Genomic DNA, 72,089 nt, shown 5'->3' with positions numbered 1-72,089 from the left:
CAGTTGTTCCAGCACCATTCATTGAAAAGATTCTATTTTCTTCATTGAATTGACTTTGCTCCTTTGTCGAAGCTCAGTTAACTATATTTGTGTTGGTCTATTTCTCAGCTCTCTACTGTGTTCCATTGATCTATTTGTCTATTCTTTTGCCAATACTACAGTCTTGATTATTGAAGCTCCCTTCTGTTTTTGATTTCTAATTTAAATCTGTTTGTATGACTTAAATTCTATTAAATTTATTAATACTTTTTTTTTAATGGATTAACCTATGATCTATCCTGGAGAATGTTCCAGATGTGGTTGAAAAGAATTTGTATTCTACTGTTGGTGGGTATTAGGTCAAGTGGGTTTGTGACTGAGCAAATGTGGGTCCACTTCTTGGTGAGTTGAAATCAAAGCCTTCACCAGAAGTAGTTGTCACACAAAGTAAGATTTATGTGCAGCAAATACAGACCACAGGCAATTGTCTCCAAAGCGTGGCCCCTGAGCACTGGATAGCTGGAACCTTTTATTTTGGATGGGGAATGAATATTCAAAAGGGAGAGGTGGGTAATCACTTGCACAGGCACAGTTGGAAAACATGCTTCCACATACATCGCATGTTATGGTGATAAGGCCTAAGCTCCTCCTGGGGTGAAGATCTTAACATTAAAATGAAACAAAGGTATCTCTTGGGCACTTCTTGGCCCATCTGTGCAGGCGTTGCTCTTGTGGTGGACCAGTTCAGGGTGGTTGGTGATTGCATCTCTTAAACAGTTGAAAGATTCTGAAACCTCCTTTGAGTTCCTCAGGACAATTAGTTGGTGGCAAAATCCCTCCTCTAGTTTTATCCTGCTCCTCATTCTTGAGGGGCATGGGTCAAAGGTCCAGCTTCTGTAGCTGCTTCCTCTTGAGCCTGGACATTATCATAGGGACCAATACAGGAGCAGAACTTTTCCCCAGCTAATCTAAGATAAATTTGTGGGTCAGCAGGCATAGTCCCAAGTTGCTCATGTCCTTGTGTAACAACCCTCTGTAATTTTATAGCCTCTTGCGTTTAGTCACAAACTGTACCAGACAATTAAATACACAGGCTCCAAAGAGCAAGAGAAGGATAGCTATTAAGGGGCCCATGAGTGGGAGGTCTGGCTGGCTTCTTTCTGTTAGCCAAGTGGCCTTTTCCAGTAACCTGGTTTCACTCTCTTCTATAGTGCCACTAGTATTAACATAGAGACAGCAAGATGTATTAGCTAAGGCAGAGATTTCCCTCTGGTCTGCCAAAAGATAATGTAAGGCAATCCTATAATTAAGTACCATTTTGGCTAAAGAGTCAATGGATTTTTGCAACACCTTAAAGTCCAGGCCTGATTCATTTGTTACCATGGCCACCGTGGCAGTGACTTCTTTGAGAGTGACCGTATTATAAATGGTGCCTCCAGCCAAGCCACTTGTGATCCGATCAGGGAGATTATCCCAGCAATAAGGAGTCCTGCTGCACTCTTTTTCTTTCCTCCCTTGATTGTTGAGGTGCTACGGTGGTACGGTTATAAACCCGTACATATTTAGGCTCTGGGCATACTTGTCCCACTGTCCAGATTCCACCAGCCCGTTTAGAGTCTAGACACTGGGTTATTCATCCTTCTCTGCTGGACCTAGTCTCACTGGCCAGGAACCTACAACCTCCTTGTAAGCATACCATGCCTAAATGGTATGGGGTGGGTTAGGATCCAGGGCAGAGCCTGGGGTGGATAGCCAGTCATTCAAAGGTTGACAGGTCATTGGGATTTACTTATCTTTATGATGTCACCAAAATAAGAGTTTCAAATCAGAGAGCAGTTTGCAGGAAAACTCATCAGTTGTCTGAGACGATCTCTCTTGATGTGCACGTGTGGGCACCTTTTTTACCCACGTTGTGGTGGATCCAAAGGGTGATTCCTTCTAACTTTAGAGAAGAGTAAGTGGTTAGTAACACCAAGTGAGGCCCTACTCAAATAAGATTTAGCTGATCTTGGGGTGAACTGCTTCTCCAAGTTTAAAGACCCAATCTCCAGGTTCACACGGGTGGAGCTTGACCTCTGTAGGGGAGGGAAGACAGAAGTTTCCATATTTATTGAGTGCATCTACCACCTGCTTCAGATTGATTATATGATTATGTGTTTGATTGCCCTGGAAACCTCTGGGTCTGTGTTTGTGAGTGAATCTGAGTCTTGAGGGAATGGCTTCCCATATCTTGACATGGTTGTGGCAGGATTTCAGAGAAACCCACCAGAGACCACCTGGAATCTCCATTCGGTAGCAATAAGGGCCCATTGAGCACCCCCGGATCCCTGCATTCTTCAGGTGACCTCAGTGAGTTCTGCTGAAACCCAGACCTCCTTATTTTAAGTCTATGGTCCAGAGTTTATATGAGCTGTTTCAAAGCTTAAGACTAGGTGTCTTAAGGGGGGTACTGGTACATACCATAGGCAATAGAAACCTAGGGGGCAATTCCTAGGGAAGAGAAACCTAGGGGGAATGTCCTAGGCCAGGGGAGCCTAGGGGGAACTTTGGAGTCAATGGGGCAGGCTGACCTTTTTAATTTGGCTTTAAATTGGAAAGAATTATGTTTATATGGTCTGAACAAACTGCTTGACAGAGAAATGAGACATTGAATGTGTTCAGCTCTGAAGAAAAGGGACACTGCTCCTCCGAGCTGAAAGGCATTCTCAGGTGACTGAGAACCTCAGTGGGAGCGTCAGAGGTGATCCTTATGATGTGCACTGGTCCCATAGGGAACTCCACTATCATTCACATTAATTAATTAAAGGCTTGTCCAGAGAAGTGCTTATCAGGGTCGGTCACCTGCTCTCCAAGCCCCCACGGAGGTATTAGGATGCTGGCGGGAAAAACTGAGGCACACAAGAGGGTGATTGTGATCTTTCTTTAGGGAGTAACACTCACAAGCAGCACACTTCTGACCCACTACACTGTCCTTAGATGTGGTTCAGACTTTATAGCAAAACAAAACTAAAAGAAAAGTGGGAAATTGAGCTTCTAAAAAGCCCGACTAGTTCCCAAATGGCCAGCCTCCCCCTCTAAACTCTGGAGACTTGCACAAGTGCTTAAAAAAAGGGGACTAAGACTGAAAGAAAGGAAAAAAAAAAGGGAAAAGAAGCTTTTGAAAATTGCTAAAATATTTTAAAACAGAGGATATAAAATCTCTGTTGCATCTGTCTGTTGTTTATATGTGTGTCTATATGTATGTTATATGTGTGTGATATTTTATCTCTGGATGGTATGGCTACAATTAGATCTCTGTTTAATTGGTTTAAAGTAAGCACTTACAAAAATAATTTCTAAATGCAACTAACCCAAATGTCTTTCAAGTTAACCTGATATAAAATAATCTTTGGTAAATAAAAGCTTATTTAAGTTTGTTGGTTTTCAGCACTGGATATGATGCAGATGTGCAGCCTTTATTCTACATTTATTGCTCAAATAAGCTGATGTTATTTCCATGACAAAACTGGTTAACAAAAATAATAACTTAAGTGATGGCTAATTTTATTTAATATCTCATGAAGTCTTGTAGACAATCTAAATAATTATTGGGAACATGTAACTAAATAGATGTGAAAAAGACAAGTGTTGGGTGAACTTTTAACAATAATTATGTGTTATGGTGTATGTACTTAAAATAGCTTCCAAAATCTCTTTGGTAGCATGAAACTTTGAAATTTTGCTAGGTTAAATTAAATGATAAAAATTCATTGAGTATCTAAATCACTTCCAAATAAGATAAGATATTAGACATTGATTGCTAAATATAGGTTTATCTACTGTTGGCTTATTACAGAGAAACCACAAGGTGTTTTGGGTCTATTGGTAAACATGTCTTGTGTTTTACTAAAAGATTGTATTATGAAGTAACATATTTTTAAAAATTATAAAAAGTATTTATAAATTTGCCAAGCCATGAAATGCTAATGTAAAAGGAAGTTTCTGAGGGTTAAAAATTCTAATATGTGATTAAAGCTACTAAAAATTCATAAGGGAAACATCTTTGTATTCAAGGAAAGTAAGATGTATGTTTTCGTAAAAAGGTATGAAGAATGGAAATATTTTTGTTTGGTTAAGAAAGATAAACTTGTCCTAACGTACTAGAAAGGAAAAAAGAGAGACATGGGACAAATTCTGAATGTAAAGAGAAAGTTATAGAAGGTTTGTTGAAGAGGAACCTTGAGGAAAGAGTTTTGTATGTGGTCAAGCTGACTAAGATTAAAATAAATTTAGTTAAGGGAACAAGTTTTAATATCAGAAGTAAGCTGGTACAAAAATTAGAATTTGGTTTTCTCATTCTCTTAAAAGGATAATTTTTTTAAGTTTACCTAAAAGACAGAGATCTACATTTTGTTAAGGTGATTTCCTATGTTCAAAAGACTGAGGTCTCTCTATTAAGGCTTTTTTTTTTGACTGTTTAGACTCTGTTTGCCTTTGACTGTTTCTGTTGTCACTTTGTTTGAATGGATAACTAAGCATTGTTTCATATTTTTGATATTTTTGGCAAGCTCCCCAAAATTCATATCCTAAATGAAGTCTTTTTTTTAACTTTTTTCTTTGAGAATTTTCAAAGGGCCCTGGGACTTCTCAAAGAAATTTATTTTCTCTTGCTATAAACAAGGAAGTACTAAATTAATTAGGCTTGTTTTGTATGCTAAATTGCATGGGAAGCATTGTCAAGTAAATGATAAACTTTCTTAGGTTATGGTGCATAAGTAAATATTATTCACTATTTTAACCCTGCTACCTTGCTTCCAACATCACAAGAGGTAAAGACCACTGCATTCTACTTACTTTGGTTTACAGATGGGTCTTACTTAGGTGATAAGTAAGACATTATCAAGCTGGATATGCTGTCCAGCCCCGAGAATGCCTGCTGCTTCCTATTAATTCTGCTAACCCAGTAAAAGATTTCCTTCTACAGGCTCAAGAAATTGCCATGGAAGAAAATAAACAGATATAGCAGTCCGAAGGGGGAATTTTGGACACCCCCTCACAGGTAAGCTTTGGGTCCAATAAAGGAAAAACCCATAGTACCTTTTGAAGCAAAATTGCCTCTGCTCCAGGATATACACCAATTAACCCATTGAGCACCTGTAAAGGTAATTTTGTGGGGAAAGCAATACTTTTGAAAACTTTCTCCCACAGCAGCTCATAAAGCCTACACTTGTTGTGTTATATGCCCCAAATACAATCTAGGGAAACAATATCATGAATCACAAGGCCACTTTCCCTTTCCTAAGGTACCCTTTGAGGTATGGTGATTGGACTTTGTCCAAATGCCACCACCTCAAGGTTAAATATATCTTGTAATGACCTGTGTGTTCTCACATTGGGTTGAGGCCTTTCCTTGCAGAAGAGCGATGGCTTTAGACAAATTATTATTGGAGAGAATAATTCCTGTTTGGGGAATTCCTACTGAGTTACATAGTGACCAGGGAACTTATTTCACCAGACAAATAGTTAAATCTATTTGTAATATTTGGCCAATGATGCAGCGTTTCCACCGCGCTTACCATCCCCAATCCTCGGGATTGGTGGAAAGAACTAATGGCACAATCAAAACTCAATTGGCAAAGCTTTCAGAAGCATTTGATCTCTCATGGCCAAAAGCTCTTCCACAAGTGCTCCTCAATCTTAGATCTACACACTTTGGTAAACACTGGCTATCTCCTTTCGAGATAATAACTGGATAGCCTATGCAATTAGACAAAGAAATGTATGAATCAACTTTGCTTAAAGGAAATATCTTAATTATCGTCAAGGTCTCATTGAAACACTTAAAAGAAATGAGAGATTGGTAGCTGATTCTTTTCACAGTGAGCTCCTGGGAGATGACGACTTTAAGGATCCTGGACTATAACCTGGAGAATTTATTTATCAGAAGAGGCATCAAATAAAAGACTCTTTGCAACTCTATTAGAAAGGACTACACCAGCTACTTTTAAACAATTCGTGCACTGCTGACTCAAATGTCATAAACTCATGGATACATGTTTCTCATTAAAAAAGGCTCCTCTGCCTCAGTAGATTTCAATTCCTGTTTCTGACACCTGACTTCAACTGACCAAGGCAAATATCTCCAAACCAGGATGAGAAGACGATGGCATCTGCTGTAGACAGCTGTTCCATGACTCCAGACCAGGCCTGTATTCCCAGTCTTATATCTCCTCATTTAAGCCTCTGTTATGCTTAAACTGTATACCTATTTTATAATTGTTCCATTTAAGGTTTTCAGAATGCTATTATACTTAAGGAAAGTGATTGCTTTGGAACAGACTGGTCTTAAAGGCCAGACATTTATCAGGTGGCTCCTAAAGGAACTCGATGGTTATGTGGAACAAATCTCTGGCCTTGGCTACTGGCCAGATGGCTAAAACACTGCACTCTGAGCTTCCTTTAGATGCAGGGAAGGAGTCACACTGAACTAACACCTGTTGCCAATCTTCCTCTCTTTGAGGCCAGATGGGCTCATTCAGCGTTCCACTGGTATGGCCACCAAGCAGCTAGCTATATTTATTCTTTCCTTGGGGCTAAAGGATGTCATATCACATACACAAGCCCTTGATGAGAGTCAAGCGGGAATAGCCTTATTAAATAGTAAAATGTCTTTAATGAAAAAGACTGTCCTTCAAAGTAGAAGGGCCTTAGATATTTTAACAGCTTCCCAAGGTGGTACACGTGCAATCATTCAAACTGAATGCTGTGTTTTTATACCTGACGAGTCTTCCAATGTGTCATCTCTGCTAAAGCCCATGAAAAAGCAGGTGAATGCCTGAAGCGATCCTACACCTGGTCTTGACTTGTTTGGTTGGCTCCCTTCCGGTATTGGTTCCTGTTTTTAATCTGGATTGCAATTCCTATTTCTATTACTTCTTGGAATTCTTGTACTAGTCATGATATTCAAGCTAATTGCTGTTTTCTTTACTCGGTGTTGTAAGACTGGCATGTAAGCTGGAGTAATGAAACTTGAGATGGTCGATTGATCTTATAACCCTGGACAAATTTCCTTTTCTGATAAGGACTATGCCTAAGAACTCACTTTACGCTAATCTTTTCAAAATATATTGAATTATTATCATTGTTACTTTACTTGTTCTATAATTGTGAACAATGTAAACATAAAGAGTCATAGAAAAGCACATACACAATGTTTGTGCAACAACCTAAAATTAACCTAAAACCTATGAAATGCTTCCTCTGTTAACATATATACCTCCATGCTTGTCCACTATATCTGATTAATTCCCCCCAATGTGGACAACTGGGCAAATAAATGAGGTAAAAGCCTGGCATCGAGGGACATGATGGACCCAGGGCAGGCAGCAACCACCCTGGCACTGAGGGACAATATTTTGATCATCAATGCTTTCTATTGAAAGATTATAGATCAAAAGGGGGAAAATGATAAATAAATGGCAAGCAATAGGATATATTGGAGCACATGAGGAAGCCATTTGGTGTAAAACTAATTGGGCTTGAGCTTGTTTTTCCAAAAGGGCCTGTGGCCTTTGAACATGCATTGTATATCTGCTTTAAGCATTTGCCATGTCCCAAAAACAAGAACAAATGCCCTTAAGATAAAGATGCAGCTTCCCCCACACTGGCATTTCCTTAAGGATAAGCATTTCTCCCTAGGCTGGGATTTGATTGCTGTGCTCATCCTGTGACCACCCAACTTAAAACAACAGACCTGCTACCTGCTGTGCCCATCAATCGCTGTGCTGACAAGGCAATCTTGTGACTATTGTAAAAGGGACATTGCAATTATATGTGATACAGGCTCTTTGACAGTATATAACTGCTCTGTACACTCCACTTCTTTGGTGCCCTTCCTTGTTTGGGGAAGGAAGGCCCTGGGCTATATGGTCCTCAAATTTGGCTCATAATAAACTCACCCCAATTTTGATTTATAGATTGATTATGGATTATTTGCATCAACACATAGATCATTTCAAGGGGGCTAAGCTTCAGCTTGCCTTTTGGGGCTGCCCTTATCCAAGTGAGGACTATTGGCAGTAATTTTAGACAATTTTCTTACATCTCCTGGCACAGTTTAGCCAAAGTTTTCTTTAAAGTTTGGCGTGCTCAGTTTTTCCAAATGATTGTGGTCTCCATGTGGCATGTAGCCTCCATTTAAGTTTTAAAACTCTGGCTACTTCAGAGGTTATCTTTGATATAAAGGCTAGCACACTGTCACTTTGAATTGATCTAGGCAACTCAAAAGGGGGAATTATCTCTTTTAACAACACTTTTGTTACCTCATTTGCCCTTTCTGATCTACAAGGAAGGGTTTTGTTCCATCCAGTAAATGTACCCATAAACACAAAGAGGCACTTTTATCCCCCAGGGGCTATGGGCCTGACAGTAAGATCAACTTGCCAGTCTTCTCTCAGTAAAGCTCCCTGAATTTGCATTGCTCTGGCCAGGGGAGGTACAGGAGGTCTGGTTTGTACATTGTTCCTCTGGCAATAAACACATTGTTCAGTAATTTTTTCAGTAAGTTCTTTTATATCTGGGGTGCTTATGACCTTCGTCAGCCATAGGTATAAGGTTTCTTCTCCATAATGGGTAGAATCATGAGCACACTTGAGGAGACCCCAAGCTGTTTGTTTAGGGATCCAAATCTTCCCTCGTGGGTCTATCATCCAGCCCTTGACTATTGGGGACCACTGATAACCCTGTGTCATGGCTCCCCGTACTTCATCAGGGGAATACACTGTTGAAAGTCCATAGAAGGGTAGAGTGGGAATTAATGGTAATTGGAGAAACTTTCCTGATATAGTGACCCTTTTTGCAGCTGCATCTGCCAAGATATTTTCTTTTACGGCCTCTGATTCCCCCCTTGATAGCCTTCACAGGGAACCACAGCTACTTCTTCGGGGCCTGTACTGCTTCCAGCAGTTTCAGGATCTCTGGACCATGTTTACTTTCTTTACTGCTGCTATTAAGGAGTCTTCTTTCTTTCCAAATGGCTCTGTGAGCATGAATTACAGAGAAAGCGTATTTAGAGTCTGTGTATATTGTTATTATTTTCTTTTTTTCCCAATTCCCAAGCTCTGATTAATGCAATTATTTCTGCCTTTTGGGCCAAGGTGCCTGGCATCAGCCCCTTGGCCTCTATGTTACATGCAGAGACACTACTGCACAGCCTGCTCTTCTTTGTCCAGAAGCTGCCCCCATCTACAAACCGTACTTCCTCTGCATGAGGCAATGGTTCACTCTGGAGATCTCTACGGCAAGAGTAAACCTGATCAAAAACTTCTGGTCAGTGATGGTAATAGGCCCATTGGAATCTGGGAGCAGGGTAGCTGGGTTTGGGGCATGACAGGGTTTTAAAGAAATCTGAGAGGAATCGAGCAGCATAGCTTGATATTGTAGTATTCTATTCTGGGATAGCCATAAATGTCCTTTAGTTTCTAGTAGGCTAGAGACTTGATGGGGTGTCCACACCATCATAAGTTGGCCCATGGTCAGTTTTTCTGCTTCCTTGATTAACATGCAGATGGCAGCTACAGCTCTCAAGCATGGGGGCCATCCTTTCACCACAGTGTCTAGCTGCTTTGAGAAATAGGCTACCACTCTTTTTAAGGGTCCCAACACTTGGGTTAGCACTCCTCTAGCTACTCCCTGTCTTTCATGAACATATAGGTCAAATGTCTTACTCAGGCCTGGTGAAGCCAGTGCAGCATTTCCATTAGCAAGTTTTTAAACTTATTGAAAGCTTGGTCACATAGCTTATCTCATTCAAAAGGGTCAATTTCTGGCTCCTGTAGTTTATCATAGAGAGGCTTAGCAATAACCCAAAGTTAGGGATCCAAATGTAGCAAAAGCCAGCCATCCCCAAGAATCCTTGTAGCTGCCTACAAATTTTTGGTGGAGCAAGTTGATATATTACCATTCTTCTCTCTTGAGGAAGGCTACATTGCCCCTTTGAAATAATGAAGCCCAACTACATTACAGTCTCTTTAGATATTTGTGCCTTCCCTTTGACACTTTATATCCTTTACTGGCTAAGAAGTTCAGCATAATTACAATGTTTTTATCAGAGATTTCTTTAGTAGGGCTGGCTATTAGGATGTCTTCCACACACTGTAACACAGTACTCTGTTCTAATTTTAGTTCCCTTAAATCTTGGCCTAGGATTTCCGCAAAGATTCTAGGGGAGTTTTTAAAACCTTGGGGTAAGTATCCAGCAATACTGTTGCTTCTGGTGGGAGTCTGGGTCCTCCCATTCAAAGGCAAATATCCCCTGGGACTCAGGATCCAGTGGGATGCAGAAAAAATATCTTTTAAATCCAGCACTGTATAGAACCTGCTGTTCCCAGGGAGGTTAACTATCAGGCTGTAAGGATTAGATACTAGATGTATGTCTTGTATGTCTATGTATGTAGACATGTATGTAGACATGTAGATGTATGTAGGTCTATGACAGACCTAATGTCTTGAACATATCTATATTCCCCTGTTCCCAGCTATTTAACAGGTAAAATGGGAGCGTTCCATGGGACTCTACATGGCCTGATTAATCCTTGTTCTAAGAGCCTGTTAATTACAGGAAAGATTCCTCTTACGGTTTCTGGCTTCAAGGGGTATTATTTCACTCAGGGCCAGTGATCTATCTGCTTCAATTTTACCTTTACTGGCATGGCACTGGCTGCTCATTCCACCTGTCCTTGTGCTCATACTTCTGAGTTAACTCAACTTAAAACATTTAGGGGAATCTATTCCTTCTCAGGTTCTAGTGTATCTTGTAATAGGGCCATGAGCTCAACTCCCTGATTTTTAGGGACATGGATCTCTATTTTATCTTGTTCCCAGCTTATCGAGGCCCCTAAATTAGATAGTGTGTCCCTCCCTAGAAGGGGAACAGGGCATTCTGGTACATACAGAAAAGAATACTTCAGCATTTTTGATCCTATTTCACAGGTTAAGTGCTTCAGAAAACTTTTGGTCTCTCCTTTTCCTGATACTCCTTTTATGTTACACCTTTTTTTTTGGAGAGGTTTCCCTTTCGAGTGTTCAGCACTGAAAACATGGCTCCAGTATCGAGCAAGAATTCAACATGCTCTTCTCCCACCATTAATGTCACCTGGGGCTACTCAGGAGAGATAAGGATTTGGTTGCCTGGAGCCAACCAGGGGGACACAAGGCCCCATCACAGCTCATCTGTAGTCAAGGGAAGTTGCCATGACTCTGTCCTGTTCAATCCCTTCCCTCTCTGGGTGGGGGGGTGAGTTTGGACAATCCCACTGCAATGTCCTTCCTATTTGCAGTATGTGCACTGACTAGCCCCCAATTTTGTTGGTGGCCTTCTGATCCCTCGGTGAGGACTGGGTCACTTACCCATGGCATCTTCTTCCTCTCCCTTGGGTTATCTTGAGTAGAGTGGAGGGCCACAGCTAACAGGATGGCTTGCCTTTTCACCTTCTTGTCATCTTTTTTATCCTCAGTTACATCCTGATTGCTGAACACCCTAAAGGTTGCCTCTACTAGCTGTGCAGAATTAGTATCAGGACCTATAGCTAACTTTTGGAGTTTCCTGTGGATGTCTGGAGCACTTTGAGATATGAAATGAGTATTAAGAACCACTGTACTGCCCTGGGCCTCAGGGTCCCAGTTTGTATATTGCCTGAGGCAGTCCTACAGCCTCTGAAAAAAGGGTTTTCCTCAGGGCCTTGTTGGACCTCTCTTAATTTAGACCAGTTAATGGGTGGCTGGTTTACCATTTGCATGACTTTCAAAAGCAGACCCCAAAAGTGTCCTAGCTTTTCTTGATCATCAGGGTCTTTGAGATTCCACCCAGGGTCAGTCCCTGGCCCAGCCTGTTCACTAGGCCTGCCAATGTTTGATCCCGGGTCATATTCATTATCCGCTTGTTCTCTACCTTTTAACAGAACAGCTGACTTTTCCTTGGCTGTGAGGAGGATAGTTAACAGGCTTTGAATATCTGCCCAGGTTGGATTATGTGTGGAGAAGATTCTCTTTGTCAGGTTTATGAATTCCTCTGGGTCAACCTTCAATCCTTTACTGTGTGCCTTCCAATTATAAGCGAAAGGGCTGGCACCACGCCTGGCTTTAGAAGCCTGTATGGACTAGCATACCGTTGACTGCTCATCTGGATCCAGCCTGGTCTCTGTGTCCAGCCTGCAGATGACAAAGTAGCCGGCGAAGCAACTGGGCCCGGAACCCCGTCTGCTGCCACTACTACTGCTCATGGCACTGGGGCCGAGCTGGGCCAGGCCAGGTGGAGCACAGAGCCCCCACACTGGGGCACCCACTCCCCCTCAGGCTGCCCCTTCCTCCACCACCCCTGCGACCACAGCTGGGACCACTTCCCCCGGCCCTGGCCTGGTCTCTGTGGCTGCCGCTGCTGCTGTGTTAGGGCAAGGGGGTACTGGGCACCCCACTCCACATCCTGGATGCCTTCCCCTCCACACCTCCGCTGCCACCAACCAAAAGCACTGAGGCAAGAGGGTCTGGAGGAGGGCAAAAAGTGCTGGGGAGAGCTCCCTCCATATTCTATGATCTTCTATGCAGATGCTTATGGTCTGTTTCCAACTTCCCAGGGGCAACCACAAGATTTGCCCAGAGGAAGTTTAGCACACTAGTAGCCTGAAACCAGACCTATGCATGGAGACCTGGGCGGTGGAGTAGATCGGACGATCAGGTCTCAGCAAATGGGGCATCTCTCAACATCCTTCAGCCCCCAAGCCACCCACTAGTCACTCCCAGAGAAAGTGACTGGGCAAAGGTTCTGGATAGGCTTGACTAAGGTGCAAGAGTTCATACTGAATTCTTTGCTTTAAGAAATGAACTAGTGGATGCTGGGTTTCACCCAGGGACCACTGATAAAGAAGACAAAGAAAAGAGGGTACCTAGAAGTCCAGAAAACCAGAATGGCAGAGGGACTGTAGAAAACAAGATCAATGTTGGGCCTCCCCAACCAAGAGACACAAACTCAGCAACTCCAGAGGGGCCTCGAACCCACACAAGACAGACTCAGTGACTCCAGAGGGCACTCGAACCCATGTCTCATCACTCCAGAGGGGACTTAAATCCACAGACTCAGTGACTCCAGGGGGGACCATGGGGAATCATTTCCAAAGCTGTGGCCCTAGAGCAAGGGAAAGCTGGAGCCTTTTATTTTGCAAGGGGGATGAATATTCAAAAGAAAGAGGTGGCTATTCACTTGTGCAGGCTCGGTTGGAAAACTTGCTTCCTATACTTGGAATGTTATAGTAATGAGGGTTAAGCTCCTCCTGGGGTGGAGATCGTAACATTAAAATGAAGCAAAGGTAACTCTAGGGCACTTCTTGGTCTGTGCAGGAGTCACTTTTGCAGTGGGATTTGGACTGATTCAGGGTGGTTGGTGATTGCCCCTCTTAACATAACTAAACAATTTGGAGAAACAGTTAAGTGCTTCCAAAACTTCCTTTGAGTTACTTGGGGCAATTAATCAGTGATGAGTTGATGATATTTTTTAAGTTGTATATATTCTTGCTAATTTTCCTTTTAGTTTTTCTATCAATTTTTGAGAGCAAAGTATTAAAGTCTACAACTACTGTTGAAGTTTTTGTTTCTACCTCAAATTCTGTCAATTTTAGTTTCATATATTTGGGGTTCAGTTGTTAGTTGTTTCTCTTACTCTTTTTTAAAAATTAGTTTATTAGTGGTTGCCCTGGGGATTACAACAGACATCTTAACTTAAAGCAATCTAGTTTAGATTAATAATAACTTAATTTCAGTAGTATAAAGAAACTTTGTTCTAATATAGTTCCACCCCTCTCTTCTCCTATGTGATATTATTATTAGACAAATTACATCTTTATACATTATACGACCATCAACACAGGCTTATATTAATTGCTTTGTATGGTTGTCTTCTAAATCAGATAGAAGAAAAAATTACAAAAATTATATTTGTATTGTGTTTTATATTTATCTATGTAGTTACCTTTATGGATACTCTATTTCTTTCTTTTTAAATGTTTTTTATTCCTTTATTTTTTTGAGTGAGGAAGATTGGCTCTGAGCTAACATCTATTGCCAATTCTCCTCTTTTTTTGCTGGGGAAGATTGGCTCTGAGCTAACATCTGTGCCCATCTTCCTCTATTTTTATATATGGGATGCCACCACACATGGCTTAATGAACAGTGCATCAGTTCACTGATGCACAGTGAACTGTGCCTCCTGCCTTATCCTGGCCTCCACAGTTTCCCAGGATAAGTTAGCGTTAATCTTATCGAGAATGTCTCATATGTGATAAGTAGTTTTTATTGATGATTTCAAGATTCTGTCTTTGTCTATGTCTTTCTACAGTTTGGCTAAGATGTGCTTAGGTGTGGACCTTTCTGAGTTTATTCTACTTGGGATGCGTTTGTTTCACATCAATTTTGAGAAGTTTTCAGCCATTATTTCTTCAAATATTCTTTCTGCTCCTTTGTCTCATTCCTTATAGTACTTCCATTATATACATATATTAGTATGCTTGATGGAATCATACAGGTGTTGAGGCTCTGTTCATTTTTCTTTGTTCTTTTTTCTCCTCAGATTGTAAAATCCTAATTGATCTATTTTCAAGTTCACTGGTTCTTTCTTCTGCTAGCTCAAATCTGCTGTTGAGTCCCTCTAGTAAATTTTTCATTTCAGTTATTGTACTTTTCAACTACAGAATTTCTACTTGGTTCTTTTTTCTGCTTTATATCTCTTTATTAATATTCTCTATTTGGTGAGATATTGTCACTTTTCTTTCTTTTTTTAGGCTAGTTTCCTTTATTTCTTTGAACATATAGCTGATTTAAAATATTTGTCTGGGGCCGGCCCTGTGGCTTAGCGGTTAAGTGCGTGTGCTCCGCTGCTGCCGGCCGGGGTTTGGATCCCAGGCGTGCACCGACGCACCGCTTCTCCAGCCATGCTGAGGCCACATCCCACATACAGCAACTAGAAGGATGTGCAACCATGACATACAACTATCTACTGGGGCTTTGGGGGAAAAAAAAGGAGGAGGATTGGCAATAGATTTTAGCTCGGAGTCGGTCTTCCTCAGCAAAAAGAGGAGGATTAGCATGGATGTTAGCTCAGGGCTGATCTTCCTCACAAAAAAAAAAAAAATGTTTGTCTGGTATGTCCAACATCTGTGCTTCCTCAGGGAGTTTCTGTTGATTGCTTACTTTCCTGTATATAGGCCATACTTTCTTGCTTCTTTATGACTCATATACATTTTTATTGAAACTGGACATTTTATTTTGTTTTATTTATTTTTTATTTGTGAGGAAGATTAGCCCTGAGCTAACATCTGTCACCAATCCTCCTCTTTTTGCTGAGGAAGACTGACCCTGGGCTAACGTCTGTGCCCATCTTCCTCCACTTTATATGGGATGCCACCAGAGCATGGCTTGACAACTAGTGCATCGGTGCGTGCCTGGGATCTGAACCCCAGGCTGCCACAGCAGAGCACACACACTTAACCGCTACACCACCGGGCCGGCCCTGAAACTGGACATTTTAGATAATACAATATGACAACTCTGGAAATCAGGTCCCTCCTCCCCAGAGTTTGTTGTTATTGCTGCTGTTTTGTGTGTGTGTGTTTAATCACATTCTTGGACTAATTTTATAAAGTCTATATTACGAGTTGAATTATGTTCCTCCAAAAAGATGTGTTTTAAGTCTAGCACCTAATACCCTAGAATGTGACCTTATTTGGAAATAGGAACTTTACAGAGTTAAAATGAGGTCATCAGGGTGGGCCTAATCCAATATGCCTGGTGATCTTATAAGAAGGGAAATTTAGACACAGAAACAGATAGGCATAGAGGAAAGACAACATGAAGACACACAGAGAGGAAAGGACATGTGACTGCAGTCTCACATCTACAAACCAAGAAATGGTAAGGATTACTGGAAACCACCAGAAGCTAGAAGAGATCAGAAAGGATTCTCACCTAGAGCTGTCAGAGACAGCATGGCCTTGCTGAGATCTTGATTTTGGACTTCCAGCTTCCAGAACAATTAGACAATAAATTTCTGTTGTTTTAATACACCCAGTTTTTGGTACTTAATTATGGCAGCCCTGGGAAACTAATATAGTCTATATTCCATGTAGTGTGTAGTTACTGAATTATCTACTAGGTGGGCTTATTAGTCAGCTAATGAGTCATCAGAGTTTTCCACAGGTGCTGGGAACCAATAAGTCTTCCACTCTTTGCTGAGGAGCTCTGTGTGTGTGTTGAGACACACCTTCCATGCTGGGGCAATTTACCAGTTTGCCTTAGGCTTCATTTCCTGTTTGCACAGGTCCTCAAGATCAGCCAGAGGTGAGAGACTGGAGTCCTGTCAGATGTTCCCTGGGCATTTGCACACCCTGAATATGCACATGACCTTCTAGATATTCAGGAATATGTCAGTACTTTTCAAAGGCCCTTCTGGACATCTGTTTCTCCAGATTTTCCTTTTAAATTTTAGGCTGGGATTTTTTCCCCCTAAACTAGCATTGCTGCCTTAGGCAGTTACTGTGTTAAACAATTGCAGTTGATTGTTTCAGGTAAATGCTCTGCCCATAGGGGTTTCCCCACAGAGCAAGCTCTGAGTCACGTCAAAGCCCTGCAAATGGGGCCTTTTCGAGGAGCTATGAGAAGAATGCTCTGGAGATGGTGCTCACCCAGCAGCTTCTGGTTTGCCCCGTCCAGTGGCCGCCACACTGCTGTTTTTCACAGCTACCATGATTTCAGGGATGCTGGTTTTCAAGGCTAATTGGCAGCTGGGGAAAGGAGGATGGGAGAAGGCCAAGTTAAAAAACCCACAAACTCAACTATTCTGATTGAAGTTCAGAAGTTTTTCTTGAATAAATTCTCTTCAGATTGTTGCAAGTCTTGGGTTAATTTCCAAAGCAGAGAAAAAGTTGATTTTGACAAATTTTCCGGTATTTTGCTGCTTTTGTGTAAGAGCAGACACAGGGATCCTCAGTCTGCCTTTGTGGCTACCACACATTTTATTTTATTTTTGAAGGCTTTAATTTTTTTGTGTGTGTGAGGAAGTTCAGCCCTGAGCTAACATCCATGCTAATCGTCCTCTTTTTGCTGAGGAAGACCAGCTCTGAGCTAACATCTAATGCCAATCCTCCTCCTTTTTTCCCCCCAAAGCCCCAGTAGATAGTTGTACGTCATAGTTGCACATCCTTCTAGTTGCTGTACGTGGGACGCGGCCTCGGCATGGCTGGAGAAGTGGTGCGTCGGTGCACGCCTGGGATCCCAACCCGGGCTGCCAGTAGCGGAGCGCGTGCACTTAACCACTAAGCCACGGGGCCGGCCTGCTACCACAGTTATTTTTAAATCAGGGCTACAAAAAGTAGAGTTTAGACATTAAGATCATGGACTTTGGAGTAACACAGGACAGGAGCATGTGAATTAGCCAAGTTTCTTAACTTCTATAAGCCTCTTTTTGCATATCTGTATAATTGGGTTAACGATTATTAGCTTATTGAGTGCAGTCAATAAGACTGACACCTTTAGGTCTGCTGTCATGACAGATCTTCTCTTGGTAGGGAAATTATAGAAAATAAAGATAAAAAACATAACATCGTAAACCCTTCAGAGTGGCATCTTACTGTAAAATTTAATGTCCTTCAAAATGTCTCCTCTCTGCTGTTCCCAGTCTCCTGTTTCTTGAGTTGTGTGTAAGAAGGCCTGGACACAGCAGTTTCTCGTTTGGCTTTCCAGAGTTTCTGGCCAAGAGCTAAGCTCACCTGTATGTTGTATAGAAGATACTCCTCTGGGCACTGCGGGAGCTATGCAGGTGAACCTAATGTTGGATGACTTACACATTTTCCCCTGGGATGTAGTAACCCCATATAGAATCTTCAAGAATATCCCCTTCAGACTAGGGTCACTGTTTCTAAGAGTGCCTCCTCTGAGTTTGGAGAATCTCTGATAGTCCTGAGAAAGCCAGGAATGGAGATTGATAGCCCAGCCAATTCTCTCATTACACATTCTTTATTTTCAGAGTCACAGACATACCTGAATACTATAGGGCGCCAGGGATGCATGAGATAGCATAGCCTTTTGCTTCTTGTATCAATCAGAGCGACGGAACCACTGAAAACTCCCTACCTATATCTTTTGTCTATCCATATCTACATCTATATCCATATCCATGTCTATATCTACCTGTATCTATTTATATATTTATCTGTATCTGTATCTGAATCTCTATTTCTATTTGACTACATATCTATATCAATTAAAAGGGTTTTTTTGTTGTAGAGCTTTGACTTCACGCAACTGTGGAAGCTGATTAAGTAGTCTCTATTGAAGCTATTGTCCTCAAGTCTGATGCTGGGAAGTTGAAGTTTAGGTGATCCAGAAGGGACGATGGATGTAAAAGTGGAGGAGAACAAGAACAAGCTGGAACCCGCAGGCAGGAGTCGGAGTCCACAAGGATGAACTGAAGTCTGTGTCAGTTCTCGTTACCACTAACCTTTACGGCATGGATAACTTGCAGAAGTTGGGGCCCTTCATCATGGAGCTAAACACACCCCTGACGTGGAAGTTGGAGAAGCTGAAGGAGGATCTTGGTGAAGTGGAGCAGTTTCAGGCTGTCACCGCCTGACACCAACGAGGTAAGCCAGCAGATACAGGACAATTACAGCAATGAGGCGGGCCACCGTATGTGAGACTATGTATGCTGTAAAAGAAAAATTGCACAGAACACGTTAAAAAATGGAAAGACAATTTTGTTCAAGCTACTGCAGTAGGCAAAAGAGACTTCAGCCTAGAACCGAGCCCAACTCCAACTACAGCAAAGACACCTGGGGATTTATAACCAACGGGCAGAATGAGGGTGTCAGTGCATGGAAAATTATTAAGAGGAAATTGATTAGATATCAAGGTTGTGGGTATTCTTGCTAAACTGTGCTGTGCAGATCAAGGCTGAGGTCTAGTTGAGAAGAGGGCTCAAAGGAGCCTGACTAAAGTTTGGTCACAGAGGGGTTCCTTGTCAGTGTGAGCTATCAAAATAACTGCTGTTTCACTTCTGCTCTCCAAATCTCACGTGAGAATCTTCCTTATGGTCCATTCTAACTGAGAAACTTGGGAAATGTATTTCAGCCTAGCCAAAGTGACACACTGCAAAGCTACCAGACTCCTGTTGGGGGCTCTGGTTCCTCCTCCAGTCTTATTTTCGTGCTGTTAGATTCAGGGCACGGGTGGTGAATTCCTTCACTGTCTCTCCCGAAAGTAGACAGGTAGGTGGCAGATTGATTGACAGGACATTGGCTAACTCTGCTGCCTGCTTCTACTTTGTTTCTACCTTTTTTTTTTCATGAGTTAAATTGTATTTTATTCCCTTTTAAAATATTTTATTGTGATAAGAATACTTAACATGAGATCTATCCTCTTAACAAACTTTCAGCATACATTATTGTTGACTATAGATGTAATGTTGTACAGCAGATCTCTAGAACTTATTTATCTTAATTAGCCAAAACGTTATGACTGTTGAATAATAACTCTCCATTTCTGCTTCCCCCCCAGCCCCTGGTAACCACCATTCCAGTCTTCGGTTTTATCAATTTGACTATTTTAGATACCTCATGGAAGTGGAATTATGCAATACCTGTCTTTCTGTGTCTGGTTTACTTCACATACTTTGTTTCTATCTTCAGGTGAGTTTCCTGGTCTCCTTCCCTCACTCCCAGGTCCTTGTTCTCTGAGACCTGGACCTGGTCATGTTTATCAAAATTTATACAGTATTATGAGTGGATTTTCCTGGTTGCAACCTGCTGCAAAATAGCCAGTTTACCCATAAGCAAAGCAAAAACAAACAATTTCATTTTCATTTACTCAGAGGATAATTTGGAATAATTTACTTCTGAGGCTCGGGGGTGTGCTGCAAGCTTATGAGGCTTTGAAGATACTCAGGACAATGCTTTGCCTTATAAAGTCAATATACGTAAGAGCTACTAAGGCCCAGGCCTTGCTCAGATGTTCAGGACCCTCCTTCCTTCTGTCTATGGGGTCAGGCTGATACCGAACCAAGTGGGCTCACCTTCTGGTGAGATAAATAAGGCTCTAAATCAGTGGAAGTTGTTTCATAAGGTAAAGTGTATTTGCAGCAAATAGGAGGCCATGAGAAATCATTTCCAAAGTCATGGCATCCCTGAACAACGGGAAGCAGGAACTGTTATTTCAGTTGGGGAATGAATATTCAAAAGGGAGAGGTGGGTACACTGCAGATTATGGTAATGAGGCTTAATCTCCTCCTGAAGAGATCTTCACATTAAAAATAAGGCAAGGTCATGGGCATAGCTCATGTAGGGAGGCTTGGTTAGCTTCAGGGTGGTTGCTGGTTGTGTCTCCTTAACATAAAAAAAACTTGGAAAAACAGTTAAATGCTTCCAAACCCCTCTTTGAGTTCCTCGGGACACTAGTCGGTGACAAACCCCTCGCCCCTCTAGTTTTATCCTGCTTCTCATTCTTGAGGGGCACAGGTCAAAGGTCCGTCTTCTGTAACTGCTTCCTGCTGAGCATGGGCGTTGTCCTAGTGACCAGTAGAGGAGCAGAATTTACAGCTAATCTTCAAATAGGTTTGCCGGTCACCAGAGGCATAGCCCTGACTTGTTTGTAACAACCGTTTGTAATTTTATAGCCTCAATGTGCTTAGGATCTGGACATACTTGCCCCCCACCCCCGATTCTACTAGCTCTTTATAGTCTAGCTACTGGGTTACCCATTTCTCTAATGGCACCAGTCTTGTTGTCCAGGAATATGCAACCTCCTTGTAAGCATACTGTGCCTAAATGGTATGGGGTTGGTTAGGATCCAGGGCAGACTCTGGGGTGGATAGCTGGTCATTACTTACCTGCATAGTCGCTGAAACAAGAGTTTCAAATCAGAGAGTGGTTTGCAGGAAAACTCGGAGTCATCAGTTTTCTGTGACGATCTCTCTTGATGTTCAAGCGTGAGTGTCTTTTTTACCCGTGTGTGGTGGATCCAAGGGGTGACTCCTCAGAAAAGAATGCTTCAGAAATTTTGATCCTATCTCACAGTCCTTCTGAAACTTAAAGAAGTTTCATAGTCCAGAAGCTGAGTGGTAGATTGTTCCATCTCACTGGACACATTTCTTAGTCCTGATAATAGATCAGTCTAGTTAAGTTTATTTTAGAAGGCAGAGATGCAGGTGGGCTCCCAAAATTAGGCCTATATTGTGGAAGTAAGCAATCAGGTATTTAGTAAGAAGCATTTCTATGGAAACAAAAGAAAAACAAGGTTAACGGTTGGAGCAAATTATAAGCCAGTTTCTGAGTTCAGAGGACAACCAGTTAGGAAGATTTCTAGATGTCAGCGTCGAAGCATCTTTTGCAGCTTAAAATGTCTCTGAAGATGTCATCCTGCATTCAGGTATCTTTCTGAGTGGCTTACACATCAACAGATATGAATCTCTTAAGTCTATATCAAATCCACCAGCTTCAGATTGCAAGCCTTCAGGAAAAAGTGCAGGTTCAGTTCTCAATGATTCCAAATGAAAATGATGGGAAAATTGAAAATGTTAGTTTGGAGATTTGTAGCCAGATATTTCAGGAGATTAGAAGAATTCAGAGTCCAGTCCAGTTAATAGATATAAAACAAAAACCTCAAAGACAATTAACAGAACTAGAATTTAATATCCACAAACATGAACTATAGTTTCTATTGAAACATAATTTTTCTCTCCAAAATCACCCTCATTTTTACCAAAGACAACTGAATTAAGACTAACTGGTTTGCAAAATAAGTCTAGTTTCAATAAAACTTGATTCAATTATTTACTTAAGTGCAGCAGGAATAGCAACTGATCATATAGGCTCTTTTAAATCTGCTTTGCTGGAACTCTTTATAGGGAATCTCAGATTGAACTTTATTTTTTATTTATTTATTTATTTTTAATTTTTTGTTTATTGCAGTAACATTGGTTTATAACATTGTATAAATTTCAGGTGTACGTACATCATTATACTTCTATTTCTGCATAGATTACACCATGTTCACCACCCAAATACCAATTACAACCCATCACCACACACATGTGCCGAATTATCCCTTTCACCCTCCTCCCTCCCCCCTTCCCCTCTGGTAACCACCAATCCAATCTCTGTCTCGATGTGTTTGTTTATTGTTGTTATTATCTACTAATTAATGAAGGAAATCATATGGTATTTGACCTTCTCCCTCTGACTTATTTCACTTTGCATAATACCCTCAATGTCCATCCATGTTGTCACAAATGGGTGGATTTCATCGTTTCTTATGGCTGAGTAGTATTTCGTTGTGTATATATACCACACAGCTTCCTTATCCATTCATCCCTTGATGGGCACTTAAGTTGCTTCCAAGTCTTGGCTATTGTGAATAACGCTGCAATGAACACAGGGGTGCATGTATCTTTACGCATTGGTGTTTTCAAGTTATTTGGATAAATACTCAGCAGTGGAATAGCTGGATCATATGGTAGTTCTATCCTTGATTTTTTGAGGAATCTCCATACTGTTTTCCATAGTGGCTGCATCAGTTTGCACTCCTACCAGCAGTGTATGAGAGTTCCCTTCTCCCCACATCCTCTCCAACACATGTTGTTTCCTGTCTTGTTAATTATAGCCATGCTGACGGGCGTGAGGTGATATCTCATTGTAGTTTTGATTTGCATTTCCCTCATAGTTAATGATGTTGAACATCCTTTCATGTGCCTGTTGGCTATCTGTATATCTTCTTTGGAGAAATGCCTGTTCAGGTCTTTTGCCCACTTTTTAATTGGGTTGTTAGTTTTTTTGTTGTTGAGATGCATGAGTTCTTTATATATTTTGGAGATTCAGCCCTTATCAGATGTATGGTTTGCAAATATCTTCTCCCAATTGTTAGGGTGTCTTTTCGTTTTGTTGATAGTTTCCTTTGCTGTGCAGAAGATTTTTACTTTGATGTAGTCCCATTTGTTCATTTTTTCTATTGTTTCTCATGCCCAGTCACACATGATGCTTGAAATTATGTTGCTAAGACCGATGTCGAAGAGCGTACTGCCTATGTTTTCTTCTAGAAGTTTCATAGTTTCAGGTCTTACATTCAAGTCTTTAATCCATTTGGAGTTAATTTTTGTGTATGGTGTAAGATAAGGGTCTATTTTCATTTTTTTGCATGTGGCTGTCCAGTTTTCCCAACACCATTTGTTGAAGAGACTTTCTTTTCTCCATTGTATGTTCTTGGCTCCTTTGTCAAAGATTAGCTGTCCATAGATTTGTGGGTTTATTTCTAGGCTTTCGATTCTATTCCATTGATCTGTGTGTCTGTTTTTGTGCCTGTACCATGCTGTTTTGGTTACTATAGCTTTGTAGTATATTTTGAAATCCAGGAGTGTGATACGTCCAGCTTTGTTCTTTTTTCTCAGGATTCCTTTAGCTATTCGGGGTCTTTCATTGTTCCATATAAATTTTAGGATTCTTTGTTCTATTTCTGTGAAAAATGTTGTTGGAACTTCGATAGGAATTGCATTGAATCTATAGATGGCTTTAGGAAGTATGGACATCTTAACTATGTTAATTCTTCCAATCCAAGTGTACGGAATATCTTTCCATTTCTTTGTGTCTTCTTCAATTTCTTTCAGCAATGTTTTAGTTTTCCGTGTACAGCTCTTTCACCTCTTTGGTTAAGTTCATTCCTAGGTATTTTATTCTTTTTGTTGCAATTGTAAATGGGATTGTATTCTTAATTTCTCTTTCTGCTACTTCATTGTTAGTGTATAGAAATGCAACTGATTTTTTATGTTGATTTTGTATCCTGCAACTTGACCGTATTTCTTTATTACTTCTAAAAGTTTTCTGGTGGATTCTTTAGGGTTTTCTATATATAAAATCATGTCATCTGCAAATAGTGAGAGTGTCACTTCTTCCATTCCAGTTTGGATCCCTTTTATTTCTTTCTCTTGCCTGATTGCTCTGGCTAGGGCTTCCAGTACTATGATAAATAGGAGTGGTGACAGTGGGCATCCTTGTCTGGTTCCTGTTCTTAGAGGCATAGTTTTCAGTTTTTCACCATTGAGGATGATATTAGCTGTGGGTTTGTCATATATGGCCTTTATTATGTTGAGGTACCTTCCTTCTATACCCATTTTATGCAGAATTTTTATCATAAATGGATGCTGTATCTTGTCAAATGCTTTCTCTGCATCTATTGAGATGATCATGTGGTTTTTATTCTTCATTTTATTGATGTGGTATATTACGTTGATTGATTTGTGAATGTTGAACCATCCCTGCACACCTGGAATAAATCCCACTTGATCATAGAATCTTTTTAATCTTGTATTGTAATATGAGATTTGCTAGTATTATGTTGAGGATTTTTGCATCAATGTTCATCAGTGATATTGGCCTGTAATTTTCTTTTTTTTCCTATTTTTGTGTTGTCCTTGCCTGGTTTTGGTATCAGGGTAATGTCGGCTTCATAGAATGAGTTAGGGAGCTTCACCCCATACTCAATTTTTTGGAAGAGTTTGAGAAGGATAGGTATTAAGTCTTCTTTGAATGTTTGGTAGAATTTACCAGGGAAGCTGTCTGGTCCTGGACTTTTATTTTTGGGGAGGTTTTTGATTACTGTTTTGATCTCCTTACTGGTGATTGGTCTATTCAAATTCTCTATTTCTTCTTGATCCAATTTTAGAAAATTTGTATGATTCTAAGAATTTATCCATTTCTTCCAGATTGTCGAATTTGTTGGCATATGGCTTTTCATGGTATTGTCTTATAATCTTTTGTATTTCTGAGGTGTCTGTTGTAATTTCTCCTCTTTGATTTCTGATTTTACTTATTTGAGCCTTCTCTCTTTTTTTCTTGGTGAGTCTAGCTAAAGGTTTGTCAATTTTATTTATCTTTTCAAAGAACCAGCTCTTGGTTTTATTAATTTTTTCTATTGTTTTTTTAGTCTCTACTTCATTTATTTCTGCTCTGATTTTTATTATTTCCCTTCTTCTACTGATTTTGGACTTTGTTTATTCTTCTTTTTCCAGTTCCTATAGGTGCATTGTTAGATTGTTTATTTGAGATTTTTCTTGTTTGTTGAGATAGGCTTGTATTGCTATAAACTTCCCTCTTAGAACCACTTTTGCTGTCCCATAAATTCTGGCATGTTGTATTTTCATTTTCATTTGTCTCCAGGTATTTTTTTGATTTCTCCTTTGATTTCTTCATTGATCCAATCGTTGTTCAGTAGCACTTTGTTTAATCTCCACGTATTTGTGGCTTTTCTGATTTTCTTCCTATAGTTGATTTCTAGTTTCATAACATTGTGATCAGAAAAGATGCTTAGTATTATTTCAATCTTCTTAAATTTATGGAGACTTGTTTTGTGGCCTAATATGTGATCAATCCTGGAGAATGTTCCATGTGCATTTGAAAAGAACATGTATTCTTCAGTTTTTGGATGGAATGCTCTGTATATATCTACTAGGTCCATCTGTTGTAGTGTGTCATTTAAGGCCAATGTTTCCTTATTGATCTTTTGTTTGGATGATCTATCCATTGGTGTAAGTGGAGTGTTAAAGTCCCCTGCTATTATTGTGTTACTGTCTATTTCTCTTTTTATGTCTGTTAATAATTGCTTTATATATTTAGACGCTCCTACATTGGGTGCATAGATACTTACAAGTGTTATATCCTCTTGTTGGATTGTTCCCTTGATCATTATGTAATGCCCTTCTTTGTCTCTTTTTACAGTTTTTGTTTTAAAGTCTATTTTGTCTAATATGAGTACTGCTACCCCAGCTTTCTTTTCATTGCCATTTGCGTGGTGTATCTTTTTCCATCCCTTCACTTTCAGTTTGTGAGTGTCTTTAGGTCTGAAGTGTGTCTCTTGTATGCAGCATATATATGGGTCTTGTTGTTTTATCCAATCAGCTACCCTATGCCTTTTAATTGGAGCATTAGTCCATTGATGTTTAAAGTAGCTATTGATAAGTATGTACTTACTGCCATTTTTTAACTTTTTTTTCCTCAGTGTTGTAGTAGTCCTTCTCTATTCCTTTCTCCTATATACAGAATTGATGGTCTCTTTAGTTTGACCTCTGTCTGAAAGCTCTACTCTTTAACTCCCCTCCTCCCTCCTTTTATGTTTTTGATAACACATCTAACCTGTTTTTTGTGCATTTGTATCTATTACCCTCTTATCATGGAAATAGATAATTTTTCCTATTTGTGGTCTTCTCCTTTCGCCTTAAATTAGTCCCTTTAACATTTCTTGTAGTACTTGTTCCTTGGTGACAAACTCCTTTAATTTTTGCTTGTCTGGGAAACTTTTGATCTCTCCTTCCATTTTGAATGATAACCTTGCTGGGTAGAGTATTCTTGACTGTAAGTTTTTTCCTTTCAGCACTTTAAATATATCATGCCACTCTCTTCTAGCCTGTAAGGTTTCTGCTGAGAAGTCAGCTGATAGCTTTATGGGGTTTCCTTTGTATGTAATTTGTCTTTCTCTTGTGGCTTGTAGGATTCTCTCTTCATCTTTAATCCTGGACATTTTGATTATGATGTGTCTAGGTGTGGGCCTCTTTGGATTTATCTTGTTTGGGGCTCTCTGTGATTCCTGTACCTGGATGTCTGTTTCCTTCCTTAGGTTAGGGAAGTTTTCATCTATTATTTCTTGAAATAGATTCTCTGCCCCTTTGTCTCGCTCTTCTCCTTCTGGGACACCTATAACATGGATGTTAGTGCGCTTGATGTTGTCCCAGAGGTCCCTTAGACTGTCCTCACTCTTTTTAATTCTTTTTTCTTTTACCTGTTCAGCTTGGGTAATTTCTTCTGGTCTTTTGTCCAGCTCACAGATCCATTCTTCTGTATCCTCTACTCTGCTTTTGAGTCCCTCTAGTGAATTTTTCATTTCCAGTATTGTATTCTTCATTTCTGATTGGTTCTTTTTTATATCTTCCATTTTTTTGTTGACACTCTCACTGAGTTCATCTATTCTTCTCCCCAGATCAGTGAGCTTCCTTAACACTCTTTGTTTGAACTCTCTGTCTGGTATGTTGCTCATTTCTGTTTCACTTAGTTCCTTTTCTGGGGTTTTGTCCTGTTCCCTTACTTGGAATGTATTCCTTTGCCTCCTCATTTTGCATCTTTCCCTGTGCTTGTGTCTGTGTATTAGGTAGGTCAGCTACGTCTCCTGCTCTTGGATAGGTGACCTTATGTAAGTGATGCCTTAGGAGGCCTGCAGTGTGCTTCCCTCAGTTCTCAATGTTCCAGGAGTGACCCCTATGTGGGCTACGAGTGTCCTTCTGTTGTGGTGTGTTTGCTCTCCCTGTAGGTGCCCAGGGAGGCCGAGTTATGCTCCTAGTCAGCTGTGGTAATTCTCAGCTGTTTGTAGTTGTTGTGGGCCCCTCCGTCTCTTTATCAGGTGTGGGGAGCAGAGTTGGCTGCAAGTTCTAATACCATATTTGTGTTTCAGTATGTCTTTTAAGTGAATAGGCCTCCAGTGTGGCAGGTTGTTAGGCTCAGGTGCTTACAAATGCTATAAGCCTCCAGCCTTTAGGTCTCTTGTCAGCTCTTTGAGGATTGCAGCTGGGTGGGGCTGGCCTCAGGTACAGGAGCACCCAATTGTTTCAGGCTTTGGAAGGTGGGGCAAACCCTCTATGTGAGTCTTTGAGAAACACAATTCTTCTGCAGCTGACAAGCCCTGCCGCCCACAGGTCCACACACACAGTCAACACAGCCCCGTGTGCGTGCCCCGACCTCCTGAAGTGGACCCAGTCTCCCCATGGCTGGAGCCCCACACACTCCACCACTGCCCCACACTCTCCACCCACTCTTTGTGCACGCCGTGCCCCACTGAGGTGGGCTCAGTCACCAGGCTGCAGAGAATCAGCAATCTGTGCAGGCCCACCAGTTGCCTGAGGGCTTGTTGTTGGGTGGGGCCAGTCCCTAGGGTCTTCCCTGGCTGAGCTGGATTAAGTCGGTGCTCTAGTGGGTGGGGCAGACCATGGGCTAGCAGGCCCCAGGGAGAACTCCAATGATGTCTTTGTCAGCTCGCCCACACCAGGCCACAACAATGGCCGCTGCCAATGTCCCAGTGCCTGGAGAGGTCTCACCTGTCACTGCGAGGCACTCAGAGCCTATAAGGTGATTCTCTTTTCAGAAAAGCACTGTGCACCTTTCTTTCTGGTATTTTTAGGTTGCTTTCTGGAATGGGTGAGTTTGTGTGTGGGCTCTTTAAGAGCCGGTTTTAATTTCTTTGTGAACCAGCCTTTCTCGGGGTACTCCCCAATGTTTTATTAGCAGGCAAAGTCAGATATTATGCCATTCATCTCAATTGTGCTGGGTCCACAAGATGCCCACAGCGGGAGCACTCCTTGGCTCAGGGCCCCCTCTCCTCCAGGGAGGGCTGCATACCTTTGGGCTGCTCCCGGGCGGCCGTGAAGCTGGCAGCTTGTGAAGGCGGTGTTTTTTCTCTCCAGAAGAGAATTTGTGCTTCTTCCACCTCAATTCGGATTGTCATTTGTGGCAGGAGTTCCTCTTATCCAGTTTTCAGTTCTCTCTCAGGGTAATTTTTCCACGAGTAGCTGTAAATTGGCTGTGTCAACAGGAGGAGGTGAGTTCAGAGTCAGCTTACATCGCCATCTTGATTTCTCTCCCAGAAACTCCATCTTAAAGAAAACTTGACTGCTTTCTCTGTGTCTTTATGATGTAGATTTTCTGCTCCCATCTTCTCTAGAACCTAAGAGCCCTTCTTTGAAATGCAAATGTTTGTCGGAAATTGGTGAGTTTTGTATTGCACCTGATTCATAACATTTAACAATTAACGTCTCTGTCTGTGTCTACCTGTGTGTTCATTTGTATCTATACGTATGCATGGAAGATCAAACTTGGCCTCCTCAAAATGTGTCTCTTCACCTTGATTGTTTTGGGAACAGAGGACTCTGATGGAAGACTTGACCTCCCCCACTACTAACTGCCTGAAAGAATTTAAGATAAGATGACAGTCCCCAGGACAGGCCATCACCATAGAGAACTCTGGGTATCAATAGACTGGGAGGGTCGTTGCTAAGCCCATTCTTACCAAAGTTCTGTCTACCAAACATTTACATTTGTGAGGGAAATCTCCATTTGTAAAGGTATCTCCCTCTCTGTACAGAGAAGACGGGGGCTGACCTCATCTCTAGAAACTTGTCAATGCAGAAAGTGAGGTCTTAAATCTGCATAACAACCTTACTCTTGTTTACTGTGCTTTTCTGGTAAAAGCAGCCCTAGAGGCAGTTCAGATTCCACCCAGTTCCTTTATCTCAGAAAGGATTATTGTCTCTCTGGGAAGTATTATCTAGCCCATCACCAGTTCCTAAGACTGGAGGGAAAAAAAGGGAGAAAAGCCAAAAAAAAAAAAAAAAAAAGCCATAGGAACACTCTAACTAAAAATCTAGCATCTTGAGTGTCTTCTCCAAATATATTAGTAAAAAGGCTTAGAACAAAATTTAGATTCATAACTAGGGAGACTTGTACCTGAATTATGACAGTAATTTTAAAACAATAGCTGTGAAACCTCTGCGTTTGTGTGTCAATATGTACGTTGTAAATGTGAGATATTTTTCTACCTTGGGATGGTATGACCAAAATTAAGAGCTCTTTTGAAATTGGCTTAAAGTAAGTGCTCACATAAACTCTAAATGTAAAAGAAATTAACCCAAATGTCTTTCAAGTTAATGTGATATAAATTAAACTTTTGTAAAGGAAAGCTGGTTTAAGTTTCTTGGTTTGATTGAAATAGGCATGGCCTCAGAGTACTCAGTATTTGGGTATGACACTGACAGGCAGCCTGGGTTTATTAGTCAAATAAGCTCCTGTTATCTGTTACAAATTCATCAGCAAAAAATAATAGCTTTAAGTGATACCTAATTTTGTCTAATGTCTCTTGAAATTTTCATGGGTAATCTAAACATAATTGTTGGAAACAAGTGATCTAGGTAGATGAAAATGGGCAAGAGTTTTTGGATACAATAATTATGTTTTATGGTCAGTATACTAGAAAAATAAACAGCTTCCAAATCGTTTTTGGTAATTTAAAACTTTAGACTTTTGCTAAATTAAATTAAATGATAAAAATATGTTTAGTATCTGGGTCATTTCCAAATAAGATAAAGTACTGAAACATTATTGCTAAGCATATCTAAGTTTATCTGCCTTTGGCTTCTTATTACAGAGAAACTAGAAGTTGTTTTGGGTCTATTGGTAAACGTCTTGTATTTTCTTAAGATTGTACACTATGAAGTAGCATGTTTCTAAAAAATATATATAAAAAGTGTTTAAAATGCTAATGTAAAAGAAAGTTTATAATTGCTTACTTAGGTTTTACTTAAAAGTTAAGGTTTCTAAGGGCTAAAAATTCTAATATGTGATTATAGCTACTAAAAATTAATAAGGAAACATCTTTGTATTCAAGGAAAATAAGATATGTGTTTTCAGTAAAGAAAGTATAAATAACAGAAATACTTTTGTTTGATTTGCTAAGAAAGATAAATTTGACCTAAAGGACTAGAAGGGAAGAAAGGAAGGCTTGTGACAAATTCTGAATTTAAAAAGTGATAGAAAGTTTGTGAAAGTAAAACCCTGAGGAGTTTTATGCATGGTCAAGTTGGCTAAGATTAAACTAAATCCGAATAAGTAAGTGAGTTTTAATGTCAAAAGTAAGCTGGTGCAAAATTAAAATTTGGTCTTCTTTCTCTTAAAATAATTTCCTCTATTCAAAAAGACTGAGGTAGTGTTTTAACTCTCTGTTTTCCCTTGACCATTTCTGTTGTCACTTTGATTGAATGGATAACTGAACATTGTTTCACAGTGAGCGTTGTTTCATACTTGATCAAATGTTTTGAAACCCTTTGATATTTTTGACAAGCTTCTTCCTGCAAAAATATTCAGATCTTGAATGAAGTCTTTCTTGTGACCTGGAAGAAAAAAAACCTTTTTTTTCCCTTTGAGAACTCTCAGAGGGCCTCTGGGACTTCTCAAAGAAATTTTCTCTCTTCCTATAAAGAGGAAGATCCCAAACATTTTAGGCTTATTTAGTATGTTATATTACATGGGAAGCATTGTCAAATAAGTGGTGATAAACCTACCTAGGTGGTATTATGTGGGTAAATGTTGCTGATATAAGTGTTTTAAAAACTGTATAACATTACTAAAATTCTGATCTGTCCTGGTTATCAGTCATAATTCTAGTTATTATTTTAAAGTGTTTATGTCACAAAAATTAACCAAATTTCTTTGTTAAATGCCATTTTGGAGTTTGTGGTTTACAGATAATCATTGTTTTACTCTGATGCTTTTGCAAAATATGTTTCATCTTCAGATAAATCCATGGAAAGAGCTCTGACACTTACTCTAGAATAAGGATTCTGATAAAATTTCCTATTATAAAACTGAACTGGGTAAGAAAATACAGAACTCTAAAAGGGAAACTGATGACTTCATGAAACTGCTAACAGGAGATGAAGATCAAGAATGAAGTATACAGGACTGAAGGAAATGAAGAGGATGATTACAATTTTTATGATTTTTCATTTGAAATATTGCTGATTTTTTTTTCCAGATTTGAGGACACTTTTTCTCTTTTCTCTTAAGCTAACTATAACTTATAACAATTTGGTAAATTACAACTTTGTAAGCAAAATTGAAACATTTATCTTTTTCTCCCTCCCTAATCCCTCTAGGATTTGGAAACTCTTAGTGAACGAGTATTGTTTTCATGACAACATAGTTATTTGCATAAGTTCAATAAGAATCTGTTCTCCTTATAACAGGACACAATTGGAAACATTGGTTCTGTTACCAAAGCTTTGGCTGGAATGTCATATTTGAGAAAAACATACACAAACTCAGATATGACCAAACAGCTATTGATAGAAAAAGATTAGACTTTATGGAATAAAGACACTTGGAAATATTGGCCTGATACCTTGTTTACAGAAGTTCCAAGCAATCTTATGTGGGTGATTAAGGAAGGTCACTTATCTGGCAGGTGCCTGGAACCTCAATATTTTGGGGAACCTCAAAAGATGAGGAATTCACCCAAATCTGTGGGTATTGCAGGGAAAGTCTGATGACAAAGTCCTTCACTTGGCTTTCCTAGACTTGAGAGACATTTAAAGTTCAATCGGGGAGGAAGTCAAGATGGCGGCGTAGGCAGACTCTGAACTCACTTCCTTCTGCAGACACAGCCAATTTACAACTAGTCGTGGAAAAATTACCCCTGATACATAACTTAAAACTGAATAAGAGGAACTCCTGCAACAACGGACAATCCTAACTGAGGTGGAAGAGGCAGAAACTCCCTTTTGGAGAGGAAAAATGCCACCTTCACAAGCCGCAGCGCCTCACGGCCACCCGGGAGCAGCCCAAAGTTACGTAGCCATCCCTGGAGGAGCAGGGCCCCAAGACCCACTGTGGGCATTTTGTGGACCCAGCACAATCAAGACGGGTGGCATAATATCTGACTTTGCCTGCTACTAAAACATTGGGGAGTACCCTCAGAAAATCTGGTTCACAAAGAAATTAAAACCGGCTCTTAAAGGGCCCATGCACAAACTCACCCATTTCAGAAAGCAACCTAAAATCACCAGAAAGAAAGGTGCACAGTGCTTTGGTGAAAAGAGACCCACCTAATAGGCCATGAGTGCATCTCGGTGAGAGGTGAGACCCTCCAGGGACTGGGACATTGGTGGCGGCCATTGTTGTGGCCTGGTGTGGGCATGCTGACACAGATGCCATTGGAGATCTCCCTGGGGCCTGCTAGCCCAGGTCTGCACCACCCACTAGAGCACCAATTTAATCCAGCTCAGCCAGGGCAGGCAGCCCACCCTAGAGACTGGCCACACCCAACAACAAGCCCTCAGGGAACTGGTGAGCCTGCATAGATTGGTGGTGGGATTCTCTGCAGCCTGGCAACTGAGCCTACTTCAGTGGGGCAGGGCATGCACAAGGAACAGGTAGAGAGTGTGGGGCAATGGAGGAGTGTGTGGGGCTCCCGCCGTGGAGAGACTGGTCCGCTTCGGGAGGTTGGGGCACACACATGGGGCAGGACTGTGTTGACTGTGTGTGTGGACCTGTGGGCAGCAGGGCTTGTCAGCTGCAGAAGACTTGTGCTTCTCAAAGACTCACATAGAGGGTTTGCCCCACCTTCCAAAGCCTGAAACAATTGGGTGCTCCTGTGCCTGAGGCCAGCCCCACCCAGCTGCAATCCTCAAAGAGCTGACAAGAGACCTAAAGGCTAGAGGCTTATAGCAATTGTAAGGCCCTTAGCCTAACAACCTCCCACGCTGGGGGCCTATTCACTTAAAAGACATACTGAAACACAAATGTGGTATTAGAACTTGCAGCCAACTCTGCTCCCCACACCTGATAAAGAGACGGAGGGGCCCACAACAACTACAAGCAGCTGAGCATTACAACAGCTGGCCAGGAGCATAACTCAGCCTCCATGGGTACCTACAGGGAGAGCAAACACACCACAACAGAAGGACACTCGTAGCCCACATAGGGGTCACTCCTGGAACATTGAGAACTGAGGGAAGCACACTGCAGGCCTCCTAAGGCATCACTTACATAAGGTCACCTATCCAAGAGCAGGAGACGTAGCTGACCTACCTAATACGTAGACACAAGCACAGGTAAGAGGCAAAATGAGGAGGCAAAGGAATACATTCCAAGTAAGGGAACAGGACAAAACCCCAGAAAAGGAACTAAGTGAAACAGAAATGAGCAATCTACCGGACAGAGAGTTCAAACAAAGAGTGTTAAGGAAGCTCACTGATCTGGGGAGAATAGATGAACTCAGTGAGAGTGTCAACAAAAAAATGGAAGATATAAAAAAGAACCAATCAGAAATGAAGAATACAATACTGGAAATGAAAAATTCACTAGAGGGACTCAAAAGCAGAGTAGAGGATACAGAAGAATGGATCTGTGAGCTGGACAAAAGACCAGAAGAAATTACCCAAGCTGAACAGGTAAAAGAGAAAAGAATTAAAAGGAGTGAGGACAGTCTAAGGGACCTCTGGGACAACATCAAGCACACTAACATCCGTGTTATAGGTGTCCCGGAAGGAGAAGAATGAGACAAAGGGGCAGAGAATCTATTTCAAGAAATAATAGATGAAAACTTCCCTAACCTAAGGAAGGAAACAGACATCCAGGTACAGGAATCACAGAGAGCCGCAAACAAGATAAACCCAAAGAGGCCCACACCAAGACACATCATAATCAAAATGTCCAGAATTAAAGATAAAGAGAGAATCCTACAAGCCACAAGAGAAAGTCAAGTTACATACAAAGGAAACCCCATAAAGCTATCAGCTGACTTCTCAGCAGAAACCTTACAGGCTAGAAGAGAGTGGCATGATATATTTAAAGTGCTGAAAGGAAAAAACTTACAGCCAAAAATACTGTACCCAGCAAGGTTATCATTCAAAATGGAAGGAGAGATCAAAACTTTCCCAGACAAGCAAAAATTAAAGGAGTTTGTTACCAAGAAACCAGTGCTACAAGAAATGTTAAAGGGGCTGATTTAAGGGGAAAAGAGAAGACCACAAATAGGAAAAATTATCTATTTCCATGATAAGTGGGTAATGGATACAAATGCACAAAAAAGAGGTTAGATATGTTATCAAAAACATAAAAGGAGAGAGGAGGGGAGTTAAAGAGTAGAGGTTTCAGACAGAGGTCAAACTAAAGAGACTGTCAATTCTGTATAGAAGGAGAAAGGAACAGAGAAGGACTACTACAACACTGAGGAAAAAAAAGTTAAAAAATGGCAGTAAGTACATACTTATCAATAGTTACTTTAAATGTCAATGGACTAAATGCTCCAATTAAAAGGCATAGGGTGGCTGATTGGATAAAACAACAAGACCCATATATATGCTGCATACAAGAGACACACTTCAGACCTAAAGACACTCACAAACTGAAAGTGAAGGAATGGAAAAAGATATACTCCATGCAAATGGCAATGAAAAGAAAGCTGGGGTAGCAATACTCATATCAGACAAAATAGACTTTAAAACAAAAACTGTAAAAAGAGACAAAGAAGGGCATTACTTAATGATCAAGGGAACAATCCAACAAGAGGATATAACACTTGTAAATATCTACGCACCCAATGTAGGTGCACCTAAATATATAAAGCAATTATTAACAGACATAAAAACAGAAATAGACAGTAACACAATAATAGTAGGGGACTTTACTATATATTTACTAGGACAGATGGAATTTCTGGGGCATAACCCAACCAATTGAAAGTGTTTCTAATTAGTTAAAATGCACCCAACGGCTGAGTCTCCAGGGATCCTAGGGGCACTCCCCATGGTGGTAAAGCAGGTGTCCCACTGACAGCAGGCCAGAGAAGGGTGCAGAGCCCGACTGCAGGTGTCAATATTGTTATAAGATTTAGTCAAGTCCCACACAGCCTGGATAATTAGTCCCTGAGCCAGCACAAGGCAAGCCAGGGAGGCAAGAGGCAAAAGCCTCAGCAGGCTGGGGGCTGGGGCTCCCATTGCTGGGGTTGAGACTTAAGTCCCTGGCAAAAGGTTTTCAAGTTTTCAATTTTACATAAGGTCCAGTTTCTGCTCAGGTCTAGCCTGAACTTAACCTCGACTTGCTGACAACAGAGGAGGTAATGAGAGGAAAAAGAAGGGAAAGAGGTGATCTGACCTTGCCCTCATGGCCTCTTCCCAAGGATTATGAATATAAGGGTCACACAGACAACAGTTGCCCTGCTGGGGCACACAACCCCCGCAGGACAGTATACAGAATAAATTACAGGTCTCCTGTACCCATAACTGACTCAGTAGGCAACTAAAATACTCAACACATTCTTGACAGGAGACCAAACAGGCTTCCAGATTGTCAGCCAAAGGACTGACCCAGGGGCCAACCTGGAATCACTCCAGGTGCCCACAAACCAGAGGAGAGCTCCCAGAGGTGAAGCATGGACTCTCCGAAACCAGAAGCCAGAGGAGAGCTCCCAGAGGTGGAGGTGGGATATGGAGCTTTCATTAAGGCCACGCGAAGAGGCTGAGACTCCACATTTGATTAAGTTCTTAAGACTAGTCATTGCAAGAACTCTCCGACTGCAGATTCCAGGGCCTTATTTTATGCTCTGTTTCCAACCTCCCAGGAGCAACCTGTAATGGTTAGTGGTGACACAGATGCCACAAGGTTGTGCCCAGAGTTAACACCCTAATAGCCTGAAACTAGACCCAGGCCACGTAACTAAATCCTTAAAGGGAAATAAAATGGGTGGATGCTGGGTTTCACCCAGAGACCACTGATAAGGAGGGCAAGGAAAAAAAGAAGAGCTAGGTGTCAGAAAAGCCAGACTGCGGAAAATGTCGAGCATCCTCAACAAAAACACACAAACAAACAAAAGACAGGCTCAGCAACTCCAGAGGTGTTTAACTTCATCCAAGGGGATCCTTCCTCCGATCACAGGCACAACACAAAGACAGACTCAGTGACCTCAGGGGGCCTCAACTCCCACCTCATCACTCCAGATGAGATTCAATCTCCAGAGGGGAGTTGATCCCTACACAGACTCAGTGCACTCCAGATGAGAGTCAATCTCTAGATGGGGTTTGACCCCTGACTAGTCACCAGGGATTGCTCCCATTTCACCAGAGCTGAGCATCGGCCCTTCTAGAGTGGCCGGGTCATGCAATCCTTCCAAACAGAGGGAGACTTTTGTTTGTCACTCCCCTGAGCCAGGCTGCCTCCGGGTGGGGACTCAAACCCCGAAGCCAGGCCCCAACAGACAGGCTTTGTGAGACACCTTAAGAAAATAACTCTTATGGCCATGCTGTGGGATTGGTGCCACTAACCTCCATGGAGAGATCTTCTGAGCAAAGCTCTCAGTGAGGCCGCTGTGTCTCCCGATGGGGCGGCGATGTCAAGCCAGGGGCACAGTCACCACGAAGGGGTTTGTCCCTTCTGGGTTGCCAATGTGATACCGAACCAAGTGGGCTCACCTCCTGGTGAGTAAATAAGACTCTACACCCGTGGAATTTGTCTCACAAAGTAAAGTGTACTTGCAGGAAATACGAGGCCATGAGGAATCATTTCCAAAGTCATGGCATCCCCAAAGGGAAGCAGGAACTTGTATTTTGGTTGGGGAATGAATATTCAAAAGGGAGAGGCGGGTACACTGCAGATTATGGTAATGAGGCTTAATCTCCTCCTGAAGAGATCTTCACGTTAAAAATAAGGCGAGGCGAGGTCATGGGTGTAGCTCTTGTAGGGAGGCTTGGTTGGCCTCAGGGTCGTGGCTGGTTGTGTCTCCTTAACATAGAAAACAACTTGGAAAAACAGTTAAGTGCTTCCAACCCCCCCCCTTGAGTTCCTCAGGGCACTAGTCAGTGACAAGGCCTTCTCTGTACTTCCTGTCCACGTTTTTCTGCCTGTGACCCAGGGTACCAGGACAATGGCTGGTCAAGGGCAGACTCATGGTGCAGACTGTTTCACTCCCTTGCCTTGCTAATCGGCTTCCGTGAGCCTCATGAAAAGTAGATACTTTGTTTCTTGAAAGCTCGGTGATAAGAAACTGGAGGAAGAAGGAGTAGATAAGTGAGGGGATAGTAAGTGAGTTAATCCCTCACGGTAAAGTTGAGAGAGTTGAGAATGAAAGTCTTCCATATTATTCAGAGTTGGGAAGGCAGCTACCAGAAAGAACTAAAACCATCCTTGTTTTTAAATGGCTGTTTCCAGAGAAAAGAACTGGGAATGTGGTTGGGAAAGAGCAGAAAACTCCTCCTTTTCGCTGTAACACTCAGTCTTTTGAAGTTCTTTTCTTCCATCTGAAAGTATTATTTTGATAATGATTAAAAAATGAGTCAAACTAAACCTTTCCGAGTAATCTTGCACTATTTTACTTGGATGCATCTCGTATATTTGTTAATGATTGAAAATGGGCTATATTTAATGAAGGGGGAAAAAAAGGACAACACTGTTTTATTTCAGAGAATCCAAGAACATCCTTTTCAGTGGTATAGGCAGAGAAATCCAGAAATTATAAGTTTTGAAATTCTTCAATTACAAGAAAGAAGATCCAGCTCGAAAGAGTGTTTGGATCTTTCTGGGGAACATGTTTTGTACTAGGTAACGTAATTGGCGCTGGAATTTTAGTGGCCCCCAAAGGAGTGCTGAAGTACTCTTGCATGAATGTGGGGCTGTCCCTGTGTATTTGGGCTGCCTGTGTCCTATTGACCATGATGACCTCTCTCTGCTCAGCAGAGATAGGTACAACCTTCCCATGCAGCGGCTCTAACCTCTACTTTCTCAAGAGGTGTTTTGGCAACTCGATCTGTTTCCTGAGACTCTGGACAAGCTTATATCTGGGGCCAGGAGTAACCGCCAGCCAAGCCCTGCTTCTGGCCGAGTATAGCATCCAGCCTTTTTATCCCAGCTGCTCTGCTCCAGATCTGCCAAAGAAATGTCTGGCACTGGCCATATTGTGGATTGTGGGAATTCTGAATTCTTACGGCGTGAAAGAGATAACTTGGCTTCAGACAGCCAGCACCATGCTGAAAACGGCCATCCTGGGCCTTATTTCCCTAAGTGGAGTGGTGTTGCTAGTCAGAGGGAGGAAGGAGAATGTAGAAATGTTTCAGAACGCTTTTGATGCTGAATTTCCAGAAGCCTCCCAGTATATAGAAGCTGTCTTCCAAGGATATTTTGCATATTCAGGCGGGAGATGCATTATACAGAGAGCAGGTAATTACAACCCATTGAGCAAAAAATCTCAATCCATGACCTATTGCATGCAATATGAAACGTACATCTTTTGTTGTATTTTGAGTTGTATTTTAAAGAAATGATTCAACATTTTGTTTTTTTCTTTGTGCTTTCTAAATCAGGTCAAAATATGCCAGACTTGCACTTATCACCTACTCTTAATTTTTTCTCTCCACTTATTCAAATGAATAATTTTATTCTTTAGTAACTATTTTATAATTATTTTATTGAACAACTTCTCTTTTTCAGCTTTCCCTTCTGAGACCACAGATATGGGACCTCCTGTTGATCTAGTTTCCTTTTGTTAATGGATGAATTCTGGGGTTGTGGAAATATTTCCCTCCCATGAAACTGAATCCAGGAATGATCCAATGCTAGACTGTGTTTGTGTTGTGCATGGGTATAACACACTTGGCTCTCAAGTATTTTTCTTCTTTTTGTGAGGAAGATCAGCCCTGAGCCACCATCCATGCCAATCCTCCTCTTTTTGCTGAGGAAGACTGGCCCTGGGCTAACATCTGTGCCCATCTTCCTCCACTTTGTGTGGGACGCTGCCACAGCATGGCCTGACAAGCGGTGCCTTGGTGCGGGATCCAAACCCGGGCCGCCAGCAGCGGAGTGTGCACACTTAACTGCTATGCCACGGTGTTGGTCCCAACTCTCAAGTATTTTTAAAGAGAAGAGGATCATCGATATCCTAGGTTGCTCTGAGGCTGGATTTAATGCTATTCCCTTCATTGTCAGGACAAACGTTTTCTCTCTTCATTTTCAAAGTCAGTCTGTTCCCTTGAACTCTACCTGTATCTTTTCTCTCTCACCTCCTTGGGAATTTTTCACATTCATTTATTTCATTTTTTTCAATTTCAACCTTTTTTACCAGTTCTTTTCCTTGACATAGAAACATGAAATAGACTCTAGGCTTTAACAATTTTTTCCCTTAATCTTAGGACCCTTTTCCTCACCGATGTGTTCATCACTCATTAAATCATTCAATCAGCAAATATCTTTTTAAACACTGACTATTTTTAGAACCGCATATTGGTGCCTTAAGATGAGTAAGACGGGGCCCACCCCACGGTGTAGCGGTTAAGTGCACATGCTCTGCTGCTGGCGGCCTGGGTTTGGATCCTGGGTGCACACCAATGCACCGCTTGTCAGGCCATGCTGAGGCGGCGTCCCATATAAAAATGGAGGAAGATGGGCACGGGTGTTAGCCCAGGGCCAGGCTTCCTGAGGAAAAAAAAAAAAAAGGGGAGGATTGGCATGGATGTTAGCTCCGGGCTGATCTTCCTCACACAAAAAAAAGATGAGTAAGATGTATTCTTTACCCTGAAGAGGCTTACAGTCTAGTGTAAAAGACAATACCTAGATTTTGTCGGGCCGTCTCCTGCTTATCTGCTTTGGCAAGTATCTTTACTTCTCTGGACTTACTTTTCTTTTTCTCTTTCATCTGAAAAATGGGCATTATGGCTTAAAATGACTATAATTCTGTGCCTTATAGACAAAGAACGGCATGATAGTATTTAATAAGTGGCTGTAAGGGAACAATATAATCATTCTGGAAATTCAGTAGAAGGTAACATCAACTTTTGCTGTGTCATCAAGTGGAAAAAGTGGCAGTTTTAATTGAATCCCCAAAATTCCAAAAATAGAAAAATATGAGTGAAGCTATGGAGACCTGAAGTGTGCAGGTGCGTATAAGACCCAGCATGCAACCCTGGGTGACCGCAAAATGGTTTCCATTTGATGGGCTTGATAATAGACGTGACTACTAAGGCAAGTACGTGGAGAGAGGTAGAACAAAATGGCCTAGGACTGGAGACTGGTGGCTGGAGAATGCCACCTTTTAGGTGACAAGGTGGAGAAAGAAGACCCAATTAGGAAACCAGTGGAAGCGCCGGCCCATATTGGTTAAGTCGTGCTCCGCTTGGGCAGCCTAGGGTTTGCCGGTTGGGATCCTGGGCATGGACCTACTCACCTCTCATCAAGCCATGCTGAGGCGGCGTCCCACATGGAGGAACTACAACTTTACGACTATGATACACAACCATGTACTGGGGCTTTGGGGAGAAAAAAGAAAAAGAGGAAGATTGGCAAGAGATGTTAGCACAGGGCCAATCTTCCTCAAAAAGGAGAAGCCAGTGGACGTTTAGAGAATTATTTTTAAAAAATCACCATATGTTCCAAAAAGAGGTTGTAATCAACCTGGTGAAATGCTTCAGAAATTGGGGAGTGTGAAGGCCGGTCAGAAACCATCTCATTGACTAAGTAAGAGGTTATTGGGAACTTTTCAGTCTGAGAGGAAAGTCAGTTTGCATTGAGTTAAAAAGTAGGGTCTAGAGAAAAGAAAGCTATGAGAGGAGATTACTCTTTTATGAAGTTTGCGATTAAGTGGGTCACTGCAATTTGGGAGGTTAGCGCAATTAACAAAGCTTTCTGTTTCTCTCTCTCTCACTTTGCCTCTCTCTCTTTCAAGGATAGAAGAGGTATTTCTGGTTTCTATTTGAGCCAATTTCATTTGTTTCATTGCTAAAGATGTTTCATTGCTAGATAATTTTTCTCTGCTAAAAACAGATTTCTGAAATTTACTAACCTACAAACAATTGGAGAATTCTTCACAAGCAGCTGGCAGTAAACAACAGCTGGGGGAATTTCAGTGTATGCTGGGAATATTAATTTACTTAATACTTTTTAAGTACTGCTAAGTTCTAAGTAACACTTATATCTGTAAAATGGTAATTTGTAGGTAGCTGACTTTGTGTGTTGTAGGAACATCCATCTTCTGAGTTCAAGACCAAGGCTATTCATTACCTGTCTGGCCATTATAACCTTAAATTATGTTATGTTATGTTACATTATATTCCTTACCTCCCTCTATAAATCTAATACATAATGAGAAAAAGTAAAAGGCCCAGAGGAAAGTATAGTTAATCCTAAAAGTTGCCTTTTTCCTTGTTTAAAAGCTTTAACTAATAATCATAGTCATTAATAACTTATTAAGTGCTAGGCATTTGATTGAAATTTTATTGTCTCTATGTTTTTCATTTACCCCAATACATGGGTAAGGAAATTGAAACTTTGGCAGTCAATAAATTTTCCAGAAGCCCACAACTAGTAAGTGGTGCAGGCAGTGTTTAAATGAGAGTTTTTAAAATTCTTTACTCTTCAAGTGCTTAAACAGCTCATATTAGTGTATGCCATGGACATTACATTCAACCCCGGGGCAGAGGCAGATGGAAGAAATTTGACATGTGTAAAAGGACAGATATTTATTAGTCAAAGGAATTTGGCTTTAAGTAACAGAAACCCACACACATTAGCTAAAACAATAGAAGGGGAACTTACTGGAAGAATAATGCTGTAATTCAAGGAAGACCTGAGTAACCAATCTTCAAGAACAATGGGAATTAAGGAAGCTCTACGACTTACAAACTTAGAGTTCTCAGCTGCCTTTCTTTTTAGCCAACGTTGTGTTGCCTTTTTCCTGATCCTCTCAGTTTTGTCGACATTTGGTTCAAATTCTTGAGAGAAATCTTTTATACTGGCCATGATTGGCTTCCAGGGAGTCAGAGATCTTTACTTGATTCTATTACCAGTGGCCAGCACACAGGGTCACATTGTGTACACATAGCTATGATGTTCAATTCTTTATGTCAGGGATAATTCTCAGAGAAGGGCAAAATTGGGGAAAATGGTGTGACAAATGGGACAATATTTGAGAATAAGACTATCCTGGAAAGTGCATTATATATGCTGCTAAGTCATGAGCTCCTTTTTTGCACTTAATATTGGCATTAAGGGAAGGAAAAGAGCCTATAGGGAGAGAGAATTTATGACTGACTCTTTTACTCTTTCCATATATGCTGTGGGAATGTATAACAGGACGATTTTGCTGGCCAAGGAAAGTTTCCTCCCCTATTTTCCCAGAAGTTATGATTTTGCTGAGAGCAGAAGGAAGAGTGAAGTTCAACTAGGCCAGGAGGAAAGGAAAGAATATTCCACGTGAGAGAATGGGCCCTATGGCAACAGGGGGCATGAGTTTTTTGAGGAACTGAGAAAAAGGTCAGAGTGCCTACAATACAGACAGCAAAGGGGACCATAAAGTTGTCATATAATACGTTTTCTCCGTAATTCATCTCATACGGACACTTACCACAGTCACTGTTGTAACTTTTATTTATGTGAGTATTTGATTAACATGTCGCTCCTCTTCTTGAGGGTGAGCGTCATGTTTGTTTCTGCTCGCCATTGTATCCCCACTACCCAACTCAGTCAGCACCTTTCTTCATTTAGCACCAAGCTCAGAGAGGAGGTGGGGTGTCGCAGTTCACCAATGTGGATGATCATGCGTGTGTGTGTGTGTGTGTGTGTGTGTGTGTGTGGTGGCTGCGGCGGATAGGAAGAATCCAGCCCAATACTTGATACATGGAGCTATTTTAAAGATAAACTTAGGAAATAATTTTTACCAATTGTGATTTTGCTCTTTTCTGTCTTATAGGGGAGGTGAAGAAACCCAGAGAGACAATTCCAAGATTCATCTTTACTGCACTAGCTTTGGTGACTGTCCTTTGTTTACTGGTTAACATTTCCTACCTGACTGTTCTGACACCCAGGGAAATCCTCTCTTCAGGTTTGTACACAAATGACTAAGGTAATAAATAATAATAACGACCGTTCTGCTCCTTTTAGCATACGTAAGTATTACTTTACCAGTCAAGACTGCTGTCTGCTTTTCATTATTTTGTATGTAGAGTCAACTTATAATTTTTGAAAATAACAGAGGGGTCAAAGTGCATGATTGGGCTTAGAAAAGAGTTTCATATTTAAGCACAATTATGCATTTTCTGATAATATGGAAAAGTATATGTAATGCTGATGTATGGTGCAGACTGGGTTCAAAATATTAGTATTCCTTTCATGATCTGTTCTCACCAGAGTGACACTAGGTAATCAGTGCTTATATCTACTACAATTTTCACAGCGTTGATTTTCCAAATATTCTTCTAGGTGACATAGTGATAAACATGAAATGTAGGATATTAGCAGTTAGAAGAGTAGATGCTAATGGTCAGTTGATGCATATAATTAATATTATTATTATGTAATATAATGTTGTTTACCATAAATAACTTTAAAATTTATGGCAGCAAAGAGCTCTGGGCATATTGGAAATCTGACTAAAAGATAAGTATTTTAGGGCCCTAATGATAGAATAAAGAATGAAAGAATAAGAAAATCTTAAAGAAATAAACATACATTAAAAAATGAGTAACAGATTCAAGGAATAAAAAGAAATTTGGAAAGAAATAAGGAACAGGGAATGTGGAAGTCCAGCAATTTCCTCAAACCGGCATTAAACCTTGAGTCATCACCTCACTGGGTAAACCTGTCAGCCGGTACCGTTAGGGCTAATCTCTTTTGTGTAGTTATGACTGTTTTGGTGAATCTTCGAGGCATTGGAGGTATAAAGGTAGGAGGGTCCTTACACATTTTGTCTCAATTCTCGTGTTACTGCCATGCAGGAAGGTACCACACATGTGGTATCAGAGTTTACTCTTGATGCTCTGGCTCTCTTAGGGACCTGTAAATAGATATCATCAAGATTCTGAGTATTTGTGGGAACAAACCAAATTGGATAAGAACAAGCAGTGATTTATTAACTACTTTGACCATGTAGAGCATAAATTTACAAAGTTAATTATGAGTGTGGTCAGATCTCTTGGTCAGAAGGCCTGGCCGTTGTGGTTTGTTGAAGCTGGCATCTGTCATGATTGCCAGTGCTCTGGCCATACTGGTTGTTAAAAAATTACTAATATCTCCTCTGCTGTGTCATAATAGTTGCCACAATTTTGTGGGTGGCATAGTAGTTTTGACACGTGTGGAAGACTCATGAAGTGTTTTGACTATAATCCCTTCTAATTCGGTTTACAGTGCTTTCCCTTTTAGGCAGATAATCCTTAGACCTTGTTTAAATTCTGAAATAGTGTTTTTGAATTCCAATATCTACCTTTTATTGTATTAGGAATTTAAATTAAGAAAATAATCAGAGCTATACATGGAAAATGTATGTATAGGGACAACCATCACAGTGTACATATGAGAGCAAAATATTAAAGATGACCAAAATATCCAATAAGTCTGAAATAAATAATGTATGGAAATCCATATAATAGAGCATTCTGAGCTTTTCCAAAGATCATATTGTTGATGAATGCTTAAAGTAAAAGGATGATGTTTATAACGTAATAATGAGGGAAAAGGCAGGATCTACATTATATGAAACAGAAAGTAAATAGTTAATAATGGACATCTGCCAGAATGATACTGTGAGGGACTGTTGCTTTATTCTTTACTGAATTTTCCAAATTTTCTTTAATGAACTGCACAGTTTATATAATAGGAGAAAAAAGTTATAAGCAAAAGAAATAGATTATTAAATCAGGGAAGTTTGAGGATTAAGGAGTGAATGTTTTCAATCAATTGGGTGTATTTAAAAGACGTGAAAAGTTTCCAAAGGAATATAGAGTATCTGGGATGCAGCATAAATTGTGCTACATTTTTTTTGGTGAACAATGAAAAAACTTATACCACGCTGTGATACATATTAGATTCTACGGTTTACAGAGAAAATGTACCAATGATATTAGTCTTGTAATGTTTTTGTTTGTGTCAGTGTCATCTCTCTGACTTGTTTCCTCGCTGATTGTTCTCTTAGTAGAAAAAAAATAGCCTTCATTTAGAGTCAGCTCTACAACGGAGTGGAGAGCGTTGTCCCTCTAGAATGAGATGTGTGGAGATGTCATAAGGAGGATCCCTGGTCCCCGGCTTTTTCAGCCTGAGGAAACTGGATAACACACTGCTGACAGCCGTGCTCACATTGGATGTTCTTGAGGGTTCCATGTTATATGTAAAACTAGGGAATATTGGTACAGGAACAGATAATCTAAAACAGTAGATAAGTTGCATGGGCTCAGAGGCTAAGAAGGTTTCCCTGACCAGAAGCAGCCTGCAGGCAGCTGGCCCACCAGGTGTGGTTAAGAATTTTGAGAAGAAAGGGAAAATGTTAGAATCACTTTCTGGTAAATTGGTTCCATTATTTTTGGAGGGCAACTTAATAATACATCACCAAATATATACCTTTGACTCAGAAGTCTCACTTCTAAGATTTTACTCTAGGAGGAGAACCACAGCTCCCAAGTCTTGAAGGCACAAGCCTGCTCATTTAAGCACATTTTATATTAGCAAAAATTTGAAAACAACCTAAAATCTACCAATATAAAATTGGTAAATAATTTAATTTACTGTGATATAATGGAATGCTGAGAATTCATGAAAATAATTAGATGGATGCATATGTACTAAAATGATCAAGATGTGTTGGAAGGGGAAAAAGGAAGCCTAAGCACACACACACAAACACACACCTGTACACAAATGCATACCCCTCACAGATGCAGAAAATTTCTGGAAGAATATTCAAAAAGATGTTAACAGTAGTTACATCTGGCGTGTGTGAATGAAGGATTGATGAGGAGAGGGAAATTTACTTTTTACTTCATGTGTTTCAGTGCTGTTAATTTTACTTTTTACCAAAAGCATATATAATATAATTTTTAGAAGAAAAGAAATGACATACGGAAAGGAATAAATAAGAAATCACTTGTGGGATAGAGATAAAGATTATATAGCACAGCCAACTAGAACCTCCTCTAATTATAACCAACCATGTTTGCAGAATGCATGACGGGAAGCCAGAGAATGAGAGGGATTTCTGAAATGCATCTCAAAATGCAAAATGTGTGGTGGTAGGGGTGTCTAGGAGGGACAGCCAACACTACCTTACTTGAGATGAACAATAAGTGAGACAGGAGATATTTTCAAACGAGACCAAAATGTTGTAGAATATCACTCAAGGGAGAAGTGAAAACAGCACTTTAGGTTATTTAAAATGGATTCAAAAAGAAAAATCCTAGGGCCAGCCCGGTGGCGCAAGCGGTTAAGTGCGCATGCTCCGCTGCGGTGGCCTGGGCGGATTGGGATCCTGGGCGCGCACCCAGGCACCGCTTGGCAAGCCATGCTGTGGAGGCGTCCCATATAAAGTAGAGGAAGATGGGCATGGATGTTAGCCCAGGGTCAGTCTTTCTCAGCGAAAAGAGGAGGATTGGCAGATGTTAGCCCAGGGCTGATCCTCCTCACAAAAAAAAAAAAAAAAGGAAAAAGAAAAATCTTTAAGAACAAGAATGATTGATGGTATTTTCATTTTGTTGTAGGAAAAAGTTTTGCTATTTGTTATAAACCAGTATGTTGACGTCCTGGAGGCTCCCCTGGAAACCAACCTTGACAGCAGAGCATGACCCCAGAGGACGCCTACCCCCCGGGATGCTAGATCTTGCTGTGCTCTTTTCATTGAAAAACTGAGAACTTACTTCTCTGTGTCTGAACGATCTGCCCTAGCTTATAGCTGCATAATATGAATTGGACTCAGACTCTCATAAGCAATGGATGCTTTTCTTCATTGGTGCCTTTTCTATCTACTGACATGTTGAATTAGTGTTCAGGAGGTCTCTGCACCTTTAAGTAAAAAAATCAGAATATTCTCCAAAGATTGGCCAATAACAGGGTTTCCCAATCTCAGCACTAGACATTTTGGACCTTATAATTCTTTGTGGTGGGGGCATGTCTTGTGCACTGTAGGATGTTTAGCAGCATCCTTGGCCTCTACCCACTAGATGCCAATAGCAACCTCCTACTTCCCCAGTTGTGACAAACAAAAATGTCTCCAGATATTGGCAAATGACCCCTCAGGAGCAAAATCACCTCCAGTTCAGAACCACGGGTCTATAGTTCAGACAGGGGCCCAAATGTCGTAAGTATTTTAATCTGCATATCTTATTTTCTCTGTCTACATGGTTCATTTTTATTTCTGTTGAGTATTTCAAATTGCCCCATGATATGGGGCCTTTGTAAGTCTCAGTCCCAGGTCAGCAGTGTCGCACTGGGCTTTTTTGTCTCTGACTCTGACTATCAGCAGTCTGTAAACTAGCTTTAGAAAACAAGCACGCGTTCAATCATCCACTCAGCAGAATCCATTCATTTCACAAGCATTATTGAAAACTTACTGTGTCTGTCACTGAGTGAAGCACTGGTTTTACAGAAAAGAAATGAATGAGCCTTGCCCTTAAGAAGGGAAGTTCTGGGGCCGGCCCAGTGGCATGGCCGTTAAGTTAGCACGTTCCACTTTGGTAGCCTAGGGTTCGCCAGTTCGGATCCTGGGTGCGGACCTACTCACCGCTCATCAAGCCATGCTGTGGCAGCATCCCACCTAGAAGAGCTACAACTCTACAAATGTGATACGCAACTGTGTACTGGGGCTTTGGTAGAAAAAAGAGAAGGAGGAAGATTGGCAACAGATGTTAGGGCAGGGCCAATCTTCCTCAAAAAGAAAAAACCTTGAGCTTTAAAAAAAAAAAAAAAGAAAGGAAGTTCCTTGGGGTCTATTGGGGAAGACACATAAGACGATAACCATTTATGATACAGTGTGATAGGATTAAAATGCACACCTGCAAATGGTGTTATATAAGTACAAAATAAGGAAATAGTGAAACTAAACAAAATTCAATTTTCTTAATCACTTTAAATTGCCTGCTTTGGTTTTGAAATAATTTTTAGAGGTTTACCCTTAGTTTCTCTTTTTAATACATTTCCTTTCTGTGTGTTTGTTTTTTTGCAGATGCTGTGGTTATCACGTGGTCTGACAGAGTTGTCCCCTCGTTGACATGGGTTATCCCTTTTGCTATTTCTGCCTCATTATTTAGCAACGTTCTGGTGAATATATTTCAGTCATCAAGAATGACATATATTGTGGGCGGAGAGGGCCAACTGCCTTTGTTATTTAATATGCTCAATATTCACTCCTCTCCATTTATATCTGTGCTACTACTTATCGCTATGGCGTCTGTTGTGGTTGTCTCGACAAACCTAATTGATTTGATAAACTATCTTTATTTTGCAATTTCTATTTGGTCTGTGTTATCAATGGTAGGACTACTGAAACTGAGATACCGGGAGCCTAATCTACCCAGACCTTATAAGGTAAAAGCGAGTTTTCTAATTTTTTCTGTGTGAAATAACAGATCCTGGGTGTAGCCGTATTTGAAGATTATATTCAGAACATCTATAAGTAGATCTTTTTACTACAAACAAATTATGAAACATGTAAAGATAATCTGGTCTTAGTTTTCATTTTATTGGGTAGACTTCACTCAGTATAAAATCTCTTAGGTTCCATTAGGTGTATTAGAGAGAAGGGTTGTCCTCTGGGTGGTTAGGCAGATCATTACAAGTCTTTTAACCAGAGATTACTTTACTTATGTAGCTCCTCATGCACACCAGCATCTTCCGCAGTCAGGATCAGATTTAGCAGGTGGGAAACAGAAGACACAAGTACTGCCATGGGGTCACAGTGATAATATCTCTCGTTCTGGAACATCAACTTAATTTGATCACTGACAAATTTCATCTTTTCAGCAGTACTTACTTTTAAACTTACTTTCGGTCTGGATGAGGAAGAGTTTTACAGGACAGCCCTTTAATCGTAGAAAAGGAAGTAGCAAAAACTTGGCATCATAAGGGTACTATTGGAGAAAGGGTGGTCCTGCTGCTCTGATCATCAGAATAGTAAAATAGTCTTGGTTGGATAGGCATCACGTTAAGAGCTTTGCTTGGATTATCACATCCTCTTGGTAATACAAAAGGCAAATACTAATTCTGTCCTCATTTTACAGATGAGGAAACAGGTTTAGAAAAGTTAAGTCACTTGCCCAAGCTCACACAGCATGGAGTAGAGCCAAGATTCAAGTCTCTTTGGAGTGTTTGCCTCTCAGGACGTACAAAATATAAGAAAGAACACTGGGAGAAAGAAAGCAATGCTCTAATCATCAACTTCGGTTGACTTACAACCACCCTTCCATTTCAGTCCTCCCTTCTTCCATCCAGCCATCCCCCAACTGTTGTGTATTTGGGTATCAGTCAGTGAGAAGCAACTATATTTTAAGTACCTTGCTAGGTGTTGTGGGTACACAAAGGAATAAGGCTTAGCTCTTGCCTTTAGGCAGGGCATAATGTATCTGGTGAACCAACAGCCATCGTAAGATCCTTGCCACAAGGTGGCCTCCAGAGGATGCTCAGGGAACACATGGGGGAGGGGGAATCATCTTGTTATTTGACCTCTGAATCTCAGTTTCTTCAGATCTAAAATGGGAATAAATAATGTCTACCTCCTAGGAATGTGGGATGTATTAAATGAGCTAAGGCATGCAAATAATCCAGAGATTGACATTGATAGTTATTATTTTTTATATTGTTGTTTGAGATACCTCGACAATCAAAATGGAAGGCAAGGGTGGGGCCGGCCCGGTGGCGCAGCGGTTAAGTGCGCGTGCTCCGCTGCGGCGGCCCGGGTTTCGCAGGTTTGGATCCTGGGCATGCACCAACACACCGCTTACTAAGCCATGCTGTGGCGGTGTCCCATATAAAGTAGAGGAAGATGGGCATGGATGTTAGCCCAGGGCCAGTCTTCCTCAAGAAAAAAGGGGAGGATTAGCATCGGATGTTAGCTCAAGGCTAGTCCTCCTCGCAAAAAAAAAAAAAAAAAAAGGTAGGCAAGGGCAACCATAAGTGTAAGTTGGTTTAAATTTGTCTTGAATGCCCCATAAGTGCTCTTTTCTACTATCTCAATTATTTGATAACTGATGCTGAGCTGTGAGATGATGTTATCTTTCTTGGGGTTGTTTTACAAATTAAGAGGTGATTCTTAATGATTTAAACCCCAAAGGAATGACCGTCTAATTAAGAGTTTCATAAATTGTGACCAGGTATATTATACTTTCCAGGTATACATGGGTATCTATCTCTTAAGGACATTTCTAAAGTGACCACCTACTGAATTTTCTCCCTAGGTTGGGTAATGTTTGGTGCAAGATGCTTACAATCCTAATACAAAGCAGGTACCAAGGATAGGGCTTCAAGGGTTTTGGCAAGAACAAAAACAAAAAAACCCACCCAAAATAGGGAGAATTGTTTTGGCCAAAGTTTTTGTTTTGATTTGTTTTGTTTTTAATATACTGAGCCTATAAAGTCATAATATTTACCTGTCAGTATCTGCCTGAGTAACAGAGGGTCTGAGGATTCTCTGTGTTTTTGACATGAATTTCTTACTGCCTTGAGATATTTTCCTGGGAAAATTGTTGTGACTTCCTTTGAACATTAGGAACTCCCTCTTAACAATTTCATGCCACCTAGACCAGAGATGGTTATCTAACTAGTAAATGGTCATGATTATTTCCACTTATGAACAGTCAAATGCTAGATGTTCATTCCCTTCAAAGAATACTCTGACAATGAGAGTCTTTGACATCCTAATGCCTAAGCTAGGTTTATCTAAACTCACAGATAATTGAGCCCATATTCTATCATTAACTTATAGCTTATTTTTTGTTTATATAAATATGCAGGCACCTTATAAAGGTTTTCATATCTAATTTTTTTTTGAATTTTGCTCTTTTCAGGTGTTTTTGCCATGTCCATTGGCAACAATGGCCATGAACCTGTGTATGGTTTTGATACCTTTGGTGAAGTCTCCACATATGCATTACGTTTATGTCTATCTCTTTATTCTCAGTGGACTTCTGTTTTATATATCTTTAATATATTTTCAATGGAGGTTGGTTTGGTTTGAGAAGATGACGTGCTATTTACAATTGCTATTTAATATTTGTACCCCGATGTGTCTGATGAACAGATGTTGAAGTAGACGCTGTTAAAAAAATAGCCTTCTGAAAACACAACAAATTCCAAATAAAGATTAAGCACACGATGGAACATTAATGATGAAATGCTTGTGGTAACTTTCTTTCTTGAATGAGATAATGTATAAAAAAGTGCCCAGGACAATACCTAACTTTAAAAATCACACAGAAATTGTTATGTGTAACCGAAGCTCTGTTTTGTTTGGCAAAAAGCTTGAGTCTTGGTTTGCATTGCTGGATATATCAATGATGTCTCTCCCACTCTTCTAGGTTTTTGTGCACCTCGCCCCTTCTCCACTGAATTTATAGTGATCTTGTAATAAAAGTGAACAATTAAAAATAAAAAAGCAGGGGGCTGGCCCCGTGGCTTAGCGATTAAATGCACGTGCTCCACTGCTGGCGGTCCAGGTTCGGATCCTGGGCTCGCACCGATGCACCGCTCGTCCGGCCATGCTGAGGCGGCGTCCCACATACAGCAACTAGAAGGATGTGCAACTATGACATACAACTATCTACTGGGGCTTTGGGGAAAAAAAGGAGGAGGATTGGCAATAGATGTTAGCTCAGAGCCGGTCTTCCTCAGCAAAAAGAGGAGGATTGGCACGGACTCAGGGCTGATCTTCCTCACAAAAAAAAAAAGAAAAGAAAAAATTAAAAAACATTCTCTTCATCTTTCCTGAGTCCTTCTTTTGGTACTGATTTGAAGATAAAAGAATAACCCCATTTGTCTTGTTACCTTTTCCCTACTAGTAGTACTTTTTCAACCTAAAAGCCATTTTAGAAACATGAGTTTTTAGGTTATTTTCCTTTATGCTCCTTCCTTTCAATTCTAGGGTGCCTTAGAAGAACGACTTTACTATGTCTTCAGTTGATTAAAATGTGACCTATCTATAACTACGTAGTTGTGTAAAGTGTGTGTCAAGTGTAATAGATGGCTAAGTGGATTTATCCCAGGAGTCGCACTCACTCAGTATCACGCAATATAAAAAATTTGTCTACTTAGCTTAGTGTTCTAAAGGATCTGAATTTAAAGAAGTCCTTTCAGAAAGCACAGAGGCAACATGGGAAGATGTTCAGCGACCTTTGTTAGCCAACTCTGCTCCCCATCTCCCTTCACCCCTCAGAGGTGGTATCCACGTATGTCGAAGGACTCGTCAGGTATGAGGAGCCAACCCTTGGTGTGAGGACTAGTTTCGTGTGTCAACCTAGCGAGGCCACACTGCCCAGATAGTTGGTCAAATGTTATTTTGGATGTTTCTATGAGGGTGCTTTTTTGATGAGGTTGACATTTAAGTCAATGGGCTTTGAGTAAAGCAGGTTGCCTTCCATAACATGGGTGGACCTCATCCAATCAGCGGAAGGCTTTAATGGAAAGACTGACTTCCTTGGAGCAGGAAGGAAATCTGTCAGCAGGTGGTCTTTGGACTTGAACTGCAACATTGACTCTCCTGACCGCCAGCTCACATTGCAGATTTTGTACTTGCCAGCCTCCATGATTGTGTGAGCCAATTCCTTAAAATAAATCTCTCTCTCTCTCTATGTGTGTATATATCCAATTTGTTCTATTTCTCTTTGGAACCCTGATTTTCTCAGCCAACTTAGATACCCTATTCTTACTCAGTAAGGACAATCCCTCCCAGCTCTTCGTGTTCCATCCCCTTCTAGCGTTGTGAATAATATTGTGAAACGTTATTCAAACTTGACAATTACATATGCAAGTTAGCAGGACAGACACATCAACACAGTAGGTGGCAAAACAATTCCTGGGCTTTCGTTCCATAGCAGTCATTTGCGTTTTGCAGGTTTGACATCAGAACTTCAGATTCTGGAGACCTGGGAGGTATTTAAATTACAAGCGAGAAGAACCACAGATTTGATTTATGTCGGAATTAGAAGGAAGCTTACATGTCTACAGCACCCTCACAAAGTAACTCCCCCACCGATGCTTGTAGACGCCGCGGGGTGGGAGGGCCACTACTTGTTAAAGATGCTGGTCTTATCTTTGGACAGCTCTGCTTTTCCAAAAACGTTTCTTAATATGAAGCTAAAATGTTATTTCTACCTATTGAGTAAGTCTAATCCTCTTTCACATTACATTTCTTCAGATATTTGGTAATAGCCAGATTTAAACCCCCTCAAGATTCAAGAGTTGCTGGTTTTGAAAATCTTGATCCCTCCACCTCTCGCTGGACTCCTTTTTTTGCTTTGTGAGGAAGACCAGCCCTGAGCTAACATCCATGCCAATCCTCCTCTTTTTGCTGAGGAAGACTGGCCCTGGGCTAACATCCGTGCCCATCTTCCTCTGCTTTATATGGGACGCCGCCACAGCATGGCCTGACAAGCAGTGCAATGGTCCGCGCCCAGGATCTGACCCTGAGAACCGCAGGCCGCCAAAGTGGAGCGCGCGCACTTAACTGATATGCCACCGGGCCAGCTCCTCGCTAGGCTCTTTTTATGTAAAAAAGTCCCTAAATTTTTATGCTGTAAGCAATGCAGCCTTTCCAGATGTGGTCTGATTATGGCATGGTAGAGCACAGCCATCGCTTCCCTTGTTCTGAATATTATAGTTTTGTTCACTGTTGTGGCACCACAGCACACTTAAACCTCCTAAATCTTTCCTGTACATTATGGCTGAGACATGCCTGTTCTCAGAAGGAGTGGGAGGCCCCTTAGGCAAGTCTGATGGGTCAGTCACATTTCTCAGGGAAACTTTCGTTTCACAACAAGGTAACAAGAAATTGGCTGATGGTAGCAAAAGCTAAGCTTTTAAAATTTGTCTTTCAAGGGAGACTGCAACATGAATCTTATATAGTTTTTATATTTTATTATATATATATTTTTGGTAATAAGGCCTTCTAGAATATTTGTTTAGCAAATCTTCTGCTTTCCAATTCCTTTTGTACCCCTCCTGACCATCAGTGTTTTACCTTCCTGTCATATTTACTTTAAGGAGAGTCTGTTCTGAAGCCATCTTTCAAGAACTCCTTTGATGGCGTTAGGCAAGGGGCTTATCTGCTGTACTCCGAAGTGCATTAATGACATTCATCCGGTTGACCCAAAAGTGCTGTGGAGATTAATCAGCTGTGTATAACCATACTTTGAAGTTTAAAAGTAATATTCTCATCTGTACTGTGCCAGTAGGGCCTTTGAGATATGACCTGCTGTGTGCATCACAAAATCGGCAGAGCCACCTTAGAAGCTTTCAGTGCCTCTCTATCCAGAGCGGGTTTAGAATAGCCCTGAGAGGGTGTATTAGTTTCCTAGGGTTGCCATATAACAAATCCTCACAAATTTGGCGGCTTAAAAAACCAGAAATTTCTTGTCTCACGGTTCTGGAGGTCAGAAGTCCAAAATCAAGGTGTTCGGGACTGGTCCCCGGAGACTCTGAGGCAGAATCAGCTGTGTGCCTCTCCTGGCTTCTAGCATGGTTGGCAGTCCTTGGCACTCTTCGGCTTGTAGCTACATCACTCCAATCTCTGCCTCTGTCTTCACATGGCTTTCCACCTATGTCTCTCCATGTGTCAAATCTCTCTCTCCTTTCTCTCATAAGGAGACTAGCCATTGGATTTGGGGCTGCTCTAAATCCAGGACGATTTCGTCTTGAGATCTTTAACTTAATTGCATCTACAAAGGCTCTTATTCCAAATCAGGTCCCATCCTGATGCTCCAGGTGGCTGTGTCTTTAGGGGGACCACTATTTCACCCACTAATCTAGGTCTTCCTAGTTATCACATTCAATTCCTGGTTTGTGTGGTGATCTCTTCCAGCCACAGAGGCTGATTCATGAAGGCCACCATGTTTTCCCTTTTGTCTGTGGGTACCAACTCATCTACATGCTAGAGTAAAATATGCAATCTGGAAGAACCTCAAACTCCACCCAGGATTCAGTACTGTGAGTTTCCTTATTAGCGTTGTCTCCTGAAAGGATGGGATCAGTATTTCAAAAGAAACCATAAACTAGACTTGAGGATCATAGCCAGCTAATCTCCAGAGCTGGATAATTATGATCCTGGTGTCAGGGCACGCCAGCAGACAAAGAGAGCCCTGGGAATTCTTGATATACAAGAATCTCGATGTTGCTATTTACACCATGTTTTCTTGTCTTGGCTAACGATGTGGTTGTGAAGGAAATAATTGTGCTACAGTGGCTCTGTTTGTGTCTTTCCATTAGGCCTAGAAGATGGGCTGGGCGTCTCGGAGACAACATCCGTCTGAGTTACTGCAGACTGCAGCTTTGTTCAATTTCTTGTACGTGAAGCCAGTAGGAAGGAAAGAAAAGTCATTTTGCTTAAGTGTCAGCTCTATGCCAGTGGGTTCGGCATGTTGGGATATTTCCCAGATTATAACATATGTGCTCATTTAGAAGCATGAGGAAGAAACTACCTGAAGGTAGAAAAGTTACACAGTAATTTTGTAGGGAATAAAGTTTCAGGATTATATTTCTAAATAAGGACTTCTATAACTTTAAGATGAGGGGAAAAATTAAACTTTCTTTTATTTAGTTATAAAATTAAAGTGAGTAATGTCTCAGGTCCCTGCCAGGTGTAACAAATGACGAGCCCATTCATTCCTGAACCTGCATTGCTAAGTGCAACGTCAATAACTCACTTTACTTCGTTAGGCCAACTGAAGGCCCATTATGCTCACTCATACTATTTATTATTGGTACAGGATATTTAAGTTAATATTTACTTAATGAATGTGTTAATGAGCACTTCTGTCAGTTTCTTTAAAATAGATAAGGACCTTTCTAATCTCTCCATCTATTTCCACTTTTACTGGCATTGCATTGATTGGATACCCTCATTTTTCGTTTATATTGCTGAAATAGTCTCCTAACTCAGTGACTCCAGAACCTGACCTATTGTTCAAATTGTGAAGGAAGATTTTGAACGTAGATTGAAGGCTCCTGGAAAATTTAATTTAGTAGGTTTGTGTTGAACCCCCAAACTTATTATTATCTTTTCTTAAAATAAAGATTTATTGGAAAAGTAATATATGCTTATTGTAAAAGATCCAATGATCCACAAATGTTTATAACAAAATGAGTAAGCAAGGACTTAGGAAGTCCTCTTCTATCCAGAGGTAAAATTGGTAAAAGTGTGGCATATAAACTTATAGTTCTAGTTCTATAAAATTAGGCAAATATATACACTTTTACACATATATTCCATTTTTTAAATAATAGGGTCATATTATTTGCAATACTTTGAAACTATTTTCTAATTGAATAGTACATCATAACGTAGACATTATTTAGTGACTTGTTTGTTTTTCCTCATTTAACACTGTATTTTGGAAATCTTTCTGTGTCATCATACACTACTATGCTTTATTCTTTCTAATGGCTGCTTCATATTCTGGAGTATACCTATCTTTTTCATTTTTCCCAATGAAAAATAATGCTAAATTCAACAGCATTGTACAAGTAACCCTGTACTCACATGCTAGTGATTTTTTTTTGGAGAGACAGATTTTTGGAAGTGACGTTGTTGCTCAGTACAAGTATTAATTTTGAGATATTGCCTAATCACCTTCCAACAAGACTTTACTTACCCACCTAACTCTCACTCCTGATGTGCAGGTGTCTTTTTCCCTTTATATCAGCTACATTGGAAGTGAAAAATTATCTGAATTTTGCCAAACTGATAGCTCATATATATGTTTTGCATTTCTTTGCTTATTAGTAAGGATGACTACTATATATATATATATATATATCCTGCAAAGATATCTTGCAAGTCTGTGGCTTTTTGTTTAATTTTGTTTGGTTTTATTTCATTGTTTGAAAATCTTTTCTTTATATGAATTGCTTACGTTAACTTTCTAATATTTTATGGTTTTGTTTTTAACACCTAGCTCTTTAATTTATATTAATATTTATTTTTGTGTACATTTGGAAGAAGTCCTCTAAATTTATTTTCTTTTTTCTGAAACGGAGAGCCAATTACCAGCCTGATTTGTTTTTATAATCTTTAATCCTAAAACAAATATATATGGATCTGTTTCTCAATGATTTATTTTGTTCTGTTGATCCATTCACCTATTTTGCACTAACATGCAGTTTCTAAAAATAACAATTTTTTTAGTTACTGTACTGGTTTAAATAGTGTCTCCCCAAAGTTCGTGTCCTTTCCTGAACCTCAGAATGTGAATTCATTTGGAAATAAAGTGTTTGCAGATGTAATTAGTTAAGATGAGGTCATACTGGGGTAGAGTGGGCTCTTAATCCAATATGACTGTGTCCTTATAAGATGAGCAGAGACACATAGAGGGAAGAGGACGTGATGAGACAGAGAGAAGGCCATGTGACCACAGAGGCAGAGATTGGAGTGATGCATCTACAAGCTAAGGAATGCCAAAAATGGCCAGGAACCACCAGAAGCTAGGAAGAGGCAAGGAAGTGTCCTTGCCTAGACTTCAGAGAGGGCATGGACCTGCTGACACCTTGATTTTGGAATTCTCGTCTCCAGAACTGTGAAAAAATAAATTGCTGTTGTTTTACGTCACTCAGTTTGTGGTACCTTGTTATGGCAGCCCTAGGAAACTTTAGTTTCTAATGCTGTAAGCAATGTATATCTAAAAAAGATGTCTTAGCTATTAGTGTCTTTTCATATGTCATGGCAAATTCCATTGGAGTTTTAATTTTTATTACTTGACTATGTTTATTAGTTCAAGAAGAACTCGCATCTTTCCAATATTAAGTTTTTCTTTTCAAAACATTATATTGCCGTTTATTAGGTCAGCTTTACGTGTTCAAAGTAGTTTTATAGTTTTCTTCATAAAGATCTTTCACTGTTCTTGTTTATTCCTGTGTATTTCATGTTTTCTTTTTTTTGACAGAAATTATGAATGTGATACTTTACCCCCCGTTATTTTTTCCAACTTGTTATTTTTGGCATTTAGGAAAACCATTTTATTGTATATTGATCTTGTATTTGGCTCCCTAACTGAATTATCTCATTATTCCAATAATTTTTCAGAAGAACCTGTTTCATTTGCTAGGAAGATAATTAAGTCATCTTCAGATAGTGAGTTTTGTTTCTGCCTCTTTAGTTTTTAGATGTCATTTATATTTCTTGTCCTGTGGCATTGATCAATCCCTCCAGAACAAGGTTAAAAATTGTACTGGTATTTGCATCCTTGCTCTGATCTGAACTTCTGTGGAAATGATTTTCATGTTTTAAAATTATACATGACAAATACATGTAGGCAAGCACATAGGTGTTTATAGGAGAATTCTTATTACAGCATGTCTTTCTTTCTCCATTGCAGTTTACAGTAATCAGAAAGCTCTTGTTAAGTTATTGGTTAAAAGAGAGACATGAGGCTTCAGTATAACCATTAACATTAGGAATACACTTCTTCACTGTGTTACCTTTCTATCCCAAGCATCCTCTATCATCTCTGTGAACTCATCAATAGAGGTGATGGTTCCAGTGACTGTCGCTGTGGTTATCTGTTCACTCTAGAAGATAAGGTGGCTACAGATATGGGCCATCGCACTTTTCTAAAAAAATTTCTACCATGATCCACCTGAACTGATTACCCTCTAGTCCTCCTGCACAGCAATAATCCTGAGAACCTCCTTTGCCATCTGGGGATTCTCTTTGCCTCCTTCCTGCTTCTCTTGTCCCGTATATTTCTCCTTTTTGGTTTCTTTTTTTGTTTTGGAAGGGCATATTCTTTTGTAACTTCATGAAATAAGGTAATAGGAGGCAAATTTCGCGATATATTGCACGTATGAGAATGTATATTTTATTCCCCAACGTGAGTGATAGTTTGTATGTTATAAAATTCTTTGGAAATAATTTCCTTCAGAATTCTGAAGGCATTTCTTCATTGGATTCTGACTTCCAACATTGCCGTCCAGAAATTCAAAATCATTCTAATTTAAAAACTCATGGAGAAACAGACAGAACCCTCATATTGTTTAGCTGAAAAGTTACCCAACCCTGGAACTGTTTGCCTCCAGACTTCTTATTATGTGACTTAATTGAATATACTTGTGATTTAAGACACTTTTTCCCAGGTATTCTACTTTAAGCCAAAAACATTTTAAGTGGCAAAAGTGGTAAAATGCAGGGTACTTAGTGGTCATGTAGTGATGAGAGATGGCAATCAATCTCTTTAAACCTGTTTTATCACCTACAGATTGGAGTTAATACCTACACTGAGGTTTTTTATGAGAATTAAATTAGATAATATATTTAAAAAGAGATAAAGTGTTATTCTCAGTGCCTGGTACACGATGAACTCTAAATAAATAGTAGTTAGCATTATTTTAAATTAATTAAGACCTCTATCTTCTTTCATTTTAACAACTGTCTTGATAACACTCATGATTTGGTCTAATGAGACTATGCAAATTGGAGGCAAGCACAGCCTTATATGTATATTTTTTATGTCCAGTATGTGGCACATGGTAAGTACTCCATAAAATTCATAAAACAAGTGAACAGAGTAGGTACGAAACAAGTGAACAGAGTACGCATGTAACATATTTTTATTAAATGAATAAATAAAAGAATAAATGAGTGAGTGAGTGAACTAAAGAGTGTCAATAGTTTCTAGTGACTATTGGTTACTCTAAATTGCTAGAAGAAACAGTGACATGGTATCCAAATAAATTCTGTGGAAAATTTAGTAATTATAGTTCCTCTAGAGAACTGAGGATAGCAGGATAAGTAGCAAAATGTGAACTCTCCATAGAACTTTGAATTGTGCCACTTACTACTGATAAAGTAGTCCATTGCATCATGGGAAATTATCCTGGAGTCCCTCATGGGAAATCTCTTTGAATTGTGTTAAGGACAGACCTTGTCTCTCACCCTATCTGGGATTTTATTGAAGAATCTTACAGGCTTTTACAGCAACAAATTTCAATTTATATAATACACACTTAGCATTTTGGCATAAACAGAACTCATTAACACAAATGGAATGCACCAGAGAGGTTTCTACAGAACAAGGGCTTCCCCATAAATAGAGCTTGTATAATTCTCTTCCCCTTCTGAGCTGACGGGCTCATTATGGGCACCAAGCAGAGTTCCAACCTAGATTTCATCATCTATTGGTCCCAATCTTATCACAACAGTTTGTATTTTTAAAAGAAATACATAAAATTGAAAGATAATATTATTTCCTTTTGCTGACAGGAAACATACTTTGTGTTTTTCACTGGAAAATTCTGGCTCACGTAACTTTTGACATCACAATTGAACTCAAAGCCCATTCTTTGGAAATTTTTAAAAGGCTGATTGCAAGTTTTGCAGAAATCATAATTTAAAAAGCAAGAGCTCAAAACTTTGTGATGTTTTTGATGCTGGTTCAACAGAATCCAAGTTACCTCAGGTCAATATAAAGGAAATGACTTAAACTAATGATTAAATTTGTGTAAAGTCCTCTGGAAAGAAGTAAATGATTTATGTCTAAATATTTTATGAGCCTAAGGGCTGAATCTGAGAGGTACAGTTTTGAAAAGTCAAAGCCATCGAAGAATTAATGCTGTAGTTTCTTTGGTTGCTCTTCTAGAAAGCCATTGAAAGATTATGAGCACACATCTGTGGTTGAGGGAAAAAAGCTACTAATGTGACAGTGCCGTCCAAAAGTGAGATGACTTTTTTCATCGTGAATGTCAGCTGAAAAACGGCCCTCATTGAGTCCCAAGGGATTGGTAGTCTTCAAGCCCCAGTCAGTGGAAGATTCAACTTGTGGTCTGATGAGGACAAATGTTCACTCACAAACTTGTGAATCAATAATGACAGTGGGGACAGTGTGGCTGATTTAGCTAGAACCTGACTACATTGAGGAAATTTTCAGCTGTGGATAAACCAGTAAAATGAGGGCTCAAATTCCAGTGTGAGAGAATATTCAGCAAAGAATTTCTAAGTCAGGGTACACAAAAAATTTGAAAATGACAATTATCACTCTCCGTATTGGAGATGGAGACTTTGTTTGCAGGATCACTCCTATGATGGAGAGATATGACAATACCCTATCCTTGTGGGATTGTTGTGAGGCTGAAATGAAATTATGCATGTAAATTGCTGAGCCTATAATAAGGTTTCAGCAATTGTTATTGTATGTGCAGTAAAAATAGCTGTTCTACAGAGACAATTATTTAGGTTATTTTTAGACATTACTCTAAATCAGGCAACTACAAAACGAGCAAGTCAATCATTCACTCTCAGACATCCATGCTTTACTGATTCTTATCTTTATAGCAAGAGAGAACAGATAAAAGAATTTCTGACATTTTAAGAGAGAATTACCTTTCATTTCACAAGTATCAAGTCTCCTTAAAAAGCACTAGAAAATGTTCAGCAAAGTAGAAAATGATAATGCTGATTATTAGAATCAGAGCTTATTGCCAAACAGTGTGTCTTAGATTGTGCAGAAGTTACGCTGGCCTAGTCTGCCTCAAAAATTCTCCCCTCCCCTCTCCCCTTCCCCATTACATCTTGCCAACTTTCTATTGTATCCTTTCAATATTTCTAAGGAGGATTAGATATGGTTGCTGCTTGAGAAAAAGTTGAGTATATTTAAGGACATGGCTAAGCTATGTATTATTTTCAAAATTTGAGGGGGTGCATTTCAGAACACAGAAAGAAAAGAATACTTTCAAAGCTAGAGGGGCAACGGGAGATATGAACTCATCTTCAGAAACAGGAATATAATTAGCATATCACACAGACAAAAGCATCGTCTGACGCCTAGGTCAGTGATAATAAATTTTCTGTAAAGTCTAAGGATAAGACCATCAAGGATTTATTTACAATTTATATTTTCTTTTTACCTTGAGGATGACTATTTTTCTCAACTTGCTTTTTTAGTGGTGAAAATGATTTCCAAATGCCTGTTTCTTTTAAAAGTTATCTATCTGATGGAGAGGATAAAATGTCGTGTCCCAAAGGTTTATGTGGATTGATCCAATCTCAAAAAAGCAATTCTTTCAATAGAGTATAAAATTGTCACCTAACTGTACCCTAATCTGTCCATCTCTCTACTGAGCTGTTGCGCTTGAATCATACTGGTATTTCAAACTCAGCATGTACAAAACTGAACATCTTCCCTACCAAATCTACACTACATTTACCTCTCCGTGAGTGGCATTGGTATCTTCCCAGCAATGTAAAGTCATACCTAAGAGCCATCTTTGAGCCCTCCCTCCTTCTCTCTCCCATATTCAATTGGCTGTCTAAATTCTGTTAATTTTACCTTGACAGTGTTTCTTACATTGCTCCTCTGCTTTCCATCACCACATCTACTTTTCTAGTGCAAATCCTTATCTTCTGACCACCAATCCTGGGGTGTTTTCCAACACCAACAACCAATTCTCTTTTTTCTAGCAGTTGCTGCAATACCCTCCTGTGGTATCATAGAAAGAATATTTGGTCTTTGTCCCTTGTTTTTGGCATACAGCTCCTAAAACCCTTGGAATTTCCTGAGTGATAAGGGTGATAGGAGCTTCTTTTGTTCTAGTGAGATGACTCTTGGTGAGCCCCTGGATAGCTTCAGGGTGGGGGTTGGTCACCAGAAATACCAAGCCTCGAATAGAAGCTTAGAACTTTCAGCTCTTGAGGAGGGCAGAGGGGCTGGAGATGGAATTAATCACCAATGGCCAATGATTTAATCAATCATGCTTACATAAGGAAACCTCCATAAAAACTCCTAGACGATGGGTTTGGGAGAGCATCCGGGTTAGTGAGTATAGCGTGTGCTGGGAGGTGCACACTAAGAATCTAGGGGGACAGAAGCTCCTGTGCTCTGGCCTCTTCCAGACCTTGCCCTCTCTGCCTCTTCATCTGGCTGTTCATTTGTGTCCTTTATATTAACCCAGTAACGTAAGTAAAGTGTGTTCCTGAGTTCTGTGAGCCGGTCTGACAAATTATTGAACCGGTGGAGGGGGTCCTGGGGAGCTCTGATTTATAGCTAGTGAGTCACCAGTATGGGAGACCCAGGGTTTGCTATTGGCGTCTGAAATGAGGATGGTCTTCCTGCTAACACCAGGACCCCACTGTAGGGCACCCAGTAGTCTCTACTGGCCATTTCCAAGTCTTTGACAAATTTCCCATGTATTATCCATCTTCATTTCTCATAAAATGCCAAGAACCAGTGCCTTTTGAATATCACTGGAAAGTGATATACCACTAAGTATTATTACTGTTGTGTAGAAAATATAAATTAGAAATCTGAAAATAAAAAAACAATTAGGTAACTCTTAAAAGACTATTTATTATATTTTCTACTAAATCTAGGCCATATGTTAAATTCTAAGCTTGTTGGATCTTTAGCTTTAGAACAATTTTTAGTAGCATTATTTGAAATTCTTTTAGTTCCTAGGAACAGGCAAACCCACCTCATTTGGTTTTAATTAGCTTAGCAAGGCATATTTGAATTACGATTTTCAATGAAAATTAACATCAATTTTTAGGGAATAAAATTAATCATGCTCTGGGCATTTTCAAAATACCTTATTTTGATTGTTATGACCTCAAACAAGCTAGTTCTCCCAAATGATTCAATAAATAAACTTCTCTCACTTTATCATACTCAAAGCTTCTCAAAAATATTTAACCATAAAGATAAACAAATACGTGGACAAGGAGAACAGATTAGTGGCTACCAGAGGGGAAGGGGGTTAGGGGGCGGGCATAAGGGGTAAAGGGGCGCATATGTATGGTGACTGACAAATAATAATGTACTACCGAAATTTCACAATGTTATAAACTATTATGAGCTCAATAAAATAAAATAAATAAATATTTAATCATAGAAATCCCTTTAATTGTACTACTTTTTAAGACAAATGGTACAGAATTTGGAAAACCTACATCTAAAATAATAAATGAAAAAATTTTTGTCTTATAAAATAAAAAAGAAACTAAGATGATTTTTTTTAATTCAAGGAATATTTATATGCCTATCATTTGCCAAGCAAAAACTTTTCAGGACTTCAAATGTGTTCTAAGAGTGGAAATGGGAAATAATCTGATAAATAGGAAGCTACTATATCATAGTCCATTTAACACGATAAATTCTTTCTACACAGTGTTGCTTTCCTGGTACCTGGAGAAAATGCCACGAGTCAGTGTAGAATTTACATGACACAGTTTTAGTTGAGATTAAGACCAGAGCTACAAAGAGAGTAGGTCAGCATTGCACCTGACGTAGGACCAAACTTATCTCTAGATTTGGTCCAGCTAAAAATTACTCCTTAGTCAAGTCAAAATATAGTGATGTACACCTGAAATTTACATAATGCTATAAACCAATGTGACTTCAATAAAATAAATCTTTTAAAAATTACTTAATGAATTTGCTTAATTAATTCATAAAAGGAGAATCCAAGGTTAGTAGCTTCAAGCTTAAGAGGAAAACTCAGATTAACTGGTTTCTGGTTCAAGACGCTTCTCACAACTGATGTCCTGACATATTATTGATGGATGTGCAGACCTGGTCAGACAGAAAAGTAGTGATTCCTCTGTGCATCCTGGATTACCCTGATTGTCATCAATTATGGCACTGCACTCATCTATTTTATTAACCACTTTAGGGGCCAGAGACCTTTCCAAGAAGCTGGGGCCACATGTCACCATTACAGCAAGCGTCTAGGGAGCTGTTTCTAACCGATGCTGATGGTGGTGGTTGGGGAGGTGCTCCAGTCACCAGTCCTTAGGAGGAAGAGATGCTCTGGGCGCTACTGCAGCTAGCTAATCCACTTCCAACCAGCAGCTGAGGAGCTCCAGGCAGCGCCTAGATACAGCCCTTTATGTTTATTGGAGAAAGCCCTGGAAAAGCGCTTGGAGCAAAAGGAAGGAAAGTGCAAACAAATGAGGGTCAAATTCCATTGTGGAAGCTTTGAGATTTCATCACCACCATTGGAATTCAGCCATGGGGGAAAAAATCCACGCCTGCTGGATGAGAAGAAAATGCTAAATTTAACTTATCTTACATGCTATGTTATCAGGAGCATGTCGTCATTAATGTGTAATTATTGAGTGCCTGCTGGGTACACGCCCTTTAACTAGGGAATATGGAGCTCTTATAAACCATGGAAGACTGACGGAGACTTTTAGGACATTCAACAGAGAAATGAGTAGTCTGAGACTAAACATATAAATTGTATATAAATACACATCCATGTAAAATGAATGCATATTGATAGCCAAATGGGTGTTTTGGCTTTGAATTAGTGTCTAGATTAGAGATGATACATTCAAATTGAGAATAGGTGATAATCAGTTAATGTTGAAAGCAATATAACTTTTAAAAAGCATTTTATAATCTTTTTCAATAGTTACTGAACTAATTACTATGACATTAAGCTTATGAAATAAATACTATTTAATAAAGATCAGTTATGTAGTGATTTTAGGTCCTTAGAGTTCTTTAAATGCAGAGCATTAGTATGACAACTTTCTTCCCACCAATGTTTCCATGACTCACTGGGATCATGGACAATGACAGACATAAGTTGCTCAACATCTATAGGCCCTCTGGCCTTTTACAGGCAACTTCTTCAGAAATGGAAATATTAAGGATAAAGTGAACCACAGTTATGGTACTTTTCAGAATTCTGGAATTTTGACAAGTTAACTTTTTGACAAGTTAACCCAAATGACATTCAAACACAAACTTTAGAGAAAAGTTATCTGCCTTTTGGGCAAGGGGGGCTGCGTTCTTTAATTTGAAATCTTGCCTCCCCTCTATGTGAGAGTAGTCCCCTCATAGCCTCCCTCTCTTCCTCTGGCTCTATCCCAGGCCTGGGAGAAGGCCATATGTCCCTGTCCATGGGCACCGAGGTGGGCAAGATCCACTGAGCACAGGCCCATTCTTCTTTACTGCCACCCACCACTACAATACACAGAACAATTTTCTCGAACTTTATTACACGGCTCAGTGCAACTCAAGGGCATTAGCAAATGTGCCCCAAATATGACTTTTCCAAGGCCTAGAGAGACAGCACCCAAGAAGCTAAAACATTCATAGGGGAACTCCTCTTGGGCACATCCATGTTCCTAATCTGGCTCCCTCCACTCTACCCTTCATTTTTCTGACATCTGCTCTGCAAATCTCTGCCCTCCCTTTAGGAAACCAAGCCTCTTAACCACAAAGGTTGATTTCCTCTCACAAGCCATTCTTCTGTTTCACAAAAGCACATTTTCCCAAGTCTGAGTCATTCACTTTGAAGTAACATCCTTGAGAGGTGGCGGGGAATCAATGATCTCTGCTGACACTCCCTAAGTAGTTTGGCAACAGCCAGGATGAGCATGAGTCTTCCAGGACAAGTCAACCTGTGAGAGCACTGTAAGTTGAAGGAATGCTAGTTTTCTTCTCTCAGTTGTACAGTGAGGAATATTTAAAATACTGAGACACACACACACACACACTCACCTCCCAAAGTTACGTAGTAATTCTGATAGATGATGAATTCCAATCCTATAATAAAGTAGAGAAATATTTTTCTCATCCATAACCAAATTACTACTTCACAATTTTTAGGCTAAGTGAAAAATAATATTTTCCTTCTTCCCTTCTTTCCAAACATTCCTTATAATGGACAACCTGTTTTCTCCACAAAGGCCCTATTAAGGCTCTGAGATTCCTTTATGTTCTTTTGAAGGGAGAGAGAAGGTTTTATACTTCTGGTTACCTCATATTCATTCAGTTACATTTTTAACACAATAACTCAGGAGATTTATTAATTCATTCATTAATTCCTCTTTCATTCACTGATTCATTCAACAGATATTTGTTACAGTTGTTGAGTACTATTCTGTGCTACTTGGTACTTAGGAGAAATATAAATATAAATAAGGTATGCTTTCAGTCCACAAATATCTCACAGTGTAATTAACCATAATACCATGTGAAAAGTGCAATGGAATGTGCTAGGTGGGCGTGGAGAGGGTTGCAATTAAATTTTCCTTGGAGAGTCATGATCCTATTTCCCATTTATTTCCATTGTTGACGATAAGTAGCAATTCGGTTGTGAAAGAGAAAAATGTTTCTTTTCCTTCTTATGTACTAGTACTGCATTATCTCTCAGAATTAATGTTTGGCTTTTGGAGATGTGCATGTGGTCCTTTCAAATTCAACAGAGATCCTCTCTGTACAACTGGAGAAAGAAATTGCCACGTCTTCAACTTACAGTGATGGGTGATGTTGCAAAAGATGACTAGACCTGGAAGACCCTGCCCAACTGGGTATATCTGAAATATCTTCATTTCATCTTAAGGATTAATGATTCTCATGACACAGGTATTAATTAATCTTATTAGCTTCACCCTTGCAAGAAAGCTGCTTCCTGGGCTGCATGTACACCCACTCTCCCATTTCTCTAAGTCTCCTGGGCCTCCTCCTCTTCTTCCGGATCCACAGCTGTCTCAGGTCAGGGTGACAGAAGGGTCAAACGTAGGTGAAGGTCAGGGATGGTGTGAAGACATGAGATCCAGTCATCCATTCATCCTATGAATGTTTTTTTTTTTGAGCACTTGCTATGCAGCAAGAATATAGGCTCTGGAAATGCAATGTTCAGAAATAATGGACACAGATACTGTGGTGGACTGCTAGTTGTCCACCTAAATTTAATCTCCCCTTCTCTCCTGGTATAGGTGGTTGCCAGCTAAAGCCATCATTTCCCGGGTTCTTTTGCAATTAGATGAGGTCATGTAACTAAGTTGTGGCTGATGGGACGCGAGTAGAAGAGATGTTTGTTTGCTACATTGGGGAACTCACCTTTTAAAGTATTGACCTTGTGCTGATCTAATTGACAGGGAGATAGTAAGAAACTAGTAGCTCTCTTGAGTTATAGATGGAAGGGGAGCCATCCTACTTGCTCCAGATTGTCCAGCTATGGAATGTTATAGGAAAAATAAATAAACTTGCAATGTGTATAAGTTGCATTATTTGGAGTTCTCTTTGTTAAAGCATTTTAGTTTGTACCTTAATTAATAAAATCTCTGCCTTCATGGAGCTTACAATCTACATGAAATCTTAGACATTAATCCACTAATCTTGAAATGAATATATAATTACAAACTGAGAGAAAAGTTATGTAAGAAAAAAACATGGTCAATATAAGAGCATATAATGAGGAGATCTGACCTTGTCTGAGGGGATCATAGAAGATTGGAAAAAGAGCAAGAATGGGGTCAGCGCCAGAGATGTGTTGGACACAGTATTTGATAATTTAAAAAACAGTAATTTTTACATTAAGCCAGTGTTTTGAAGGCCATAACCTAAATACTTTTTTGTCTGATATGGTCCTTGGACTTGAGGGAGCAGTTACAAATGTTTTGTATACAGAGTAGTCAAGTGAAATACTACAATCAAATGAAAAATATCTAGCATTCTATAAGACACTGAAATTAGGATGAATTATCCAACAATAGTGTCTAGTAAATTATGTAAGTCTTATAAAAAGAAAAAAATCTTAAATTCCAAACAGAACCTTATTAGTATTTGAATTGTAATGCTCAGCTTATAAAGAAAAAGCATGGACAAACATAGGAGGACAGCTGAAGTACAAGATCACCCAAGCAAAAATTACAAACTATTTCTCTTACTAAGGAAAAGAATGAGGTTATTTTTGGTCCAAGTTGTTGACTGGTTGTCTACACTGATCAAATGCAAATGTGTGACTGGCTGATCACTTCGTATAAACTGAGAGCCAGGGACTAATTACAACTCATATCGTGTATTGACAGGGAAAAACAACATAAAATTCCAACAATGCTTCATTGAAGAACAGGAAAGATTCTTGGAATGATAGACACACCAGCAACTTTAATAAGGTGATGCACAAATATGCAATTTTACAACCAAGGGACATTGCATTGCTGGATGACATCCAGAAAAACGAAAAAGAAAACCAGTGAGGAGAGGCCAACACATGGATTAAGAGGTGAGCACATCTAGGACCGGACCCATGGCTTAGCAGTTAAGTGCGCTCGCTCCGCTACTGGCCCAGGTTCCAAACCCCGGGCGAGCACCGACGCACCGCTTGTCTGGCCATGATGGGGTGGCGTCCCACGCACAGCAACTAGCAGGATGTGCAACTATGACATACAACTATCTACTGGGGCTTTGAGGAGGAAAAAAAAAAAAGAGGAGGATTTGCAACAGATGTTAGCTCAGGGCCAGTCTTCCTCAGCAAAAAAAAAAAAAAAAGAGCTGAGCACATCTGATTATTATAGTCTAATCCCATTGTGATCTGAGAGCAGACATTGTATGATTTCTATTCTTTTAAATTAGTTAAGATGTGTTTTATGGCCCAGAATGTGGTCTATCTTGGTAAATGTTCCATGTGAACTTGAGATGATTATTCTATATAGGATCTTTGTTTCTCTTCTAGCTAATACGGGATGATTTGGACTTCAAACTACAGGGGATTGACTAGATCTCCAATATTATTCTAGATCATATCTACTCATTCATATCTGACACCAAAATTTAAAAAACAACAACCAGTGATTATGGCAAGGAGTAGCTATTTACGCCATATTGCTTTACATATTAAACTGTTATCCCATATTACTCCATGATGGAGCATCTTAGTCTCCCCAAATGAAGATGCAGGTATGTGGAAGAAATAGATACATCAAGAAAAACTATGACATCTGTACAAAGTATTGCCTTAGCTAATCAGTTCACATGCTAAATTAAATGATTTGCATTTAGTGCCTGAAGGACAAAAGAAAATATTCATTGGAAGGAAGAGGGCAGCGTGAAAAATGTGTGAATACTACTGTATGTATGTACGTAGGAAAAATATTGATAGGGAAATAGCCATGAACATACTTCTTTTCCGTATAAATGGAAAATTCTACTAGTGGGTGTAATCTTAATAGTTATGATGCTGATGCAATTTTCACTTTGTTATAAGTTACTGGAAGTGTTTTCCAAGAGAGTTCTGATAAATTAAACAAATCTCTTTTGAGAGGAAATTGCTTAACATTATGCTTTAACTACATCATTGTATAAAGAGGAAGAATATGTGTTTCTGGAAAGCTGACTTTTAACATAGGAAAGAAGAAATTTCAAAGAATTCATTGTAAATACTACCTTCCTCTGTTCTGATATAATTTTATTATGATGATAAAAGTCCTATTTAGTTCAAGTTAAATAAACATTAATATCATGGTTCAGTTATGACTGTTTTATAGAAATAAATATTCATCATTTAGAAAATGAATTGTTATACTATCTTAAGTGGAAAATAGCAAAAGCTAATAATAATAGAAAGAAATACATTTTTTCAAGAAGCAAAACATTTTAATGTACATAATCATATTTACATATTATTTTATTATTTTCAAGACATTATCACAGGCATCATGTTATTTTGAGATTTATAGAATCTGTGAGAGCAGGTACTTCGCCAATGGGTATTAATTGAACACCTTCTCTGTGCCAGCGACTGCTAGGCACTGAAAATATCATGTTGGGCCAACAGATAGAGTCCTGACCTCTTGAAGTTTATAGTTTTGTGGGGAAGACAGGCTATATTTGACAGTTCTTGAATAGGAGAAAGTATGACATATTAGAGGAACTTAAAGTTGGCTGTGAGTTAAAGCACAGAATGCAAGAAGGAGTCTGAGGCTGGAGGGAGAGAGAGGCAGTGGCGTGCTGGTAAACTGGTTCTCCCAGAAAAAAATATAGCCTGCTTTGTAGCATTTGCCAATTTCCACAGCGTACTATTCCCACCACATCCCACATGAAACTACCAACGGTTCAATAATCGGTTTGCAAATTCCTGAAAATTGAACCACCTGCATGCTGCTGCCAACCAGCATGAGCCAGCTCCAACACACCCCTTTTCAGACACAGGTCTTCCAGGGCCTTGTATGCTATGATAAGGAATTTATTCTCTTAAAGAACAACAGAAAATCCTGGAAAGGCTTGTATTTTTAAAATATAACTGGCTATAGGATGGAGAAAAGATTGGAGAAAAATAGGTTAGAATGTAAGAAAATAACTACTGAGGCTGTTGTAGAGGTTCAAGAGAAATATGATGATGGCTTGGGTAAGGGTGGTGGCCATGGAGAAAGAGAAATAGAAAAACTCAAGAAATATTTTGAAGGTAAAATCAACAGGACTTAGGGATACATTAGGGTGTTAAGGAAGAGGATAGTGCTAGAATAATTTACAAGTTTCTGGCTTGCAAAACTGGATAGGTCGGGGGGGGGGGGGTGATGGTACCAAGATAGAAAACCCTGGGGTAAAAGATCATGGGATAGATTTTGGATTTGTACGTTTTGAGTTGCCTTTCAGATCTCTAAGAAAAATGTAGAGTGGGTAGTGAGATATGCAGAATTGGAGATTAGGAGAGATCTGGGTTAAAGATAACCTTTTGGGAGTCAAGGGTTCAATTAGATGATAATTGACCCGGTGTGCTTGTATTGTTGCCTAGGAAGAAAACGTAGAGTGAAAAAAATGAGGACACCTAGCAAAGAGCCTTGAGGACTTACAGCAT

At 40.0% G+C, this 72,089-nt stretch overlaps 1 protein-coding gene across 1 annotated transcript; it reads left to right on the top strand.

The window, feature by feature from the left end:
• The first annotated feature begins 18,505 nt into the window (after positions 1 to 18,505).
• Positions 18,506 to 51,612, top strand: SLC7A13 (solute carrier family 7 member 13). The gene is given in 7 exon segments (XM_058529002.1): positions 18,506 to 18,622; positions 19,552 to 19,682; positions 38,107 to 38,780; positions 43,300 to 43,431; positions 48,532 to 48,893; positions 51,368 to 51,575; positions 51,578 to 51,612. Coding segments are annotated over 7 exon segments (1,659 nt in total).
• The last annotated feature ends 20,477 nt before the right edge of the window (positions 51,613 to 72,089 follow it).

Source organism: Diceros bicornis, chromosome 33 (genome assembly GCF_020826845.1).
Source record: "Diceros bicornis minor isolate mBicDic1 chromosome 33, mDicBic1.mat.cur, whole genome shotgun sequence".
In the NCBI taxonomy this organism is placed as follows: Eukaryota; Metazoa; Chordata; class Mammalia; order Perissodactyla; family Rhinocerotidae; genus Diceros; species Diceros bicornis.
The sequence above is the reverse complement of the archived record's forward strand: the minus strand, read 5'-3'. Positions and strand labels throughout refer to the sequence as shown.